This window comes from Castor canadensis, chromosome X (assembly GCF_047511655.1).
Source record: "Castor canadensis chromosome X, mCasCan1.hap1v2, whole genome shotgun sequence".
Lineage (NCBI taxonomy): Eukaryota > Metazoa > Chordata > Mammalia > Rodentia > Castoridae > Castor > Castor canadensis.
Window position 1 is genome coordinate 139,867,533 of NC_133405.1, and position 72,089 is coordinate 139,939,621.

Here is a 72,089-nt window from a genome sequence, read left to right on the forward strand (position 1 = left end):
CCTATGTTCTGACAGGTATTGGAAGCTCTATCATAAGTATAAATGAGTGCAAAGAAATCTTCTAAATGTGATCATGATTTGTGGAAACACAAACTTTAATTTCATAAGAATCACCTGGCATCTTCTTTATGCAATACCTAACTAGTCTGTGAAAAGCCAGACTTCTAGAATCACTGTGATTAATCTGAGAATATGGACACACCTGAGTTTGTGAACAATGAGAAAAAAACATGATTCTTCAAAGGAGAAACGCTTGTTTGTGTTAAGGATTTAATCACTCCTTGAGCCAGTTATCATCAATCATCAGAGTCTAAAGTATTGTCAATATATAAGACTTAGTCTAAATGGGCCATAATGCCATGTATACAAAGTGACATATGTAAAACATTTATTTTCCTTATTATATAGTGTATATATAAATTGAGTATATTAATTTAAAATATTGTATGTAACCTTATCCCTCTGAATTTATTTTCCTCATGATGTCCTATACAACTATTTCTCATATGTTCTTGGGGATGAAGATTCAAATTTCTACTTGGGAAGATATTTCCTCATTACTGGACAAACACAATATATGTACAACCTTGGTATTTGTTATTCTTTCCTTATTAAAATAATTAACAATATTACTTCCATATTGTATCAGAAACCAAATGGAAAATTCATGCATTGTTATAGAAACAAAGTAATATTTTAAAATGCATTCAAGTCAACAATGTTTTAGATAAAAATTCATCAGAGAGTGTGGATTTCCATTACATACTTTAGGAAAAATTTCTCTCGCCAGCCTGATCCCAGATTACCTCCATCTATGATAACTTATGCCTTTTACATAAGAGGATTCAACACTTTAAAATACTAATGACCCAGTAGCAATCTTAAAATTAACAATATTGTCATCCTTGGATCAGTTTTGTACTTATTAAAATGTACACAATGGGAAAATAATTACATAATGATGAAACTTGGCTCAGGTAAAGACAAGTAAAAAGAACAAATTTTGCAAGCAGAAAATATTACTGATTTGGAAGAAAAATGATTGTATGTGAGATTTCTTGCTCAAATTTCAGGCATTCTTTTGATTTAATGCTTGATATCAATGATGCACATGTATAGATAGCTATCTATAGATATACAGCTCCACCTTTTAATAAAACAACAATAAATGTTCCACAAAGAACATCTGATTACACTTTACATTGATGTTAAGTGTGAAGTAGGGGTCAAAATTGGTGAATCAGAAACTATTATTTTTGTCAATTTGATGTCTTTAAAGACACCTACTGGGATAGTATTCCTGAAGTACAAAGGCAGTGTCTCACATGCAATTTCTGGTCTAAAACGCAGAAATGGCTTTAAAATTCCAATTAGTAGGCATTTGAAAGTAGTGATTATTCTGTTTTCACTAAGAAAATACATATTTGATTGAGGAATTTCAGTATAATAAATACAGATATATCTTCAGTAAGTAATAGCAATGTGATCTATTATAATCCCTTTTTAACAAGTCATTCGGTTTCACAACCTTTTCAGCATGTGGACATGCTGATATGTACTGGATATGGAGGCTCAGGCCTATAATCCCAGCACTCAGAAATTGAGGCAGGGAAATCAGGAGTCCAAAGCAGCCTGGGCTACTTAGTGAGTTCTCACCAGCCTTGACTACATAGTTACAGTCTATCTCAAGTAAACAAATAGATATGTCTTTTTCGGCTTTGAAGATACTTTTCTATTTTAAATCCTCAGTATTGTTTCTTTACTCAGGCTGTATTTATTTGCTCTAGTCCATATAACAGATTTATGCAGATTTATTTGTTATTGTTTCCTTACTCTCTGACAGCAAAAAAAAAAGCATCCTAAAATTTAAAACAGTTGAAGGACAACTCACTTTTGTCTTCATGATTCATTGTGTTGGGTGGATTGTTTCTCTGATAATTTATCTGGTTTTGCTCAGGCAGTTGCACCCAGGGTTAACCCAGGGTTAGCTGGACTGAAGGGCCAAGTAGGAGACATCTGCCCTTGTTGCACTTGGTAAGGGCTATTTCCTAGGTAAGTCCATCTCCTCCATGTGGCCTTTCTTCCTATGGTTAGCTACACCAACTTTCTCACATTCCAAGAGTTGGAGGTTGGGGGGGTTACAAGGCCACTTGATGTCTGGACTGAAGAACTGGTGCAGGTTGATTTCAACATATTCTATTAGGAAATGAAGTTCCAACCCAACCTGGAACCAAGACACTGAGAAATGGACTTGGAGGATCACGCCACAATGTCTCCCTAAACTATCATAAAAGCCTCCCATTTCTTAGATGGATATTCCATATTATGAATTGAGCTAAGAAAATAAGACAAAATTACATATCATAGACAGAGGCCTTTGTATAACAAGTTGAGGTAGTGGCACACATAGGTCACCTCTTTTCAGAAAGATAGAGACAAAATTTTAAGAAAACAAAAGGCAAAGTCAATATATAAAAAAAGTACACATGGCTAAAGAAAATCACAGCTTGGCATTTTTATGGTATTGTGGCTGGATTGAGCACAATATAAATGTAGTAACTGATATCCCCTTCTTCTTGGAAGAGTGGGCAGACAATTAAGTATTAATAGCAGCATTCTTGAAAACATCCAAGTGAACAATACTTGGCTACTGTTTCTGTTTGTAATACTGTGTGTGGTAGTCTGAAGGTTTGAAACACTACTTGCGTGCTCATTTCTTCCATGGAGCTCTCACCATTCAAACATAACAAAATTGGTGAAAAACCAGTTTTGCTTTTCTTCTGTCATCTATGTATGAATTCAACAGCTGTGCTTTTTGTTTTGGACTGTTTTACTGACGGTATTGAAAACATTTTTCACCTGAGGCTCATGAAGAGAGTGAGTACTTAGCTTGATGTCACTAATGAAAAGAAATCTATCTAACGAAGTACATTTCTTTGCAGAGCTGTGTCGTGCCATCTTTTAGGCCCTCTGCTGGAAAAGTGAAGTCTCAACTAATGCTTTCTAACCATATTTTCTTGTATTATAGAAGTAAGATGTCATTATATGACATCTATATGTATATAAAATATTTTGTGTCTGCTTTATGATATTTAGTATTGACTGCTTTATCTAAATAGCTGTTTTTAATTACATTACTTTAGAATATTTTCTTTCCTTCTGAAAATAATTTTTAAATGGTGCTAGGTTTGGGGGGATTCCAAGATGGTGGCTAGAGGGAGGAAGCAGAAAGCGAGCCTCCTATAGTGAAATCTTGGAGAGATGCCAGAGACACATTTTGCAGGCATAATCACTGAGAAAAGGCATAACTTTGACCCCTCCACACCTCCAACTGGCGCAGAGAATCTCCACTTCACGTTAAATGGAGAAACCAGGAGGGCCCCCCAGCCGCCAGTCGCTGGCGCCCAGATGGCTTGGGAAGACGTGGACCAGGTGAGCTTTGCGGTACCGCGGTACTCCCACAGACAAGCCTGGGCCAGAGCAGCATAGCCCCCTGGACAGACTGACCTCCACCCAGGGAAAAAAAAGAGAAACTGAGTAATAAGCAATAAGAACAAATAAGACACGTAGGAAAGAGGGTGGGGCGCACTGAGCGCCAAAGATTGGGGGAAGGGAATCCTTCCCGGGACTGTAACTAAACAAGCCAGGCAGGCCAGAGAGCCACTGGCAGGAGCGGGAGTGCGTGCCCAGCAACCAGGAGTGGGAAAGCTTGTGAGAGTGGCGGAGGGAGGAAAACTCCACAGGAGAGGAGGGAAGACTCACTTCCCATGTGAGCTGTAAACAAACATGGCAGCTGGCAGGAGCAGCAGCACCACCCAGTAATCAGGAGCAGGAAAGTTTGTGAAAGAGGAGGTGGGAGGAAAACTTCACAGGAGAGGGGGGAAGACCCACCTCCCACATGAACTGTAAATAAACACACAGGCCTGAGAATGCAGGTGCAGTGTCACGTTTCCCGGTGCTTGGAAAGGGGAAAGCTTGTAGCAGAGGCTCATGCACGGAGAAATCTGAGCAAACAAAGCCTGCGGGACCAGGTGAGTGCTAAGCTCACCCCAGAGATCTGCATAAATAATGCCTCCAGCAACAGCAGGCTGACAGCAGCAGGCAATGAAGCCACAGTTGCAGATACCATTCTCAGAACTGTCTCCAGACTCTTTTTTTTTCTTTGTCTCTCTACCTTTGATGAGAGAACAACCAAATTACACCTGCAAGCTGAAAAACTTACTGAAACTGTATTGCATTTGAACTTGGGACACTTGGTGGGGTTCTTTTTGTGCGTGTGTGGGTAGTTTTGTTCTTCTTTATGCATCCCCTTTGATGAGACAACTACAGAACAACATCTGAGGCACCATCTCCAGGATTGGAGACTGAGACTTCACTGCATTTGAACTTGGAGGTTTCTTGGGTTTTTGGTTTTTTTAAATTTTCTATTTTTTCATTTAATTTTAATACATTTTTATAAATAGATTTTTCTTTCATTTACTTATTTTTTATTTTTATTCTTACCTTTATTTTTTTATTTTTGATTTTCAATCCTCTCTCTGACTCTCTAATGTCTGTTCAGCTTACTGTCGATTAGTACACTAAAGCTCCCTGTTTATACCTTTGAAATCTTGTCTGACACCTTGTTCTGTTTTCTCCCTCCAGTCTGTGTATTTGTTTTTCGCATTTCTTTAACTTCTTGCTTTCCATCTCAGCTCACCCTGCCATTCTAAATATTACCATTGTTATTATTACAAGCTAGGAAATACTTAATTGCACGCAGTACAGGGACAGTAACAACACCAAAGACAATGATGGGAAGACAGAAAAAACAGGGAAACCAGTTTCCCCACAGCAAAAAAGTTAGTACAGGAACCAGAGGGGAATGAAGAAAACAGGTACTCAGATCCAGACTCCAAAAAAATGAAGATAAACTATGCCAAAGGACCCAATGAAGCCCACAAGAATAATTTAAAAGAAGACATACTACAAGTACTCAATGAGAATTTCATAGAGATGATACTGGATAGAGTCAACCAAAATGTACAGGAGACACTCAAGAAATTCCAAGACAACAAAAATAGAGAATTTGAAAAAACAAAAGAAGAAATAAAGGAAACCATAGAAGCACTGTATAAACACCAAAGTGAAAGAGAAAACACGATGAATAAACAGATAAATGAACTCAGGACAAAAATAGACAACATTAAAGAGGAAAACAGCCAGGATATGGAAAACCTCAGAAAAAAAGAACGAAACAGAACTGCAAAACAAAATGGAAGGCCAATCCAGCAGAATAGAACAAACAGAAGACAGAATCTCAGAACTCAAAGAAGAAATGGTAATTAAAGGAAAAACAAAAGAACAATTAATTAAACAACTGAAGACCTGTGAAAAGAAAATGCAAGAACTCACTGACTCCACCAAAAGACCAAACCTGAGAATCATGGGCATCGAAGAAGGAGAAGAGGTGCAAGCTAAGGGAATGTGTAATATATTCAACAAAATAATAACGGAAACTTTCCCAAATCTAGAGAAAGATATACCCATACAGATGCAAGAGGCCTCCAGGACACCAAACAGACCAGATCAAAATAGAACTACCCCACGACATATCACCATTAAAACAACAAGTTCAGAAACTAAGGAAGGAATGTTGAAGGCTGTAAGAGAGAAAAAAACAAATAACATACAAAGGTAAACCCATGAAAATCACAGCAGACTTCTCAACAGAAACATTAAAAGCAAGAAGAGTGTGGGGTGAGGTCTTCCAGGCACTGAATGAAAACAACTTCAACCCCAGGATACTCTACCCAGCAAAACTATCATTCAAAATAGATGGAGCAATAAAAGTCTTCCATGATAAGCAGAAAGAAAAACAAAATGTCACCACAAAGCCACCACTACAAAGGAATCTTCAAGGGATTCTGCACACAGAAAGTGAAACCCAACTTAACCATGAAAAGACAGGCAGCACCAAACCATAGGAAAAGAAAAAGCAAGACAGTAGAGAGTAACCTCAACTTAGGTACACACAATCAAACCTGCAAACAACTAAGACAACTAAATGACAGGAATCACCACATACCTATCAGTACTAACGCTTAATGTTAACGGACTTAATTCACCCATCAAAAGGCACTGCTTGATGAAATGGATTAAAAAGGAAGATCCAACAATTTGTTGCTTACAGGAGACCCATCTCATCAACAGAAATAAGCATAGGCTTAGGATGAAAGGCTGGAAGAAGATTTACCAAGCCAATGGCCCCCCAAAACAGGCAGGAGTAGCAATACTTATCTCTGACAAAGTAGACTCCAAACCTACATTGATCAAATGAGATAAAGAAGGACATTTCATACTAATAAAAGGGGAAATAGATCAAAAGGAAATAATAATTATCAACCTGTATGCACCCAATGTCAACGCACCCAATTTCATCAAACATACCCCGAAAGACCTAAAAGCATATATAAACGCCAACACAGTGGTTGTGGGAGACTTTAACACCCCATTATCATCAATAGATAGGTCATGCAATCAAAAATCAATAAAGAAATCCAAGATCTATAATATGCAATAGATTAAATGGACCTAGATGATGTCTACAGAACAGTTCATCCAACTTCTACACAATATACATTCTTCTCAACAGCCCATGGAACCTTCTCCAAAATAGGTCATATCCTAGGGCACAAACCAAGTCTCAGCAAATATAAGAAAATAGAAATTATACTGTACATACTATCTGATCACAATGCAGTAAAAGTAGAACTCAACAAAAGTAAAGACAAAAAACATGCAAACAGCTGGAAACTAAATAACTCATTACTTAATGAAGAATGGATCATTGATGAAATAAAAGAGGAAATTAAAAAGTTCCTGGATGTCAAGGAAAATGAAAACACAACCTACCAGAACCTATGGGACACAGCTAAGGCAGTCCTGAGAGGAAAGTTTATAGCCATGAGTGCATATATTAAAAAGACTGAAAGATCCCAAATCAATGACCTAATGATACATCTCAAACTCCTAGAAAAACAAGAATAAGCAAATCCCAAAACAAATAGAAGGAGAGAAATAATAAAAATAAGAGCTGAAATCAATGAAATAGAAACCAAAAAACCCATACAAAGAATTAATGAAACAAAAAGTTGGTTCTTTGAAAAAATAAACAAGAATGATAGACCTTTGGCAAACCTGACTAAAATGAGGAGATAAAAAACCCAAATTAGTAGAATCAGGAATGCAAAAGGGGAGATAACAACAAGCTCCATGGGAAGTCCAGGAAATCATCAGAGACTACTTTGAGAAGCTATATTCAAATAAATTTGAAAATCTTAAAGAAATGGACAGATTTCTAGATACATATGACCATCCAAAACTGAACCAAGAGGAAATTAATTACCTGAATACATCTATAACACAAAATGAAATTGAAGCAGCAATCAAGAGTCTCCCCAAAAAGAAAAGTGCCGGACCTGATGGATTCTCTGCTGAATTCTATCAACCTTTAAAGAACTGATACCAACCCTCCTTAAACTGTTCCACAAAATAGAAAGGGAAGGAAAACTGCCAAACACATTTTATGAAGCCAGTATTACACTTATCCCAAAACCAGGCAAAGACACCTCCAAAAAGGAGAACTATAGGCCAATCTCCTTAATGAACATTGACGCAAAAATCCTCAACAAAATAATGGCAAACTGAATTCAACAACACATCAAAAAGATTATTCACCACGACCAAGTAGGCTTCATCCCAGGGATGCAGGGGTGGTTCGACATACGAAAATCAATAAATGTAATAAACCAAATTAACAGAAGCAAAGACAAATCCACTTGATCATCTCAATAGATGCAGAAAAAGTCTTTGATAAGATCCAACACCATTTCATGCTAAAAGCTCTAAGAAAACTAGGAATAGAAGGAAACTACCTCAACATTATAAAAGCTATATATGACAAACCTACAGCCAGCATTATACTTAATGGAGAAAAACTGAAACCATTCCCTCTAAAATCAGGAACCAGACAAGGATGCCCACTATCACCACTCCTATTCAACATAGTACTGGAATTCCTAGCCAGAGCAATTAGGCAAGAAGAAGGAATAAAAGGAATACAAATAGGTAAAGAAACTGTCAAAATATCCCTATTTGCAGAAGACATGATCCTATACCTTAAAGACCCAAAAAACTCTACTCAGAAGATTCTAGACATCATCAATAGCTATAGCAAGGTAGCAGGATATAAAATTAACATAGAAAAATCATTAGCATTTCTATACACTAACAATGAGCAAACGGAAAAAGAATGCATTAAAACAATTCCATTTACAATAGCCTCAAAAAAAATCAAATACCTAGGTGTAAACCTAACAAAAGATGTGAAAGACCTCTACAAGGAAAACTATACACTTCTGAAGAAAGAGATTGAGGAAGACTATAGAAAGTGGAGAGATCTCCCATGCTTATGGATTGGTAGAATCAACATGGTAAAAATGTCGATACTCCCAAAAGTAATCTACATGTTTAATGCAATTCCCATCAAAATTCCAATGACATTCATTAAAGAGATCGAAAAATCTACCGTGAAATTTATATGGAAACACAGGAAGCCACGAAAAGCCAAGGCAATACTCAGTCAAAAGAACAATGCTGGAGGTATCGCGATACCTGACTTCAAACTATATTACAAAGCAGTAGCAATAAAAACAGCATGGTACCGGCACAAAAACAGACATGAAGACCAGTGGAACAGAATAGAGGACCCAGATATGAAGCCACACAACTATAACCAACTTGTCTTTGACAAAGGAGCTAAAAATATACGATAGAGAAATAGCAGCCTCTTCAACAAAAACTGCTGGGAAAACTGGTTAGCAGTCTGCAAAAAACTGAAACTACATCCATGTTTATCACCCTATACCAAGATTAACTCAAAATGGATCAAGGATCTTAATATCAGACCACAAACTCTAAAGTTGATACAGGAAAGAGTAGGAAATACTCTGGAATTAGTAGGTATAGGTAAGAACTTTCTGAATGAAACCCCAGCAGCACAACAACTAAGAGATAGCATAGATAAATGGGACATCATAAAGCTAAAAAGCTTCTGTTCATCAAAAGAAATGGTCTCTAAACTGAAGAGAACACCCACAGAGTGGGAGAAAATATTTGCCAGCTACACATCAGACAAAGGACTGATAACCAGAATATATAGGGAACTTAAAAAACTAAATTTTCCCAAAACTAATGAACCAATAAAGAAATGGGCAAGTGAACTAAACAGAACTTTCTCAAAAGAAGAAATTCAAATGGCCAAAAATACACAAGAAAAAATGCTCACCATCTCTAGCAATAAAGGAAATGCAAATTAAAACCGCACTAAGATTCCACCTCACCCCTGTTAGAATAGCCATCATCAGCAACACCACCACCAACAGGTGTTGGCGAGGATGCGGGGAAAAAGTCCCTCTTACACCGTTGGTGGGAATGTAAACTAGTACAACCACTCTGGAAAAAAATTTGGAGGCTACTTAAAAAGCTAGACATCAATCTACCATTTGATCCAGCGATACCACTCTTGGGGATATACCCAAAAGACTGTGACACAGGTGACTCCAGAGGCACCCGCACACCCATGTTTATTGCAGCACTATTCACAATAGCCAAGTTATGGAAACAGCCAAGATGCCCCACCACTGACGAATGGATTAAGAAAATGTGGTACCTATACACAATGGAATTTTATGCAGCCATGAAGAAGAATGAAATGTTATCATTCACTGGTAAATGGATGGAATTGGAGAACATCATTCTGAGTGAGGTTAGCCTGGCCCAGAAGACCAAAAATCGTATGTTCTCCCTCATGTGCGGACAGTAGATCAAGGGCAAACACAACAATGGGATTGGACTTTGAGCACATGATAAAAGCGAGAGCACACAAGGGAGGAGTGAGGAGAGGTAAGACACCTAAAAAATTAGCTAGCATTTGTTGCCCTTAACGCAGAGAAACTAAAGCAGATACCTTAAAAGCAACTGAGGCCAATAGGAAAAGGGGACCAGGAACTAGAGAAAAGGTTAGGTCAAGAAGAATTAACCTAGAAGGTAACACACACGCACAGAAAATCAATGTGAGCCAACTCCCTGTATAGCTATCCTTATCTCAACCAGCAAAACCCCTTGTTCCTTCCTATTATAGCTTATACTCTCTCTACAACAAAATTAGAAATAAGGGCAAAATAGTTTCTGCTGGGTATTGAGGGGGTGGGGGGAGAGGGAGGGGGCGGAGTGGGTGGTAAGGGAGGGGGTGGGGGCAGGGGGGAGAAATGACCCAAGCCTTGTATGCACATATGAATAATAAAAGAAAAAAAATAGATAAATCGAAAAAAAAATGGTGCTAGGTTCAATAACACTAACACAAAAGAATCCTAAGAGGAAATGAGAAATCTCTTTCTGGAGCTTACTGAGCACAAAAAGAAAGCAGAAGAAAAATTGTCAATGCATAGAAACATACTATGCACAAGTTACACCTAGGTTGTGCACAATCAACACATTGCACTTCACACATTGTAACCAAGAAAAGCAGAACCACCAAAAGCACACCTCCAATTCATCCCAAGTGTGACCACTCCTCACCTCCATGATCATTTTAGAGCAAGCCTCCATCATATTTCATCTGGTGATGGCTACAAAAATCACTGAAATATTTGGCAAATATTTTACTTTATCTCTTCTTTATAATGAGCCAAAATCCTATCAAAATCCTATGTTTGCTCTTCTCCCTCCATTTATATTTTATTTCTATCTAATTGCTTGTGATATCTGTTCAAGCCCAGGTCTTTGAGAGACTCTCTTATCCTTACCATGCACTGCAGGTCAGAGCTGATAGTAAACAAACACAAAGGAAAGGAGGCTGGGTATTGTGTAAGTGAGATCTTTGCCACCTTCTACATCTCACAACGCAAGCAAGTTGGATGAGGAAGACAGTTCCTAAGGGCACCTTAGTCTGGTAGGTTTGGAAGAAGGTAGGCCCTGAGGATTACAGAGAAAATAAATTTTAATGATCCATCTGGAAATGTTACATTTAGTGAGTCCCAAAATGCTAGCCGCATCTTTTGGGGACCAGAATAAATGGGAGCGATTCTGAACAGGGTCCGTAAACCAGGGAAAGTTCAGTTTATAATGCCCAAGAACTGATATGCTTTGGCCCTGAGCTATGGAGGAATTTGTTGCTCTTCTCAGTGGTGGTGCTGAGGACCTAAGGTTAACAAGAGTGATGGGGCTATCTGGCATATAGGGAAGAAGGTGAACAAAAGTCGTGGTAGTTGAGTGTAGCCAAAAGTCACAACTAGGATATAACACTGAGCAACCAGGAACTCACAGTTTTGCTTGGCTGTGTGGTTCACTTCCCTTTCTGCTTTACATATTGGATCCCATATGCCACAACAATGAAGAGTAACAACAAATGACCCCATTGCAATATATAGTCTCATTCAATGTGTCATTGGCTTAGAAACATACTATGCACAAGTTAAACCAATATGTACAGTTTTGATCTTCTAGGTAACCTGCTCATTTCTGAGGACTCCTTCAAACAGCATTAAAATTTTAATCCTCTTTCCCTCCTTCTGCCTTCCAATTCACTAAGGGACACCTCCCATCCTTCTGAACTTAATATCAGAGATGATCCTTCATTGTATCCTTTTGCCATTCCAATGCAAATTTACAGGCCAAGTCATTCTTACTGCACAGTTGGTTGATACATCCTCAGAGTTGCCATTTTTGTTCTGTCAGACATCATGGCCCACTGTTGACCTGAATTTCTGTGTCCACTCCAAGAATATTGGTGCAAAGGTTGTCATAGTCAAAATGTGGTGAGTTAGTATCACAAAGTAAAATAGAATATATTCCAGAAATTGCCCAAAGAGATATGGCCCATTGTGAACTTTATTTCAGAAAAATCATGTAAGCAATGAAAGCCAGGAAGAGAGCTCCCACACCTCTGGGCTCCTATTGATTGTGGGGCAGCATCAGTCCTGCTTTCCCAGAGTGTCTAATGTCAACTTGTTTATTATGGAGTTTGTTTGTCAACAAATGGCAGGTCTGTGACATAACAACTTACAGAATACTAACTTTGAGGTCACAGTGTCTAGGTAGTAAATCTTTTCACTCATATTTATGAAGCTAATCCTATTCTATGCTCTGAAAGATCAGTTTTGGGAAAACTCAAATGATTCCTCTGTTCAATAACTTTTTCAGCTCGTTGAGGACACAAAACTATAATTCACCAGGAATTATGAAATGAAAATGATCACAAGACAGGTAGAGGTCTATGTTGTGTCATATACACGAGATGCTAAAGATGTGGTTTCAGCAAGCAGAAGGGACCATGAGTGTCCTGTAGGGAAAAATGGTGAACTGAGGGATGATGACCTAAATCTTTCAATCCAGCCTTACCATACTCATTCCAGAAAATATCACCTTCTGTCTTTTTCATGCCAATATTTTCACAGGATTCTGCTGAAGGAATCCACTGGCCCTGCAAGCTGAAATGCACCCATGCTTCCAAAAGCATCTCCTTCCCAGCAAGGCCACCTTGATTATCAGATTCATGCATGACAGTTTTGAAAACACCACTCTGGCAAAAGTTACACTGACATTTTATCAAACACCATGAACATGGAGGATGGAACAGTAGGAATGCAAGTATGGGACACAATAGGTCAAGAGTGCTCAGGAGCTTGGTTCTTGGATGCATATTTGACTTTGGCGAGTGCTGTTTATGACATTACATATGGTAACTCATATGAGTGACCTACCAGAATTTCCAGAATTTCAATTTAATTTTCTCATGCATTCTATGCTTTAATTGAATGTTTTCATTATCTTCTTTAGTTCATTCAACTGTTTGTATTCTTTGAAGTATTTATTGGTACCTTTTAATTTTGATATGACCTATCAAAATTATATCATACTTATAATCATTCTTTTAATTTTTTTGATGTTTTATGTACTTCTCAGTCATTAGAGTCCATTATTATGGAACTATGATTTTTGGAGGAGTCAAGTTGCTTGTTTTTTCATATTAATTGTGTTTCTTCATTGTGATTTATGCATCTAAGGCCAAGTCATTGGTTTAAGGTTGTCATCCTATGAATTCTTTTTGTTGAAGTACTCTCAATTTTTTTGTCAAGACTTGGTAGTGTAGGGTTAGGTACTGTTTCACACCACTGGACATGGTGTGTAGCTTGTTATCCACACATTCATCATGTGATCATGTCAATGACCCAGTCCCAGCATCCCTAGAGGGCTGGGGGTGTGGCTCAAGTTGTGAGTGACTGTTTAGCAAGAAAATGTCACTGAGTTCAAACACCAATACTGCCAAGAAGAAGAATTTAAAAAGAAAAAGAAAGAAAGAAAGAAAGAGACAAAGAATAAAGAAAGAAAGGAAGAATGAAAACAAAACCAAACAAAATTACATGGAAACTCTCGCATTTCATGATTTATAAGTTGGTATTTTATGTGGTCTGAGGGAAGGGAGGACTGGTTGACTCTCAGTTATTTGCTTTAGGTATGCATTTAATATAGAAGTTTCCATTTTTTGTGTACTGTGATCCACTGTTGGACTCAAGGAGCTTTGCAGTGTATGGGCTGAATATGTACTCACTTATTCCAGCCCTTTGCAACCCTCCCCCATTTGTGCCCTAAAGAACAGGAAGCATTAAAGTTTAGGACCTTATGATAAATTTATCAGCAAGTGGGGTAAGTAACCTAGCACTGAGTTCTATCCTAGAGGGGAAGAACTGGAGATCCCTAACAATTTGCATGATGGTCTTAGTGCATTCAGACTTTGCTAGCAGTTAGCTACCCTGTGTAAGGTCAGAGGCTGAAGAAATCAAGTGAACTGAAAGAACTTTTGTCAGTTTTACATGGCAACAAGCATTTTGAGCAGAGAGGAAGCTCTGGAGCCATCTGGAAGCCACAGGATGAACCTCTGTTTCTACAGTCATATCAGGTTATAGGATTTACTCCTTGAAGAAGAGGGGAGCACATAGGGTCCACACCCATTGCACCTTCACTGCCCAAGCCCCGTATTTCTTAAACTCCTCAGTGAGTTCACATCACACTGACTCTCTCCAGGAAGTCTCTTCATACTTCCTAAATTCCTCATTGCAACAAAACCCTGAGCTTGGATAAATGTTATTCCCTTCTGTCTTCTCTTCCTCCTGTATGTACTTACTGCCACACTGTAATATTTAGAAAGCATTTGGATTATGGTTTTGAACAGACAAATGTTTTCAAATAATCATTATGCAAAATACCTATGGTATGGAGAAGTATAGTACTTTTATAACAAAATATCATTGATAAAGATAATATTTGACACTTCAGATTTATTTTCATATGGCATGTCATGCATCAATTCAATGTAGAAAAAAATAAAACTAAGCAGGTGCACAGTCAAAAGGACCATCTGGGGACACCCAGCCATTTGGAGTAAGAGCTGTGTGGTTTCTGATCTAGCTACAAACTTTCAGTGAATTAAGTAATTAGACAAGTGCTGATCAAGTAAATTTTCTAGGATAATATGGATGATTCTGTTGTGCCATTTGCTATATATACCTATTGAGGACTTGAAATGTACCTAGCATAACTGAAGAACAAATCATTTAATTTCATTATACTTTGATTGAGAAATATGCTGCTGGTTTTTCTTTAATATATAGGATCATGTTGTCTGCAGATAGGGATATTTTGACAGTTTCTTGACCTATTTTTATTCCTTTTATTTCTTCATATTGCCTAAATGTTCTGGGTAGGAGTTCCAGGACTATATTGAATAGAAGTGGGAATAGTGGGCACCTATGTCTCATTCCTGATTTTAGGGGATATGGTTTCAATTTTTTTCCATTAACTATGATGCTGTCTATAGGTTTGTCGTGTATAGCCTTTACAACGTTGAGGTACAGTCGTTGTATTCCTAGTTTTCTTAGAGCTTTTATTATGAAGTGGTGTTGAAGAATTTTTCTGTAACTATTGAGATGATCAGGTGGTTTTTGTCTTTGCTTCTATTAACGTGCTGTATCACATTTATAGATTTGCCTATGTTTAATCATGTCTGGATCCCTGGGATTAAGCGACTTGGTCATAACGAATGATCTTTCTCATGTGTTTTTGTATTCAGTTTATCCTTAATTTATGGAGGATTTTTACATCGATGTTCATTAAGAAGATTGGCTGATAGTTCTCTTTTTTTGGAGGTGTCTTTGTCTGGTGTTTGGATGGGTGTACTACTGACTTCATTAAATGAGGTAGGTAATGATGCTTGTCTTTCTATTTCATGGAACAATTTAAGGTGGGTTCATATTAGTTTCTGTTTAATGGTCTGAGAGAATTCAGCAGAGAATCCAACAGGTCCTGGAATTCTTTTTTGGGGGGAGACTCTTTACTGTTGCTTCAATTTTACTTTGTGTTGTAGATCTATTCAGGTGATTAATATCCTCTTGGTTCAATTTTGGATGGTGATAAGAATCTAGAAGTTTGTCCATTTCTTCAAGATTTTTCAAATTTATTAGAATAGACGTTCTCAAAATGGTCTCTGATGATTTATTGGATTTAATGGTGTTTGTTGTTATCTCCCCTTCTGCAAAAGGAGAAACAAAACAAAAACAAACAAATTTGTTTTTTTCTCCTCATTTTAGTCAGGTTGGCCAGGAGTCTGTCAATCTTATTTACTTCTTTTAAAGAAACAACTTTTTGTTTCATTGATTCTTTGTACAGTTTTTGTTGTTGTTTCTATTTCATTGATTTCAGATCATATTATTTTTATTTCTCTTCTTCTGCTTGTTTCAGGATATGCTTGTTCTTGTTTTTCCAGGAGTTTGAGATATAGCATTGAGTCATTGATTTGAGATCTTTCTGTACTTTTAATATGTGCACTCATGGCTATAAACTTTTCTTAGGACTGCCTGTGCTGTGTGCCATAGGTTCTGGTAGGTCGTGTTTTCATTTTCATTAGTTTCCAGAAATGTTTTATTTTATTCTTCTGTGTCATCAATGACCCATTGATCATTGAGCAATGTGTTTTTCAGCCTCCAGTTGTTGGCATGTTTTCTACTATTGCTTTTCTTGTTGAGTTCTAGTTTCAATGCATTGTGATCAGCTAGAATGCATGAGATTATTTCTATTTTCTTATATTTGATGAGTCTTACTTTGTGCCCAAAGATATGATCAGTTTTGGAGAAAGTCTCATGAGCTTCTGAGAAGAATGTGTATCAAGCAGAAGTTGGATGAAATGTTCTGTAGACATCAGCTAGGTCCATTTGATCTATAGTGTGATTTGTTAGTCTATTTCTTAATTGATTTTTTGTTTGGATGGTCTATCTATTGGTGATAGGGGGTTGTTAAAGTCTCCCACTACCACTGTGTTGGAATCTATATATGTTTTTAGCTCCTTCAGAGTGTGTTTGATGAAATTGAGTGCATTGACATTGGGTGCATATAGGTTGATAATTGTTATTTCCTTTTGGTGTATTTCCCATTTAATTAGTATGGAGTATCCTTCTTTATCTTGTTTGATCAATGTAAGTTTGAATTCTATTTTGTCTGAGACAAGTATTGCTACTCCTGCCTGTTTTGGGGGGGCCATTGGATTGGTATGTCTTCTTCCAGCCCTTCACCCTAAGTCAGTGCTTGTTTCTGTCGATGAGATGGGTCTCCTGTAAGCAACAGATTTCTGGATCTTCCTTTTTAATCCTGTTTACCAAATAGTCTTTTATGGGGGAGTTGAATCCATTAATATTCAGTGTTAGTATTGATAGGTATGTGGTTTTTCCTGTCATTTATTTTTTGTTGTTGTTGAAGGTTTGCTTGTCTGCAGTTGAATCAGTGTTACTCTCTGATTCCTTGTCTGGAACTCTCCTGTGGTTTGCTATTGCATATCCTTTCATGGTTTTGTTTGCTTTCATTTTCTGTATTCAGAATTTCTTGAAGAATCTTTTGTAGTGGTGACTTAGTGGTTATATAGTGTTTTAGTTTCTGCTTATCATGGAAGATTTTTATTGTTCCATCTATTTTGATTGATAGTTTTACTAGGTACAGTATCCTAGGGTTGAAGTTATTTTCATTCTGTGCCCAGAATATCTCACTCCATGCTCTTCTTACTTTTCAGATTTCCATTGAGAAATCTTCTGCAATTTTGATGGGTTTACCTTTATATGTTACTTGTTCTTTCTCTTTTATAGCCTTCAATATTATTTCTTTATTCTCTGTGCTTGTTGTTTTAATGATAATGTGTCATGGGTAGTTCTATTTTGGTCAAGTCCTTGGTGTCCTGGTGGCTTCCTGTACCTGAATGGTCATAGCTTTCTCTAGAATTGGAAAATTTTCTGTTATTATTTTTTTGAATATACTGTGAATTCCTTTTTGTTGCACCTCTTCTCCTTTTTCAATGCCCATGATTCTGAGGTTTGGTCTTTTGATGGAGTCAGAGAGTTCTTGCTTATTCCTTTCACAGGCCTTGTGTTGTTTGAGTAATAGTTCTCCAGCTTTTCCGTTAATTTCCATTTAATCTTCAAGTTCTGAGATTCTCTGTTCTGCTCTTGTTCTAGTCTGCTGGAGTGGCCTTCCATTGTGTTTTGTAATTTTGCTTCATTCTTTTTTCTGAGATTTTCCATGTCATGCGACACTTCCTCTTTAATATTGTCTATTTTGTCTTTAATTTGATTACTTCTCTGTTTATAGTGTTTGCTGTTTCTCTTTGGTGTTTACTTAGGGCTCCTAAAATTTCGTATAGTTCCTCCTGTGTCTTCTCATATTCTTTATTTTGGTTATCTTTGAATTTCTTGAGTTACTAGACATGTGGGCTTCTTTGGGTTTCTTGGCATAGTTTATCTTTATTTTCTTGGATTCTGTAACTGGGTGTCAGTTTTTCATTTCCCTCTGAATGCTGTATTAAATTATTTTTGGGGGTAGATAGGTTTCCATCTCCTTCTTCCTATCACTTCCTTTGGTAATGTGTAACTATGTTCTTGATAGGCTATAGGTGGTTTCAGCCACCTGTTTTCTTTCACTTGGGTTAATTTTGTTTTGTGGTGTGTTGGGTTTTAGGTTAGTGTATGTATGCTGTTTCTGTCCCTGGTCTGTTTGCAATTTAGTATTAGCTATCTCACAATAGTAACACTAACAAAACAAAGAATGAAAAAAAGAAGAAAACCAAAGAAATCAACAGGAGAGTCGACAAACAAACAGGGAACAAAACAAACAAATGATCAAACAAACACATAAAAAATTCCAGGTTCAAGAAAAAAAGAATTTCAGTCTTAGTAATTCTGGAGTTACTCCTTCAACATCCAGTTCTGGTGTTGGTATTTAAACAGAAGGTCTCTTTAGTCTTGCCAGGTGGTTGGGGAGACTCACCAGTTTTTTTTTTTCCTGTCTTTCAGTGGCAGCTTCTTAGTCAGCTGCTCCTTCAGTAGGGTGTGTCTTTTCCTCAGGTTCTGGAGATCAGCTCTATAGTCCAGAAGCCATCCTGCTTCGGATTTGGGTTTTTTCTGTGTTGGCTTGTTGGAGGTTTGTTTCTTTGCTTCACTCCTTTTCTCAGGGGTGAGTCAGGGATCTGTCAGCTGGCTCCCAGCTGTCAACATGTTATTATGGTTTGGTCACTCTTTTTCAATTTTTCAATGTCATTTGACTTTGGATGTTGCTCACTGGCTAAAGAGATGAGCTTTGTTGACCTCTATTTGTCCTGTTTTAAGTAGCAGCTTATCACCCACCTGCTGTTGTCCCAGCTACCATTCCAGTCTTTGTTCACTGAAAGTTCGTGTGGAGATCAGCTCCTTACCACTCCCCCTTTCTCCAATGTGCACAGCACCCTGCCCCCTCTGCTGCATATTCCTTCTCAGTTCCTTGTTTATTATTCAGTTTTTATTTATTTATTTATTTTTTTTTGTGGGACAGTGGAGTCAGTCTGTCCAGGGGAGCTATGCTGGTTTATCCCAGGGGTGGTTGTGTGAATACCATGTGACACTTATTTGCTCCCCTGTTGGTCTGCTGGATGTCTCCCAAGGCAGGTTTGGAACCACTGTTTGGTGGCACAGGAGCCCTCCTGTTTTCTCAGTCTAATGTGGCACAGAGAAACTTTGCATGGGCTGGGGGTTCAGGGTGTCATTGTTTTGATTCTTCTTGGTGCTTTTTTTCCTGCCAAGTGTGCTCCATCATCTCAGCAATATATTTGATTTATGGAGCTCATGCTGTCTGCTTCTGCACTACAGTTTGTTTTTAAGATGAGATTTCCCACACATTTCACGGACTCATCTTGAATTTGCAGTCCTACTGTGTTTGACTCCAGAGTAGCTGTGATTAAATGAATTACCACCACATTCCACAAAAAGTTGTCAAGTGTAAAAAAAATGTGTTGAATTTTTTAGTTGGAAAGAATTTGTTGCAGTTTTTTCAACTCAAGGCACCTTAGGATTTTCATACTTCAAAAAGTTCAGTTGGGCAGTGAAAAACAATTTTGCAGTAGAGACAAGCATTCTTGTGTTTACATTTTCTGTGTAATATGTGCAAAGGTGATGATTTATTGCACTTAACAAGGAAGGAAGGATAGACACCACAGTTGGGGGTGTTTGGTGGAAAAGGTAGGGATGTGCTCGATTCAGTTCCAGCAGCCATGGAATACCAGGAAAGTGAAATAAGTGCAGCTATTTTCTTTGAGCTTTGTCCTTAGAAGCTTCTCCTGTTGGGAAGACATTCATATACTCATTAAATCAGTGGAATAAATATTGAAAACAATGTGTTTCAAAACACTTGTTGATAGATCACACACATGTAAACTAAATTATATTACAAACTGCCATATTTCTTCATCTTTTCTGGACATTTCGGTTTAACAAAAACACATAGAGTTCCAATTTCTCCAAATGATAATTTTTAACTTGAAACTATCCTATGGAGAAAATTGGTGAGGATATTTTCCTAAAACTATATGTAGAGTATCACTTTATGCCACACTTTTTCACTTTGGAATTCAAAGGTGATGTGATGACACAAAGATGGAAAACTCATAGCATTTTCTTTGAACAAATACACTAAAGTCATTTACAAAATTCCATTAGCCACCTGTTATATAAGTCTGTGTTCCCATTGTCCAGATGAGGGACCAAAAACTATCCTTGAATGTGTAAGTGCAAAGAAAACATATTCAAAGAAATGAACTTAGTTGTTCTTCATGTTACAAATGTTAATATAAAGACAATGGTGCTGAGCAAAGGAAATTGTGAAAGGTAAAAGGTAAAATTTCAAGCTCAAGTTTGGGTTGGAGGTGGAAAAGGGAGATGTTCCAAGTGTTTGATAAGCAGTAAAGGATGCTCATTTTTAGGGGCACAGGATACACTATATATTATATGTAAATCAACACGAGAAATGGGTTTTTTGTTGGCTCACCTCACTTGAACTCTGACAGCCAGCTTCATTTACTTTAATGTAAGATGTGGCAAAGGGACATTCATTGGGGAATTGTAGATTCTGGACCTCAGACTCCTAAACTGAAGCTTTGTCCTGCTCCCAACCCTGAAAACAGAATACTGATTTCCTTCCCTATGCCAGCTACTGCACACTGTAAGAGCCTCCTTTGCATAGATCTTTTTAAAAGACCTCTAGCTAGTGGTGTCAAAAAGGACAAATTATGGAAATCACTAGATGAATATAAAATAATTGTTTATACTCAACAATTATTTAATAATATTTAAAATAATCTTTGTCTGTAAGTGACATTGCAACTCAGACATGAAGCAGGGATTTATGTTTCAGTTCACCTTGGGGTAGACCAGACACTGAATCTTAATTTGCTGAAAAAGTTGTGAACCCACACACTTTGGTTGCCTGAGCATGCAACTTTGAGCCCAAGTAGCCCACATCACATGTCATCAGATGGATCATCCACCATGTTACCCTGGGGTTCCCACTTTTCCACTGGTAAGACAGAGATAGGTAGAGCTAAGGGAAGCAAAGGTGGTAGCACCTTAGCATGAAGGTTAGCAAGTGTTGCCTCTCTAATAGCCCAACACTTGTACAATTGGGTATCCCCAGGCCAAACAATGCTTCTCTTGTCATGGGCATGCACTACTCAGGTCAGTGCTCCATACAGGCTCTGCAGGCACTCACTACAACTCATTTTTTAAAGTTAACAAAAATAAGGGAATGGATTTTTAAATGTACCCATTAGGGGATATATTACCTTCAAATAGGTAATTATGTCAAAATAGAGGATTGCCTTAGTTTGGAAATTAATTTATTTCTACTGTAACATGACAGTACATATTAAAGGCTCTAGACATTGAATCAAAAACATTTTTGGATACTATTTTCATTGTACAATATTTAAAAATGTGTTTGTTTATATTTATTACTGGAATGTAGAAATCACTTTCATTATGTATATACTACACAATTTTGCTGAGAACAAGTTCATTGTCTTTAGGAGTATGTTACTTCCTTTAAAACTTTTGAGTAATTATCTCATTTGTATGTTTTTATTCATCTAGAGCTATTTTTGCAGTATAATATAAAATATGCATCTTTATATTATAATTCGTTACCAATAAACTTCTGGATTAAATTACAATGTTGTTGGTGAACACTCTTACAACCATTGTGGCACGTGTGGATGAAAAATTTTTAAATAAATGTACACAAATATCAGTTTATGATGATATCTGAATGCTGTGGGTGAAATGAGGACTAGATGACCTGAAATTCCAGAGAAGTAATATGCCTCTGTAGGTGAGCTGATATTCTCCTGTCATTTTTGATCCCTCTGGAAATTAGACAAATTTAAAGTTCACAGAGATTTTGACATGTCAAGAGAGAGTGACTCTTGTGGTGAAAAAGAATCCAGCAAAGCTTTGATAGTTGCTAGAGCTGCCTTTGCAGACTGCACACAAGCAGAGTCCTTAAAAGCAAGATGGGTGGTACTTTAGGGTAATTGTTGAGGTCTACGTTGTGAAATCAGATTGAGTGACTAACTAAAAATGTAGAGCAAAAGATTAAGCATTTATTTCTCACACTCCTAAGGTTTTGAATTCTGGGCCTGTGCTTTGAGCCACTCCACCAGCCCTTTTTGTGATGGGGTTTTTCAAACTAGGGTCTGGAGAACCATTTGCCTGGGCTGGCTTCAAACCATGATGCTCCTAATCTCTACCTCCTGTGTAGGTAAGATTATAGGTCACTGGGGCCCAGCAACCTTCAGTATCCTTATGTGTTTCCCCCATAATGTTGTATTTATTGTCCCTTATATGTGTCTAAGACACTGTCTTTGAGTTCCTACTGCATCTCATCTTGATTTTCCCAGCCCCAGATTTTCCTTCTGGTCCTCTTTATCTTAGCTACATAGTCTCTGCTGAACGACCATTCTCTCCCAAGTCACGCCTATGTATATGTAGGAGGTAGAATCGACTTTCAGAAACAGTTGTGTTCTATTAGATACATTAACCACGTATAATACAATCTAGCATGAATTTAGAGAAGAAACTTACTAAGTATAGAGTTACTACAAACCTAAATTACTGAATGATGCACTAGTTTCATAGAGTTTGCAGTTGTATCAGGGCATGATATTGAAATACAGGCAGTAGTCCCTTCATCCTTGTGATTCTTTTTATATATTTCTTTTCTTTTAATTTTTTGTTATTTATTCACTTTTTTTATTGCTGTACTGGGAGATACATAGTGACATTTACAAAAGTTCTTACCATATTCACCTGCTCCATCATTGCTCTTTATCTCTACTAACACCATTCTTGGAACAGTTTCAACAGGTCCCATATTTCCATTTTCATACAAGAGTAAATAATATTGTCATCATATTCACCCTCTTACCACATTTCCTTATATCTGCCCCCTTCTACTTGTGTAAACACTCAGAAAGGACCTTTTTAACCTCCCTGTTTTTTGTTTTTGAAAAAAGACATTTTGGGGTTCATTTAAAATAGCTATACAGAAAATTTCTATGTACATATGTGTTATAACACTAACTGGCTCATCCCTTCTCTTTTTCCTTTCTATTTTAGTCCCCTTCTTATGATAATTTCAAAAGGTTTAAAAATTATTTTTGTTGGAACTTGTTTATTTAGTATTTTTCATTTTTATTATTGTTGTATTGGGAGATAAATTATGACATTTATCAAATTTCTTAAATATGTCATAGTTGAATTCACCCTCTCCATCATTCCCCTTTATCTGCTCTACCATTATTCCTGGAACAGTTTTAACTTGTATTTTTTCTCCATTTTCATAGTTGAGTACATAATATTTTCACCATATTCAATCTCTTACACCCTTTCCTTAAATACTCACCCTCCCACTGGTGCCAACCCCCAGACAGGAACTGTTTTGTTTTCCATTTCTAGTTTTTTGAAACAAGATATTTTTGTTTGTTTAAGACGGTTGTGCTGGGAGTTTAATTGTGGCATTTCCACCATGTATGTCGGAGTTATAACCTGAATTGGTCCATTCCTTCTGTTTTCCTCCTTTCTACCTTATTCCTCTCATATGGTGATTTCAACAGGTTTAAAAATCTGTATTCATTCTTGTGTAGTAATACATCAAATATATTCAGCTGCTTAACTTCCTTTACACTTCAGTTCCCATTACTGACCTCCCCTTTGGTAAACCTCTTTATCATAATATTGCTTGTATTTGTATTGGGGCTTTGTTTCACATATGAAAAAAAACACGTGGCCTTTGGCTTTCTGAACCTGACAAACATTGCTAAAGATGATGTTCTCCAGTTTCATTCATTTACCTGCTACTGACAAAATTTCATTCTTTCTTATGACTGAATAAAATTCCATTTTAAAAAAATACTGTATTTTCTTAACCTATTCATCAATTTTGAGGCATCTTGGCCATTTATATAGCTATTATCAATAATGTTACACTAAATACTATTGTAACTTGACTTACATTACTTCAGGTATGTTTATTGTAACCACATAATGTTGGGTATATCCTTAGGACAGGTATTGATGAAATATGGCAGTTATATGTTTAGTTTTTTAAGGCACCCTCATACTATTTTTCATAGTGGTTGTACAAATTTACCTTCCCACCAACAGTGTATGAGGTTCATTTTCCCCTACTTTCTCTCCAAAACTTTTTTTTCTTGTGTTCTTTTTAAGTGCCATTCTAACAGGAGTCATGCAGAATCTTATCATTGTTTTGATTAGAATTTTCTTTATAGCCAGGAATGTTGAGCACTTCATCATGTGTTCTTTAGCCATTTGGACTTCCTTATTTGAAAAAAACTTTGTTAGGCTCATTTGCCCAATTTTTCTTCACTGTAATATAGTAATATATTCTGATTATTAATCTGTCAGATACAAAGCTGACAATGATTTTCTACCATTCTGTGGGCTGATTCTTTTCTTGGTGACCATTTACTTCATTGTACAGTAGCTTTTTAGTTTCATGTAGTCCCTCTGTGATTCTTCCCAATAAATTCATCTCAGTTTCCACGTGGCTGAAACTGAACTCCAACTCTAACAGCCTCCCCAATCCAAAATGTGAGCTACAGGATAGATGTTTTACCAATAGTTGACCTCTCCCATGTGACCTTCATGATTTCATTTGCTATTCTTGGCCAACATACCTCAGATTTTTTTCTGGAAGGAAAATCCACTTGTGTTCTTTTATCCATTCAAGTTACATTAGTTAAAGTGTTACAATACTCTATAATTTTGAAAGGATGGTTCCTTATTTTTGAAATCCAACTTGGAATTCAGAAAAGATGCATTTCATTTTGACATGTTATGACTAAGAACATTCATAGCCTTTTTGACACAAGATCGTTGCTTGGTGTACAATGACAAAGCCAATACAGAAATTCGAAAACCAAAAGTACACATAGATAAATCAGCTGCTTCTCAGAGCATAGTAGTATACAGTGCTACACCTCTTCCACATTGAGGAAGGATAAATGATAAGAAAAAGTGGAAATGAGAAGGGTGTGGAGGCTAGGGAATCACTATCTTAATAACTACAAACATTGTTCTGTTGGGTGTGTGTACTAGCAATGGATAAAGCAAAATCTGAAAATAAATCAACACTAAATTAACCAAATATTAAAAAGAAAATGTATTTCTTTTCATTCCTGTGTGTCACCCTTGATCTCAATTATATATTTCTGTTATAATGAAGTTAATCATTGTATGTTCATAAAGTAGGGGGAATGAGGATGAGTACTCCCTTATTCATGCCTGGCTGTTCTGAAGGCATTCGGAGCTTCTCCATTTGAGTGTTGTCTATGGTATTCAAGAATGTAGGAGCTGCAGGTCATCCCTGAGATAGAGTAAACATTCTCCTGGTTCAGAGGTCTCAGCCTATTCTCTTTCTCATATACAAACTCAGAAAAACGTCTGTGGCATATACTAGACAAAAACTCATAAAGGCAGTTGGGCCACATGAAGCAAGGAGGTTTTTTTTTGAGGCTGTTTTACTGTGGATGGAACATGTGAATTTTGCATACAATAATAAACTCCAACATCTTCAGCATCCAGCCTACTGATTTTCATTGTTAAGTCTGTCCCTGATCCACTGCCACTGAACTTGTCTGGGGCCCCAGAAAACCCTTAGAAGCCAAATATATCAGTAGCTGTGGAGACTGGCCCGAATTCTGTTGGTATCAAGAAAATTGGTCATTCCATTACTATGCAGGAGGCTCTTACTAGACACTCAGGGGATGGATACTGGCTCTCCAGAGGTGATGGACAAGGATAGTGGAGTCTGCATCAACACAACATCCCTTCTGGAACCTGAAATCATAATAAGACGGAAATGCATGTACATTTTTATGTTTTTTTTCTTTTGTTGTTTACTTCTTTTTAATATTTTTATGCCCCTAGTGCATGTTCTAAGAATAAGCATAAAGATATTTGAAGAGCATAAAAAGGACTGATGATTTCTCATACATAATCCCTCAACATCAGTGTTAGTCTTTTTCATTTTTCTGGAATCTTCATCATCATTGTAAATGAAAACTTAACATGCCCATGCTAGGAGAAAAGAATTGCACATCTCACACATGGATAGAACACACATGGTAAGCAGGGAGTCATAGATCTCTTTCTCCTACCCTATCTCCCTACTCTCCCTCTGTCCTTACCAGGGATCCAGACCATCAGAAGTTCCAGGAGCAGATCAAGGCACCTCATTTTCAGAAGTTGAACTGAGTAGTCCTAGTCAATTAAGACAAGATTACAGCAGGACATTTATCTCAGACTTAAAAAGGAACTGTCCTCCTTTAGGAACAATATGTCAATTTTCTAGTGGCTGCATCAGTGTGAGAAAAGCCAAGGGAGAGTAAGGCCCTCTCTTGCAATTCAAGTGATGGGAAATGTCTTCTGTGTTTAGAGGAAAACTGATGCAGAACATGCAGCAATGAAGAGAAGGACCATACTGTGAAAGTCTGTATCTGTGGGGAAGACACAATCCACATGACCCCATCCCCTAATTAGGCCCAACAAAAAGGAGGTGTTTAACCAGGTCAATCTTAGGGAGAGGAAAGGCCACCCTGTTTGGTTCTCTCCTAGTTAGTCTAGAGAAGGAACCGGTGCCCACTCCCACTATTAATAATACCTAAGGGCTTTATCTAATAACTACATGGACTTGAGCTAATTGAAGAGTAGTCTGTTAATTTTTGTTACCAGAATAACTCTTTAGGATTATTAGCACCAGGTGTTAGAAATGATTTTCCTTGGTAACTAATGTGCTCCTTAAGAATATTCAAGTCTTTCACTTACAGATAGAGTTCTAACAGAGAAAAGTATAGACTTTTATATCTTAGAGTGTGAATATGAAATTCTGTGTGTAAGGATTGTTCAATCTGGTAAATATCCTGTCATTATCATACTCCCTCATTATATTATATGCCAGATTAATCAAAGTATTTCTTAAGAATTCTTTCCTCCACTCTTCAGGAGGCTGAGGCAGGAGGATCGCTATTTCAAGGTTGTCATGTCCTATATAGGGGATCTTGTTTGAAACCAAAACAAAACAAATAAAATGAAGATTCCATATGGACATTGCAAAAGAATGAATATGGAATGATTTTATTTGTTTATGTTGTTTCTGTGCTCTGTTTGGAGAGATTCTCTGTACATCTGTTCTTTGCCTTCATGTAGAGCCTGGTCCTGTCATGGATTTTAGCTTCTTTTTTGCTCTGTGTGAGATCCCCAGTCTCTCTCTTGGTTGGTTTGTAGGGTAACCACAGCTAGGAGTTCACAGTTCAGAATAGAGTGCACACATTAGAACATGAAGAAATGGAGCCACCGTTTCAATGTGTTAGTCTTTGACTGAGATTTTCTAGGATGTTCATCAAAATTGGTGCTAAGAAACAGTGTACTGGGTCAAATCTTCCTTGAAGGATTAATTTCAGTATTCAATCACCAAGAGCTCTTTTAGTATAAGTTTCTGTTGGTTTTGCCACCAAGTATATGGTACATTGTTATGGCAGCCCCAAGAAAATAATACCCACATTATTCACTGTGGAGTGGAACCTCAAGTTGTGGGAAGAAGAGATGCAGTGAGAATCCTGTCATGGTAATTTCTATTAAAATAGGTTCTTTTTTTATTAGGATATATTCATTTTACAAGAGAGTTTCCTTGGGACAATTTCAAAAATCTTCATTGTACATTGGTTAGATCACCCCCACCCTTTGCTCCCTTCGATCTTGTTCCTGCCCCATTCAAAGCATTTACAAGAAGTTTCATCAGTCTATTTCCTACATGTATATGAAGCACATCAACCATACTCCCTCACCTTAATCGTCTGCATTCAGCCTCCTAGTCCCATAAGTACTCCTCCATACACTGTGCCTTTTATACTGTTCTGTTTTAGTTAATAATTCCAACATCAATTTTTAAAGGGGTTTCTTTATGTATCCCCACTGTAAGTATGCTTTATTTTAACTAGTTAAACCCTTGCTATAATCCTCCCATAGCCCTCCTCCCAACTGCCATTATTCAACAGCTTTCAATACATATCATTATTACCTCCACTGCACATACATATCTCTGTATTGTTGACTATCATTCTCTTTTCTTTTCTCACCTCCACTCAGTTCCATATAGTAATTCCACTATTATACATAAAAGTTTGTATATGATAATATTTGTTTTTGTGTATATTTTTATATTTTTGATGTAGGTTTCACATATGAAAGAAAACAGGCAGTCTTTGTCTTTCTGAGCCTGGTTTACTTCACATAACAAAATGTTCTCCATTTGCATCTATTTATTTTCAAACCACCTTATGTTACTAATTGCTGAACAAAATTCCTTTATATATATGTATAACACACCACAACTTCTTCTTAACTGATTCATCAGTTGTGTAGTGAGGGAGATGATATGGTTGATGTGATCTAACCAATGTTTGATAAGTCTAGCATTGGACTTTTTGCTAACAGTTACTTTGGGTATTTGATGGCTTTTCTGTTTCCATATGAACTTTAGAATTGATTTTTCTATCTCTGTAAAGGATGTCATTGTAATTTTGATAGAGATTGCCTTGAATGTATTGATTGATTTTGTTGGTATAGCCATTTTCCCAATGTTGATTCTGAGTCATGAGCATGGGATACCTTTCTATCTTATCATGGGAGATGATATGGTTGATGTGATCTAACCAATGTTTGATAAGTCTAGCATTGGACTTTTTGCTAACAGTTACTTTGGGTATTTGATGGCTTTTCTGTTTCTATATGAACTTTAGAATTGATTTTTCTATCTCTGTAAAGGATGTCATTGTAATTTTGATAGAGATTGCCTTGAATGTATTGATTGATTTTGTTGGTATAGCCATTTTCCCAATGTTGATTCTGAGTCATGAGCATGGGATACCTTTCTATCTTATGATGCCTTCTTTGGTTTTTTGGATTCTCTCTTCTGTGATTTATAGTGTTCAGTGGAAAGGTCTTCGGTTTTCTTCATCAAATTTATTCCTAGGTATTTTAATTTTGAAATATTATAAATAGGATTATTTCCCTAATTTCTTTTCAGTCTGCTCATAGTTGGTATACAGAAAGGCTACTGATTTCTGTATAATGACCTTGTATCCTGCTAGTTTGCAAGAAGCTCTTATGATTTCTAATCGTTTTTGTGGACTTTTTGGGTCTTTTGGGGAATAGGATCATATCATCTGCAAATAGGGATTGTTTGATATATTCCTTCTGTATTTGGATCCCTTTTTTCTTCCTCTTGTCTTCTTATTTTGGATAGGAATTCCAAGACTGTATTTAATTAGAGTGGGGGAAGAGTATATACTTATCTCGTTACTGACTTTAGAAGGATTGGTTTCATATAGTCTGTAGTGTAGTGGTGGCTCTGTGTTTGTGATACATAACCTTTAGTTTGGCTGAAGAATATTCCTCTATTCCTAATTTCCTTAGTGCTTTTATCATGAAAAGGCACTAACTTTTTTCAAGGGCTTTTTCTACATCTATTGAGGTGTTATGTAATTTTTCTCTTTGCTTCTGTTTCTATGCTATATTACAGATATAGATATGCATATGTTGAACCATCTCTGCATCCTTGAGATGAGGAGATGACCACTGACTTAGTCATGGTATACGATTTTTTAAATGTGTTTTTGAATTCAGTTTGCCAGTATTTTGTTGAGAAGTTTTGAATCTATATTCATTAAGGTATTTGTTGTAAATCTCTTGCCTTCTTGAATTTTTGTTATGTTTTGGAATGAGTGTAATACTGGCTGCACTGAATGAGTTTGGTATTGTTCCTTCCCTTTCTATTTCCTGAAGAATTGTGAGGACTGTTGGTTTTAGTTCTTATTTAAAGATCTGGTAGAATTCAGCTGTGAGTCTATAAGGTTCTGGGCTCTTTTTGTTGAGAGATTCTATTACTGCTTCAATCTCATTGCTTGTTATATATGTATTTATGTGGTCTATATTTCCTTTGTTTAAATTTAAATACATCTATAAACTTATCCATTTCTTCATGATCTTCCAGTTTACTTGAATATAAGTTTTCAAAGTATGCCCTAATGATCCTCTGAATTTCACTAGTATTTGTTGGATTGTATTGATTGGGTCTTTTTGCTCCTCTGTCTTGTCACATGTGCTGAGTTTGTCATCTTATAATCTTTTAGAAGACACAACTTTTTGTTTCATTGATTCTTTGTATAGTATTTTTGGTGTTGATCTCGTTAACCTTGACCTTGCTCTTCATTATTTCTGTCTGCTAGTTTTGGATTTGGGTTGTTCCTGTTTTTGTAGAAACTGAGGAGTTTAATTATGTTCTTTACTTGAGATGTCTGTGTTTTTTTTTAAATGTAGGCACTGATAGCTTTAAACTTTCCCCTTAACAGACCTTTGCTTTGTCCCACAAGTTCTGATAGGTTGCAGTTTCATTTTCATTAGATTCTAGGAACTTTTTTCCTTTTTCATTGTTTTGATGACTCACTAGTCATTCAACAATGTATTGTTCAGTCTTCAGTTGTTTGAATATTTTCTATCATTTCCTTTTTTATTGAGTTCTAGTTTTATATAATTGTGATCTGATAGGATATAGGGGAATATTTTGACTTTCTTATATTGTGTTCTAGAATGTGATCTATTCTGGGAAAAGTTCCATTAGCTACTGAGAAGAATGTGTATTACATGATGACTGGATGAAATTCTCTGTGGATATCTATTATGTCCATTTGATCTAAGATGTCTAGTAATTCTGATGCTTCTTTGTTGATCTTTTGTCTGGACGACCTGGATAGTGGTGACAATAGGGTATTGAGGTCTCCCATTATCACTGTGGTGGGGTCTATATCTGTGCTTTTACATCCATTACTTTTTTTTAATTAGTGTAGTTGGCTACAACCATGTTTGGCACAAATATTCTAAAAATTATTTCCTCTTGGTGAATTGTTTCTTTTGTTATTATGAAGTATCATTCATTGTCTCTTCTCACTGACTTAAATCTGAAGTCCACTTTGTCAGATATAAGTATAGCTACTGTTGCCTGTTTTAGGGGTCCATTTTCTTGGAAAATCTTTTTCCACCCTTTCACCTTAAGCTACTGTCTGTTTTTCACAGTGAGATGTATTGCTTGTAAGCAACAGATGGTTACATTTTGGTTTTTAATTCAATTGCTGTTCTATGCCTTTTTGTTGGTGAATTGAGGTCATTAATAGTCAATGTTAGTACGGAGAGAGGTGTGTGGTGCTTTTGATAATTTTCATTTCACTGATGCTTACCTATTGCACAGTCTGCTTGGTTTAAAGGAGTTTTCTTTCCTCCTTGAAATTTCCTGGCTGACTCAAATTTCTTCTTCTGTGTATAGGGGAACTTTATGCATTTTCTGTAGTGCTGGCTTGGTGGTCATGAAATCATCTACTTTCTACAAGTTGTGGAAGGTTTACATTTCTCCTCCAATTAGGCTAGTCTAGGTTGACAGTTAAATATATCTTTCCATGTCCTTCTTATGTTTAGAGTTTGTGTTGAAGTCTTTTGATATTCTTAAGGATTTGCCTTTATACGTAACTTGTCTTTTCTCTTTTGCTGCTTTCAGTAATTTTTCTTTTTTCTGTATATTGAATGATTGGATTATGATATGTCTGAGGGTGTTTCTTTTCTAGTCCTGATGGTTTGGTAATCTGTAAGCTTCTTGTATCTGGATTTCCCTCCCTTTCAAGGTTAGGGAAGTTTTCAGCTATTATGTTATTGATTAAGTTATTTATGCCTTTAGTTTGTATCACTTCTCCTTCTATACCCATGACTCATAGATTTGGTCTTTTGATCATGTCTCAGATGTCTTGCATGTTACATTCTTATTTTCTTAACATTCTTTCGTGGTCATTTTTTATTTAATTTCTGTGTTTTATCTTTTGAGTTTTTTTATTTGGGATTTTGAGCTGTTCTTTTCAAATTGGTTGTTTTCCAGGACTTCTATATCTTTATTAATTTCTTCTTTCATATTCTGCAAGTTCTCCTTAATTTCATTCATCTAATTGTTTGAATTCTCTTTAAATTCTTATACTTGTTTATTCACATCCTGTTGGAGTTCAGTCACTAGCTTATGTGTCTTCTCTTTGAGAATATTGATCATTTTTACTATTAATTTTTAGAATACAATATTTAATATTTCCTTTTCACTGTTGTTTATATACTTAAGTCCTTAGTGGTGGAGTTGGTTTTTGCCTTGTTGCCTCATGTTTGTACATTGAGAATTATGCATCCAGGGTCAAGTTTAGTTGGATTTTCCTTTCCCCTGTTTTCCTTTAATTAGGGTTTTAAGAAAAATTATATAGAACTCTGGGTGGTAGTTGAACTCTGACGTGTCTTCTTATTTTAGATTGGGGCAATCTAGTAAACTCTTCAGCTTATTGTTCTCAATGTGCTGGATTCTACTCTATGCTCAACATAGGGACTAGGTCTTATGCACTATACATTCATTTTCAACATAATTTGAAAGTGGACATTGACCCACCAAAATCTTTGTAGTTATGAGAATTTCCTAAGAATCAAGTCACAACAGAAAACTTCTTTGTTGTAGCCAATATGTCTCAAACCACATTTCAGGGGAGAGTGGATTTTTATTAAAAAGAAAACTGACAAAGGTACACCAATGAAATTAACAGGAATTCTGAAAGACTTTGTATGTATGAGTGCAGATAAAGATACTCTTGGTTTGATATCAGGAACACTTAATTATAATTATCATGTGGAGATAGGTTACTGCTATAAAATAGAGGTGCATTAATGAACTAAAGAATGTGGGTCTGTGTTTTCTCAGGCAGTATGACTTTTAAGACTTGGGAACCAACATAATTGATAGATTCAAGAAAGTAATTGATTAAATATATCAACTACATGAAAAAAAGCCATATTTGAAGGGAAGCTGGATACAATTCAAAAGTAATACATTTCTAAGCCCTACCTTTAAAAGCATGGTATTGATCTTTCTGAAAGAAAACCTTCAAGGCAGAATATATGTCAAATCATACAATAAATACAAATAATTTTTAAATTACTAAAAACATAAATGTGATAGGCTTATAAAAATTATAGGAAGGACTGCAAATAAAAGGTTTGTGTATATGATCGATAGGTTCACCACATAATGACAATAGGTTTATTAAACCATATTTCTTTTTTATTAAATATACATAACACCATGTAGTACTATACCTGTACTGAAAAACACAAAGAATTCTGAAATCTTACATTTGTGAAGAGTAAAATTATAAATTCCACATGTACACAGACATTCATGAGCATGCACTTGATCAGATATTTTCTAACTATTTGAAGTTTAATGGAATGTCAACTGAAAGTTAGAATCACATCTAAAAACAAAATACAAAAAGAAATGGAGGCCATCTGCTATTATTGGAATATATGAATAACATAAGCAATGTCATGTAATTTATATGTAAAACATTGAGTGGAAGACAATGTTAAAGACAAAGGGAGAAGAATAGATACATGAATTTATTCTTGAAAATTATTTCAAAATAAACATCAAAAAAAGAACAATGCAGTAGTATTTATGAATCTGAAGATGCTTTAAGATGTAAGAAATATATAATGAAATAGTAGGTATACATGCAATATAATATAATAAGATGATAAAATAAAGTCAATTTAATTTATTTTAGAAATGAGCAATGTCCAGATGTGCCAAAAATGGAATTAATATGCTATTATAAATCCTATGAAATCCCATGAAAGGCTCCATAAGCATGAGTACTGGAATTTAAGCTGTATTACTCAGGTTTATAGTACTTTATTTTAAAAACATAAACATTAAAAAGAAATAGAATCATAATATTTTATTACTTTTTGTAGGACTATGTCTCTGAACTCAAAACTTGGCACTTGCAAAGCAGATGCTACACATTGAGGCACATCTGCAGTTCTGGAATCTTAGTAGTTTAGATAAAACTATCTAAAGGGAAAATACGGAAAATGATTATTAAATACACATTTCATTAGAAGAGCACAGTAAATAAAATATGATAAGGAGGATATTAAAAAACATGAAAATGTAATTTAAAATCCATGGTAATTGTTTTGCCCACTAGGAACCCCTCCAACTGAAGGATCTATGTGTTGTATGTAAAAGATATGTATGGTTGGGGAAAGGTTTCAAGGTATGAGTAAAAGCTTATTTTGAGATTTGTTAGCATACTGATTATTAAAGTGAAAAGGTGAAGAAAAATAGAGGAGATGAACCAATAGGGATTACAATACATATATACATGGAAATGTCACAAGGAAAATTCCTATGGAGCTATATTAAATGAACGAAAATATCAATTTTTTTCTTTTACAAAATCAGAGAACAGGAGGGAAGAACTTTCTCATTTCTGTCTGAGAGGATTGGAGGGAGAGCACATTGGGAAAAGGTGTGGGAGGGTTAATATAGTACAAATACTGTGTACACAAGTATGTAATGGAAAAATAATCCCTGTTGAGTCTGTTCCAGGAATGAGGGGAGAGTGGATAAAGAAAAAAAGTGGAATGGGTGAATTCAAGTATGATTTATTTAACATAATGTAATAACAAATGTAAATGCCACAATGTACCTCCATGCAGCACAACAACAACAAAAGAAAAATCCTAAAAACAGAAAAAAACCACAATTAGAAAAGTTAAAAAAGTGAAAGGGTGTGAATTTCTCATTTATGAGTTTTTCTCACCTAATAAAGTTTGTATTGGCAGAAAACTGAATTTTGACAAAAGGATACAAATTTTCAATTTGAGAAAATAAGTAAGTTAAAGAGATCTGTTGTAAAACATGGTGACCACAGTTACTAACAATGTATTGTGTATTTGAAAATTATAAGTGTTCTCATCACAAAAAGCTGGATGTGTAAGATAATGTTTATGTTATTTAGCCTAATTTATGTAGTCTTAAATGTACAGATATTTCAAAACATCACCTTGTATACCAGAAATATGCACACTTTTCACTTGTCAATTACCTATAATTTTTAAAACAATAATAAATTAGAAAATATAAGGTAAATTCATCTTTGTGTTTGACTACCTGAAATTGTCAAGTTTTCACTTATCAATTACCTATACATTTTTTAAAATTAGAAATTAGAAAAATAAGGTAAATTCATCTTTGTGCTTATCTACCTGAAAGTGCATAGGATGCTGTAAATTTTCTGGAGAAATAAGTCTATGAAAATAATTAATTATTGAGAATCTTGAGGTTAAGAACTTTTCTTTCTGGAAATTGTTTTTCCCAATAAAGTAATGTATTTACTCTTTTTAAAAGATTGTACTTCAAAACTGTGCAACATTTAGTTTTAAGAAAAATGGTTGTGTAGTGACATCTGTTGTAACAATGTCAACTATGTTATTTATACATTTTATTTCAGTTTGCAGAAATAATTAAGAACATATATAGTTATTGCTTAGTTTATCACCCACATAAATTTTTGATTAAATTGATTTATATTCCTCATTTAGTTTGTCATTTTCTAGTAAATGTTCTAGTCCTAATTTCAAAATAAATTTCATTCTATTATTCAGTTTTATGATATTAGAATCATTAGCAGTAACATATTTGTATTCCTCTGAGGAAGTCAGAGGATTCTCTTATTGCTGAAACCAGAAATTTTCAAATTTTTTTCTCTATTCTATGTCATCTAGTTATGGAATCTTAGTGACTTTCCTTGGGTATTTTTAATTTTTATCATGTTTTCACTAGTTGATATTTACTAAGGAGCTATCACAGTTCAATTTGGAAAATTAATGAGAAAATCTACAGTATATTATTGATGATATTTTATCTATATAATTTTCTAGAAACCATTTTAGGTTGGATGGTTTAGAATCAAGTACTTTAAGCAAAAGTTCCTTCCTTCTAATTTCATTTCCCTTTTGCAAGAGTAACTATTATTAAATAGTAAATGTAAAAGTCCTGTCCACTTCAGAACTATGGATGAATCCAAGACAGGGAGTTACATTTATTTGCAGAAAAAAAAGCAGTGTTTTAAGGGAGTTTTCAGACAGTAAAATTTGTTCATGTCTGTGTGGATTACTAATCAAACAATAACCAGAAACTCAAAATTATGTCAAAAATTTCACAAACTTTTTATGGCACCACTGATACTAGCTATCATATAGTCATTACCAAGCACAAGAGGTGCCAATGTTTCTTCCAAAGAGATATGTTTCCTGTTAGTTTTCTACTTATATAATATATTATGGCTTAGAAGAGAAACAGTATTCATCTTACTCTCCTATGAAATTAATTCTTCTTTTGGAAATGAATTTGTGTCATTTGAAATCATCCTGATACATAATGAAGGTTAGCTTTCTTGACTTTGATTTAGAAAAATTATGAAGATATGGAACTCTAATAATTTCTTATTAAAAAACGGACTGTTGATTTTAACATTATGAAGGAAGATATATTTATTGATTTTCATTTCAATAAAATTTTTATTTAAATATTATCTGTATCTTAAAATCATTATTAAGGTATTAACACATGTAGTCAAAAAATCAATTTCATTTTGTATTTTGCATACTAAATTAATTTGTTATATCCTTTTCATATGAATGTGTTTATTAGCACAATAAGTAACAAGAGGATGGGGACCAAAGTTTGAACTCAGGGTTTCATGCTACCAAAGCAGATACTCTACTGCTTGAGCCACACATTCAGTTCATTTTTTTTTTGGTCTGGCTATTTTAGAGATGGGGTCTTGCTAACTATTTGCCAAGAGTGGCCTCAAACTACAATCTTCCTAATCTGAGTCTCACAAGTAGCTAAGATTACAAGGATGAGCTACTGGTATCAGGCAAGTAATTTTACTTTATATTTGGTGATTTATTTTATATTTTATTATAATATACTATTGGAGGGACTTCTGTCACACTATAATGATTTAGAAATTATGAACTTTTAGAAAATTTTCCTTTTAAGGATATGTACACAATTTTAAGTTTTAAAGGATTTATTTGAAACTGAAATGCAACCTGAGTATTATTTACTTTCACTATAGACAATTATGATTGTGGGCTTGGCTATATTATCTACATTTTCATTAATATAAAAAGTGCTAAACTAAAATCATATATCTATTTTTAATTTCTTCAAATATTCAAATATTATAAATATCCATAGTGCAATATTTGAATAAACTTAAGGAAAATATAGTTGTTAAAATTTTACAAATCAGAAAAATATGAAATTTAAGAGATTCATGGATATTAACATCTTTCAATGTCCAAAATAAATTAAATAAAGACGATAGCATGTCTCAAGAGATAGGTGCTTGCCTAAGAAGTGCATGGCCCTATATTCAAAACCCACATCTGCCAAATAAAGAAATAAACATCTAAATTAATCTTACCTAAACGCCCTTGTTGATGTGTCCATGAATCTGTGAAATAGAACATGTGAAGAGATTGTGAGGAATAGATTATCTCAATAATTACACAGAAAATTATTATTACAGTCAAGAAGTTATTATTATTATTATTTGTTATGGACAAATGATGAAGGAAATGGTGGAAAAAGGGAATTCAATTATGATAAATTTGATACATTATAAGAACTTCTGTAAGTGCTACAATGTATTGCCACCCAGCACAACAATAAAAAGATGATAAAGTATATATTAAGTACATTTACATATTATAAGAGATTACCAAATTTATAACATTTCTTGAATGGTTTTTGTAATTGCAGAATGGTTTTTGTAATTGTAATTGCAGAGCTAGAGAATTTGGCTCTTTTACAGCTTGCTGCTGTAACAGTGTGTTACAAAGGAGGTGGACTCTATAATAGAAATTCTTTGTCTCAGTTCTGGAGCCCAGAAGTCAGAAATAAAACTGTCAGTTATATTGTTTTCTTCTAGGACTGAGAGAGACAATTTGTTCCTTGACTTTCTTATAGCTTTCCAATGGTTTGCTTGAAATCTGAAATGCACTGGCTTATGCATGCATCCCACTGATTTTTGCCTTGGTGCTAAAATAGCATTTTATCTGGAAGAGTCTGTCTCAAACTGTCCATTGTGTGAAGACATGAGTCACATTATATTAGCATACACCCTACTCCACTATCACCCCATCATAACCTCATAAATTACATTTGAGTTTACCCTAGTTTCAAACAATTTCACCGTCTGAGGCAATGGAGGTTAGGACTACAATATATGAGTTCGGAGGGATAATTCAAACCCAAGAAAACCTTTTAAAGTATTTTCAAATGTATAATTAATAACAATTGATATCTTTCTCATATTTGTTTTTAAATTGTTTATAGCGCTGCACAAAAACTTTTGGTACATTCTGTAACCTACTAGATCTTCCCTTTAACAGTCCAAGCATGTTACACCTAGATTTTTTAATATTGAAAATGAAAATGCATTATCACTTAAATGGAGGGTTTTGTTAATTTGTGGTTGTTGTAATTAATGATATATGTGTTTTGAGTGCTTTTTGATTTATTTCCTCCTTGTCAGCAAAAGTTTGATTTTTTTCCCTCATTTGCCTACATTATTTGGTGCTGACTTTAACTTCTTTTCAATTTTCACTGTATTGTTATGTTTAAGTTTATTATTTTAGAAGTTATTCTTCACCTTTCTTCATGAACAAATAATTTGGTAAATCTAAACTTACTATTTAATGCCAGTCTCACAAAAATATAGATATTTTAACATTTTTATTTTTTATAAATTTAATATTATTGCCCATTATTTTATTTTACTTTTATTGTAAACTTCCCCCAAGTAGACACCAATGTTACCTTCTTGTATATATACAGAGAGACAGATAGGTAATTTGAGATATCTATACATATTTATATATAAATAAATAAACATATATATATTTATACATATAAATAGTTTTGTACTTGTTCTAAAATTTTTATTTGTCTCATCATGATTAGTTATCTGTTTTATATCAATAACATATGGGATAATATGTTCTTCCTCTGGTTTCATACTTCTTTTTCATTGTTTTGATATGTGTGGTTGTTGGTAAAGCTTATGCCTTTAATTTGTCCCTATTCTTTAAAGATAATTTATTATTCACCAAAATGCTCTCTGTTCCTTGAATCTGGGAATGCATAAAGACTCACAGAAAAGCAAGATTAAACTTCAAGATGAACTTAACTGAGGAATTCCAAAATGGCAGCTAGAGGAAGAAAGCAGAAAGCGTTCCTCTTATAGTAAAATCTTGGAGAGACGCTGGAGACACACCTTGCAGGCAAAACCACCAAGAAGAGGCAAAACTTTGACCCCTCCACACCTCCAGCCAGCACAGAATCTCTACTTCACGTTAAATGGAGAAACCAGGAGGGCCCCCAGGCTACCAGTTGCCCGTGCCCAGATGGCTTGGGAGAAGTGGACAAGATGAGCTAAGTGGTAAGTGGTACTCAAACAGACAACCCTGGCCAGAACAGCATAGACCCCTGGACAGACTGACCTCCACCTGGGGAAAAAAGAGAAACTGAGTAATAAGCAATAAGAACAATAAAGACACGTTGCAAAGAGAGTGTGGCATACTGAGCACTGAAGAGGGGGTGAGGGGAATCCTTCCTGGAGCTGTAAATAAACAAGCCAGGCCTGGCCTGAGAGGCTCTGGTGGGAGCGGGGGTATGCGCCCAGCAACCAGGAGCAGGAAAGTTTGTGAGAATGGTGGAGGGAGGAAAACTCCACAGGAGAGGAGGGAAGATGCACTTCCCATGTGAGCTGTAAACAAATACACAGGCCAGAGAAAGCCTGTGCTTGGAAAGGGGAAAGCTTGTAGCAGTGGCTCATGCACAGGAGAGCTCTGAGTAAACAAAGCCTGTGGGGCCAGGTGATTGCTAAGCTCACCCCAGAGAGATCTGCATAAGTAATGCCTGCAGCAACAGCAGGCTGACATCAGTGGGCAGGCAAGCCACAGCCGCAGATACCATTCACAGACCTGTCTGCAGACTCTTTTTTTTTCTCTCGCTACCTTTGATGAGAAAACAACTGAACTACATCTGCAAGCTGAAAAACTTACTGAAACTGTATTGCATTTGAACTTGGGACACTTTGTGGGCTATTTTTTTGTGCAGTGTTGTTCTACTTTATGTGTCCCCTTTGATGAGACAACTACAGAACAACATCTAAGGCACCATCTCCAGGATTGGAGACTGAGATGGACACCAAAATTATTAAGACTGAAACTTCATTGCATTTGAACTTGGAGGTTTTTTTTTACTTTCTATTTTTCATTTTGTTTTATCTTATTTTATATATATATATATATATGTATATAATATATGTTTCATTTACTTACTTGTTATTTTTATTCTTATCATTATTCCTTTTATTTTTGATTCTCAATCCTCTCTCTGTCTCTCTAATGCCTGTTCAGCTTACTATCGATTAGTACACAAATGCTCCCTGTTTATATCTCTGAAACGTTTTTGTTTGATTCTTTGTTTTGTTTTTTCCTACTGTTTGTTTATTTGTTTTTCCCTTTTTCTTTAACTTCTTTACTTTCCAGCTTCTCTCACCCTTCCATTCTAAATATATTATTACAAGCTAGAAAATACTTAATTGCATGCAGTACAGGGACAGTAACAACACTAAGGGCAATGACAGGAAGACAGAAAAAACAGGGAAACCAGTTTCCCAACAGCAAAAAAATTAGTACAGGAACCAGAGGGGAATGAAGAAAACAGATACTCAGATCCAGACTCCAACAAAATGAAGATAAACTATGCCAAAGAACCCAATGAAGCACATAAGAATAATCTAAAAGAAGACATACTATAGGTACTCAATGAGAATTTTATAGAGATGATACTGGATAGGGTCAACCATAATGTACAGGAGACACTCAAGAAATTCCAAGACATCAAAAATAGAGAATTTGAAAAAGCAAAAGAAGAAATAAAGGAAACCATAGAAGCACTGTATAAACACCAAAGTGAAAGAGAGAACATGATGAATAAACAGATAAATGAACTCATGACAGAAATAGACAACATTAAAGAGGAAACCAGCCAGGATATGGAAAACCTCAGAAAAAAGAACAAAACAGAACTGCAAAATAAAACAGAAGGCCAATCCAGCAGAATAGAACAAACAGAAGACAGAATCTCAGAACTTGAAGATGAAATGGTAATTACAGGAAAAACTGAAGAACTATTAATTAAACAACTCAAGACCTGTGAAAAGAAAATGCAAGAACTCACCGACTCCATCAAAAGACCATACTTGAGAATTATGGGCATTGAAGAAGGAGAAGAGGTGCAAGCCAAGAGAATGTGTAATATATTCAACACAATAATAACAGAAAATTTCCCAAATCTAGAGAAAGATATTCCCATACAGATGCAAGAGGCCTCCAGGATACCAAACAGACCAGATCAAAATAGAACTACCCCACAACATATCATCATTAAAACAACAAGTTCAGAAACTAAGGAAAGAATATTGAAGGCTGTAAGAGAGAAAAAACAAGTAACATACAAAGGTAAACCCATCAAAATCACAGCAGACTTCTCAACAGAAACATTAAAAGCAAAAGAGCATGGGGTGAGATCTTCTGGGCACTAAATGAAAATAACTTCAACCCCAGGACACTCTACCCAGCAAAACTATCATTCCAAATAAATGGAGCAGTAAAAGTCTTCCATGATAAGCAGAAAGAAAAACAAAATGTCACCACAAAACCACCACTACAAAAGATTCTTCGAGGGATTCTGCACACAGAAAGTGAAACCCAACTTAACCATGAAAGACAGGAAGCACCAAATCACAGGAAAAGAAAAAGCAAGAAAGTAGAGAGTAACCTCAACCTAGGTATACACAATCAAACATTCAAACAACTAAGACAACTAAATGACAGGAATCACCACATACCTATCAGTACTAACACTTAATGTTAATGGACTTAATTCACCCATCAAAAGGCACCACTTGATGAAATGGATTAAAAAGGAAGATCCAATAATTTGTTGCTTACAGGAGACCCATCTCACTGACATCCTAAGCATAGGCTTAGGATGAAAGGCTGGAAGAAGATTTACCAAGCCAATGGCCCCCCAAAACAGGCAGGAGTCCAATACATATCTCTGACACAGTAGACTTCAAATATGCATTGATCAAATGAGATAAAGAAGGACATTCCATACTAATAAAAGGGGAAATAGACCAAAAGGAAATAATAATTATCAACCTGTATGCACAATGTCAACACACCCAATTTCATCAAACATACCCTGAAAGACCTAAAAGCATATATCAACTCCAACACAGTGGTTGTGGGAGACTTTAACACCCCATTATCATTAATAGATAGGTCATCCAAACAAAAAAATCAATAAAGAAATCCATGATCTAAAATATACAATAGATCAAATGAACCTACTTGATGTCTACAGAACATTTCATCCAACTTCTACACCATATACATTCTTCTCAGCAGCCCGTGGAACCTTCTCCAAAATAGGTCATATTCTATGGCACACAGCAAGCCTCAGCAAATATAAGAAAATAGAAATAATTCCTTACAGCTAGGATTACAGGCCTGCACCACCACCTTGTCCCTTTTGCAACCTAATTCTCGACAGATGCTTTTCCCAAAGTGGGGAAATTGAGGATCTAGTTTGTGGGGACACACATCTAACATTGTTCTGTACCATATATCTTTTAAATAATATGCAGGAAATTGTCTTTTACAGGTTTGGATAAACACCTCAGATGTTATATTGGTTGGTCTACGAGACTATCAGGTAAAAAAAAAAATCTCATTTGAATTTGTACTGGGTCCTTGTTACTTAGTGGTTAATGTTTGAAATCACAGTATTGGCATCTTTGGCCAGTTCCTGCCCATAGGCTCTCTCACCATTCTGCCATTTAACATTATTATGGACCCTTGAGTCAGAGATTATGGCTCTTTTATTGTTCAGAATAATTCTCCAAGTTGATTAATAGTATATGTGTCTTGTGGGAAAATGCTTTTTTCTCTTACTATTTTAAATATACGATGCAATAAATAATCCCTGGTAGGTGTAGATAAAAACCACAGATCCTTCTGTTCTCGTTCATCTGAAGGCCGTGTGTTAGATGCTCTATGATGTTAAGAGATGGCAATTCCCCAACACTGGTCTGTGAAGTAATAATGGCTCAAGCTGACGTTTTTCACTGCTCTTATGGTAAAATGGCAAAACTGTCCATTTTCTTTAGCGGTTCTAAATTACATTTCCTAAAAAGAATGACAGCCTAGGGAGGTGGTGTTCATTTTACAAAGGAGTCTTCCTTTCTTGTTTTCCCCCACTTTCTTGTTAGGGCATGTCAGTTGTACTATGTGTGTGGGGGTCGTTCATCGTGATATTTCCATATATGCATGCAGTGCACTCTGATCACTTCACCCCATTACTCTTTGGGTCCCCCACAGTCCCCTCAGAAACATCTGTCTCACAGTTTGTTTGTTTATTGTTTGTTTCAGTGGATTTCATTATGACTTTTCCCTACATGCACACAATGTACTTTGATCCTATTCTCCCTTGGTAGAACAAAAATTTAGTAATCCTGTGGAGTTCCAGTCACTTACCACCTTAATGTATTTTTACTGGGGAAAAGGAGTTTTGCTGCATTGCCCAGGGTATCAACCTGGGTTCCGGGACTCAAGTGATCCTCCTGCCTCAACCTCCCGTGTAGCTGGCACTGTAGGTGAGCCCCACCACACCCAGTTCATTACTTACGTCTTCATTTTTTAAATGTAATGGTCTGGGAAACTGTTATTCTAGGAATGCAGCTGAATAAGTCAACTCTTCCATTCTCTTGGGCCTTATGGTCTTTAGATAGCCTGCTGGTGGAGCACGGTGATGTGCATGCAAATGGTCAAAATACAAACTGTTCTTTAAGCATATGCTGTCAATTTAGGATGAGCACAAAAGCTGTGGTCATACATAGCCCTCTGTAAGCTCAAGCTTGAAACTGCATATGCTTTGTGAGTTTGTGAAATCCATTTGATTTTCATGTAGAAGAAACTCATCCCTTTTAAGTTATGATACTGTGAAGTTTCCAGTGTGTCTATTGCTGTGCTTTGCAGGTTTCTGTAGGTATCTGTTAGGTCTCGCTGCCCTACACTTCAGGTCCTCTTATTTCCTTGTTGATCATTTGTCCAGTTGTTTCTTCTCATTATACAGTGGCCCTGTCAAGTCAGCTATTCAGTTTTTTACCTTTTATTATTATCCTAATTGCAGTTGGCTTAGCTGGAGGTTGAACTTGGTAGGCAGGCCAGCACTACTACTTGAGCCACCCCGCCAGCTCTTTTTTTTCTGCATCGGCCAATTTTGAGATAGGGTCCCACTTTATGCCGTGGGACCACCTTGGGCCGTGGTTCTCCTACTGGGCCTCCCTGTGCAGCCGGAACCACAGCCCCGTACTACCGTGCCTAGCCATTGGTTGAGAGGGGGTCGTGTGAACTTTTTGCCTACCCTGGCCTGGAACCACTATCCTCCCGGATCTCCACCTCCCATGCAGCCAGGAACACAGACTTGAACAGCCATGCCTGGTTTGGAATTTGTTTCTTTGGAGAAGTTCTGTGTTTTCATTTTCATTTTCCATTTAGTGAGACTGTTGCGGGAATCTCAAGCTGAGATACAGGACACTGAGGCAGTTCAGCAGGAAGCAATGGTTTAATTGTGCCGGCACAGACCCAGTGGACTCGTGTCGTCCAAGGGCTGAGCCCCTGAGAGCAAAGGGGTCTCACGTTATATACCCTTGCAAGCAGGTTACAGAAGCAAGAAGCAAACCTCAGCCCACATTTGGCTGCAGGTGACTTTACTGGCTATTCCATTCCCCCAGGGCTATGTGACCTTCTTCATGTTTCAGTGTTTTATCTCTCTGCTTTGCCATCCCTTCCCCCTGCCTCATTACCAAACACAGCCTGTCTGTTTCTCTTCTGGTCCTCCTCCCTGCTATAAGACATCAGTGTCATCATCCCATCAGTATTTGTAGATGTGTTTTCCTTTAATTCTTTAAATGTATTTATAGTAGTTGATGTAATGTCCAACTTCTGGCCTCTGTAAGATATTTTTTGAGGTGACTCTTTTTTTGTCTTGTTGGAGGCCGTACTTTGTGTTCTCAAGGTCTCCTACTTTTTGGTGGTGTTATTGTTGAAAACTGAACATGTCAAATACAATGTAGCAAGTCTTAAATTGGTTGCTGTTGCTTTTTTGCTTAGTGACTTTTCTGAGCAAATTCTGTGGCCTTAACTGCTTGGTTCCTTTAGTGGACAGTTCATGTTTTTGGTTGAGATTTTGTTAGAAGCAGGAAGCCTGCCAGGTGTCCTGATACCACCAATAATCCTGGTACCTGGGAGGTGGAATGTGTAGGAGCCTGAGTTCACGGGTTAGTTACATGGCAAGACAGTCTCAAAACCCAACAACAGCAACTACGCACAATGGTAAGCCTCCCAGTCTATGAGGGTGACTTTGTACAAGTTGGGATACACCAAGCCAATCAACAGACCATTCATCCCTAGTTTTCATCTCGTGCTTTGCAGAGTCTCAAGATCAATCAGAGCTGAGATTAAGGCCTTTCAGGGGTAAGAGATTAGTGTCTTCTCTTTTGTGAGCATCTGCTCGGGCTTTCTAGATTCACAGAAGTGTGCTGGGGTGTTCTAATCTCCTATGGACATCGACTTCTAACACTTTTACATTTCTTTCGTTGGGTTTTTTTCCCCAGATGTTACCTCTGCTTAAAGGCATTGCATAGACTATTTTTCTCTGAATCCTCTGGACAAAGGGTGGTGGAATATTGCTAGTAAATAAGCTTTGAATTATTTCAAATAAAGGAAAGCTTTACTGTAAGGGGGAGCTTCCGGGTACTACGGAATAGCTCTGTAGAGAGTGGTGTTTTGACAGAGGTCAGAACTTGTTCTACATCTTCCAGTGGCTGCTGCGTTGCTGATTTTCATGGCTACATGGAACAGATATGAGAGGCATAGGAATAGAGTCTTAGGACAGGGCAGGTTAAAATACTAGAGAGCTTGGTCTTCTGACAGTCTCCCATTTTTCTCCAATAAGCACTCTTCAGATTATCACGTGCATTCGGTTATTTTCAGACTTCTGACAGAATGGATAGTGACAGACTTTGGCAGTATTCTCAACTCGTTAGAGAATTTCAGTGAGTCTTGGTGTCTGTCACAAGCCCCTCTCTTGGAGCAATAGCCCTTCTCTGTGAGGCCCAGCTAACTGGTGGCTAAAGAAAAACAGACTGGAGAAGTTGATGATATAATGGGAAAGCTTCAGTGTGCTTGTTCTGGGAAGACAGGTCTAAGGGGAGTTAGGAACAGCCTTGAGGTCATATAGCAGGGAAAGAACAAAGGCAAGACTTGGGTGTTTGCACAGCTAGTGCTCCTGGTGGGAGCATAATCTGAATAATCATCATCCCTGATTCATGACACGAAGTGCTGCTGCTCTGGTGGCAACCTCCCTTTGCTTCACAGGACGGACTTTGGTCAGATCCACAATGCCAGAATTAAAATAATCTGAGGGGGAAAGAGCAACTCAGAAAAGGACACTGTGTGAGAGACAAAGTGGAGTCTGGTTAACCATTGGATTCTCCTCCACTATGACTGTTCTGTGCCTCTGTTGTAATAGACTCAATCATACAGTAATTTTCTTTTATAAAAACTTCCAAAGTAGAAAGTTACAGGTTTTCTTTGAAACTACATATTTTTCATTCAAATTTGAATCCCATGTGCGTTTTAATAAAATCTTTGTGTATTTGTCTGCACATACAATTTTGGAAATACTGGTTCACTTCATATGGTCAGTGAATCACCATGATTATTTTACTTGCCTCTCTTTGGATTTCTTTGCAATTAATTGTAAGGCATCAACAGGAACTTCTGCCCAATCACCAGTCTAGCTGAGTCAGGTTCTTTAAAAGTTGAGCATTTTAAGTCTGTGCTTCTCAGGGATGTTTGCACCAAAACCACCCATTGGAAAGAGCTTTTCAAAATTCAGTTTCTGAGGGTATGCCCCACATCTACTCTCAGTCTTAGAAAGGAGTTAAGTATTTTGAAACTGCACAGATCATTCTGATTGGCAATAAATCCTAAGAACCAGTTGCAAACATGAAAAGTCTGGCTGTGCAGCTGCTAACATGGAAGCATTAGCACTTTGTATTATCTTGTCACTCTGTCTCTTGGTTCTCTGGTGACAGCAGAATTACCCATGGTAGGCCATCTTACGTGATGCTGCCAAGAGAAGATGTGTATAACATCGTTTCTGGGAATGTTCTCAGTCTCAGTCACCTGGTGCCAGAGTAGCATTTTAATCTTTAGTAATGAGAGGTTTTACGATGTGGGCAAGAGCGTTTTAGCTTAGTCTGCAGGTTGCAGAGCATCCCAGACCTGTGAAGGTAAGAAAGCAGCAATTGTGCAGAAAGCTTGTTGTTTAGAGGTCCAGGTGTCTGGATTTTGTCACAGTAAGTCTCTGCTTCACATTTTCCTGAGAGCTCTTCTGATTGTGACCTTTCCTACAATCTAGGAATGGCCAGTACCCAGGGAAAGGGCTGAAACATTTTAACTAATTCTATACAAAGTCATTAAGATAGGAAACAGGATGCAGGGAGAAAATAGTTACACAAGCATCAACTGAACAGAATAATGAGGGAAGCAAAAGCCACTCAGCTCAGGCCCAACTTCACACTGATATGTTTTTCTAGAACCCATTATACTCTTTTTCAGTTTTCAATTGTGTTTCACTTACAAAGTTCACATTGCAGTTTTTGTGCTTCAAGAGACTTCTAATCAAAAGTATTACTAAGTAAGATGAAGGGGAAGGTTGTCTGTTCTGCTTTTATGAAGATTAAATCTGTAAAAGGTCCTTTTATGAATTGCTATTAGTTATATGCACCCTACCCTTCTTTTTGTTAATTTACACCCAAAGGTTGTTTGTGTTTGTTTGTTTGTTGTGGTACTGGGGTGTGAACTCTTGGCCTACACCTTGAACCACTCCGCCAGCCCTTTATTGTGATGGGATTTTTTAAGGTAGGGTCTCCTGAACTATTTTGCCAGCACTGGCTTCAAACTGCGATCCTTGTGATCTCTGCCTCCCCAGTGGGTAGGGTTACAGGCATGAGCCACTTGTACCTGGCATTTGTTTGTTTGTGAAAGACGCACAAGTTTGTAAGTAAACACGGAGTGAGTTTTTCCTTAGTGTGTGTAACTTGAAAAGAATTAGGAAACAAATGATACTTTGTTCTCACCAGTTTAAAACATTAATTATTTCTAAGGATAAAAAAGCTGATGTAATTTTGAAGTGTAATGCAAATGAAGCTAGAAGCCAGAAGGCATACGGAGAGCTTCCAGAACATGGTAATGTCTATAGTGTTACCAAATGCTGTCATGTGCTGTTATGGTTCCTTAGGGATAACATGAGGGATTTTGGTAGAATTGGGTCTGTTGTGTGTTACAAAATTTTAAGTATGGTAGCATTTTAGAAAGTTAAGTAGGAATCACTAAAAAATGTTCTTTTGGTGAGCAGTTGGTGAGTTTATAAGCTTTGAATATAGAGCATCCAAGAATGCCATTTAGGAAACTTTTTCTTACTCTCTCCTCCTTTTTTGGTACTAGGGTTCTCCTCCTTCTCCTGCTCCTCCTGCTTCTCCTCCTCCTCTTCCTCATCCCTTCTCTTCCTCCTCCTCCTCCTTCTCTTCCTCATCCCCACCTTCTCCTCCTCCTCCTCCTTCACTTCTCCTCCTCCTCCTCATCCCTGCCTTCTCCTCCTCCTCCTACTTCTCCTCCTCCTTCTAATTCTCTTCCTCATCATCCCTGCCTTCTCCTTCTCCTCCACCTTCTACTTCTCCTCCTCATCATCTCTGTCTTCTCCTAGTCCTCGTACCTGCCTTCTCCTCCTCCTCCTCCTACTGCTCCTCCTCCATCTACTTCTCCTCCTCCTCCTCCTCATCTCCACTTTCTCCTTCTCCTCCTCCTCCTTCTACTTCAACTCCTCCTTTATCTTGTTTTCCTTCTTTCTCCTCCTCCCTGTTCTCCCCCTCTTCCTCTCTTCTTCTCCTCCCTTCTTTTTTCCTCCTTTGCTTCACTTCTTTCTTTTTTTCTTCTTTCTCCTCCTCTGGCTTCTTTTCTCTTCCTTCTTCTTTTCTCCCCATTCTCCTTCCCTCCTTTTCTTTCCCTTCCCCTTCTCCCTCTCCTTTGTTCTCTTTTCTTCATGCCCTTCCTCTTGCCCCTGCCTTTTTAAATACTGAGTTTTGAACCCAAGACTTCTGTGATGCTAGGCAGGCACTTGATCCATGCCTCCAGAACTGAAGGTATTTTTTAAAAATACAGTCTCATATCTTAGTCCAAGATGAGCCCAGACTGTGATCTCCTACCTATGGGTTTCCACGCAGTGAGGGCCACAGACCTGGCTCATTTGCAGAGGTGTGATCTGAACAATTTTCTTTTTGCCTGGGCTGGCATTGAACCATAATCCTCCCAGTAGCTGGGATTATAGCTGTGAGCCACTGTGCCTGACCCCTGATAGTAGATTTGAACTCAGGGTCTTCGGGTCACTAGTCAAGTGTACTACCTCTTAAGTCACACCTCCAGGTCAGTTGCTTTCACTTGCTTTTCAAATAGGGTCTGTGGTTTCCTCAGGCTGGCTTCTGACTACCGTCCTAATTTCACAATTAGGATTATAGGAATCATCTACCACACCCAGTTTATTGTTTTGAAATAGGGTCTTGCTAACTTTTTTGATCAGGCTGGTCTCAAAATATGATCCTCCTTACTCTACCTTCTTAAGTAGCTGGCAACTTTATTTTGTTACTTCTTTTAATAGGGGGTTTCACTATGTACCCAGATGAGATCCCCCTGCCTCAGTCTCCTGAATAGCTTGGGTTGCTGGTGTGCTGCACCATTCTCAAGAGACTGGCAGTTTTCATGTAAGCATCACCAATTAGGATACTTGTTTTGATTTTTATAGAGAACAATGTTCTCTTATGTGTTGGCATGGTTAGGAGTTGTGTGGTTTTGTATTGCAGTGCTGGGATTAGAACCCAGGGCCTTCACATAATGTAGTACTCAACCACTGAGCTACATCTTATCAGTCAGAAAGATTTACTCAATTCATGCTTACGCATAAGAAATAAAACCAAAACAGAGCTGCTACACTTAAACTGCCAATAATTTCATCAGGATCCTCATGTTACATTCCCAAGCCCTTCATGATTCATGATTGTACCTACAGGGTATATAAAACAAAAATACTTATTTTCTTTCTGAAAGGCCAACATAAAGCATTGTCACTTGAAAACTTGGAAAGACTAAACTAAGACCATGCATGAATTTGTAAGCCTCAATGTTTTCTTTACAGGGCAGCTAGTTTATTTTTAATTCCAGTGCATTTTATCATAAAAATAGTAAGATTCTTCCTAACAATGATGATCCTCATGAAATTATTGGCCTTTTTAAAACTAGCAGCTCTTTTTGCTTTTATGTCTTACAGGTATTTGACTAAGTCTCTCTGACTGGTGAGAACTCGCATACTATGAGGATATTTCTAGGCCTTTCTCAAATCCTTTCTGAAGGATATTTTGAAGGTTTTCAGTGAGTCTAATCAGAGTCTGTCGGCTTTACTAAAATACTCTTTTGAACAAAAGAACACATGGCTCTTGTTTTTGTAACAATTTTTAAATGAATGATCATCTGGGGGACTTTTATTAATTTGATCTCTGAGATCAATGTGTATTGTTTTATGTCAGACCCATTTCTTTTCTTAATAATACTTAATAATATTTTGATTATTCAGTGGGCATTTTTGTTATTGTATGTTTAGCTAAAGTCAATGAAACGGACACATTTGGTCCCAGAGAGGATGATGAAATCCAGTTTGATGATGTCGGAGATGATGATGAAGACATTGATGATGTAAGTATTATGACCCTTACAGATGTTTTGTGTATGTTCTTTATGGATTATATGTCTTATCTGGGAGAAAGTCCCCTTCTTACCCTGATATTTTCCTTTGGCTTCATTATGCTGAATACATAAATTTAGGATATGTTTCTGAGCTTGAATATTCAGTACTTGAATATTTGGAACTAGCCAGAAACAAGCTGTTTATTCTCTGATTTATAATCCCTTGGGATATTTCTTTCTCTCAAAATCAGGATTAGTTTTGGCAGAAGCCGTGCCATAATCCTAGCTGTTTTAAGGAAGAGTACGTAAAGAGGTAGTCGTTGACAATTTCTTTTGTGTGTGTGCGTTGCTGGTAGAGGGGTCAGCATAGTGTCTTCCAAGAATTTTAGCAGTTTTGAGCTCATGCCTTTTCTGAAACAAAATATTTGTGTTAAAAAGACTTATTTGATACAGCGTTGAAATTGCAGCATCCTTTGACAACCTTCTTTCAACGGAGGCATGTTGTCAGGATCCTGTTATTTTATCAGGTATCACTGTTGCCCTAAACCTCACTTGGAGTTGCTGTGTGATTAATTTGTGAAAAACGGCTGTTCTTCCTAGCATAAAGTAGTGAGCTCACAAGAGTACTATGTTTTTTAGTGTTCTTTTGCTGTTCTACATTTAAATGAAATTCCTTGATACACATTTATTATGACAATTGCTTATGTGTTTATATTCATGTTTATGTTTGTAAACATAAACATGTATAAGTAATGCTTAGCAAGCCCTCTGCCACTCACCTTTATCCTTAGCCCTTCATTGTTGTATATGTAGTATATTTAAGTCAAAAATATTTATTTTCTTAAACGTATGTATACCTATCCATTCACACACACACACACACACACACACACACACACACATACACACTATCCCATTTCAAACCATTTACATTACTTATACTGTGAATGTGTGTGTGTAACTGGGATGGCAGTATAGCTTACAGTTCAGTGAGGTTCTTCTTTTAATTCCCCAGTAATGAAAATGTATAAAGCCAAAATAATGAGTGTTTGATTAGACACTAAGTTGAAATTTTAGAATACGTAGAGTAACTTTTCAAAAAAGATTGCATGTGGCATAATTACCAGAGCTTGTCAAAAATGCACAGGGCCAATTTGGGGGAGTCAGTTGGGTGTCAGGTGACCCTGATGTTCACACCTCATGGAGAATCCTTGATCAAAAACAGTGATCTCTAAAATTTTATTCCCTAATGTCTTTGTAAGAGCATCTTCAAGCTATTCAAAGAAGTTGAAAATTTTCAATTCAAGTAAACATCAGCTAATTTTACAACTTGCATTTGTTTATACGTGGTTTATTCATACCATCCTATTTTCTATTTTTACATTATTCCAAACCACTTACATTACTTACACTGTAAAATAGCATACCCTCTACCCCTATTCTGTACCACTATTGTGTGTGTGTGTGTGTGTTTATAAATTGTATATACAAGTTTTAAAACATACATCACTCCAGTGTTACATAAGTCTTAAAGCTATCTAAGTGTAAAAAGGAAGAATGATGAGTAGTGAACATGTTCTTCTAATTTCTTTGTACACTTCTCTTTCGGGACCCTAAGCCAAAGGAGTCTTATGACAAAACAATATTAATGATACTTTCCTGAGATAAGAGACTGACGTATCATGTCACTATTGGGTTGTGGTTTAAGGGCAGATCTGAACATTTTGTCAGCTGACCTTGGTTTTAGATAATTAAAGATCCTGTCCAGACTGTATGTGTTAATACAAAGCTGTGTGCACAGATTAGATAGACTAGATGAGAGTGTAGGCACACTAACCATGTTTTCCAGAAAATATAATCTATGCAACTATTTCTTCTGGAACACTTTGAGTGGGCTGAGAGGGGAAGGGATTGGAAAGACGTGGGACTATCAAGGAAATTTGGTATTTTGACTATTTCATAAAGGCTGCTTTTGTTTAAGACCTGAGGACTCTACTACTTCTAGAGCAGCTCTCTTTTTACAGCTTTGAACATCTGCAAAAATTTAAATTACACTAAATTAAAATTAAGTTAGGGTAGATTTAGTGTTGCTCCTGTGACCAGATTGACTCAAATTAGAGAATTTGGTTTAGCGATACTTCTATTCGGAAAGAATTATATATATTCCTTAGTGTGTATGATCAGCCTCAACACAAGCAGATCTCTAGAAACAGAGCAGGAAGGAGATGCTAAGTTGTATTGTGGATATTATGGATAGTGTGTAACACGTATAAGGATATTATGCATAACATATAACATTCTGAAAGCGAGAAAGATATTCTGGCAACAGAGAGGAATAGAGGAAAATTTGATATACAGAATGTTCATAGAAATTTAAGGGCATCTTACATTGCGTAGAATGTTGTAATGATTATTTTCATCCATCTCCTGTTCTTCTTGCTTCCAGATCTAAGCTGAACCCAATGTGTTATATCCCAAGTATTCTCAGGGTCGTTCTACATTCGGGATCTTGGTCATCAGCTGTTAAGAGTAAGACTTCATTTAGCTTGCCAAGGAAAGCAGATTGGTTTGTTTGCATTTTAAAAAGTATTTGTTATATTTCTTTGAAGACTGAAGATGTTGCGTTAACTGACATGTGAAAACGTAGACGTAATGCTACCATGTGCACTGATAAACCAATACTTCATTTCTAGTAAATGAATGCCACCACTCAGTTGTTTCCCTTGTGACCAGAATGGATTTTAGCCGCTTTCAGAACCGTTATGTTCTAATTATCTGGACGTTCTCTGGAGACTTTTTAAATCTAATTTATAAATTTTTAGAATTCATCAACATAAATCTGCATTTGGAGTTGAAGAATATCGATCTGTTTTTGAAATGTATGTACCCATCTGTATTCTTAAAACTTCGGTATTTTATACATTCTTGTTTGTCATTTACATTGCCACTGTACCAAAAAAAAGCATTTTCAAAATGTAAATTTAAAAGCATGGGTAGCAATTTGGGGTTTGTAACATTAGCAGCTGGAGAAATTGAATACTAAGTGATAACCAGTTATCTTGAGGTTTTAAGGGAAAAAGAAAGTGAAAATAACTACGCTGTTGTATTTACATAGAAAAGTTTTGAAACAAGACAGGTTGTAGTGGTACATAAAACATTTACTTTTACTTTTACAAAATAGGTTAGGTAAAAATGTCATTTTACTCTAATTAAATTGCATTGTACAAGTGAAGAGCCAATCTCATAATAAAAGAGGTCTCTGTTTTCCTGATGCAAGACTCATGGAAATAAAACTATAATAAAGTGTCACGTTGAGCATCTGGTCTTCTTACTTTGTGTTACTGGCATGTTGTTACACGTACTGATATGATACACATACTGGCACATCTGACTAGCAATTTGTATCATAGTCTCTGTTTTTAAGATTTGCTTATTTTATAAATTTGTTAACTCTAATAAAGTGAGGTCTGGCACACAGTTCAATCGTCTACGTCTTTAAGGAAACAGAGTCATTGATCAGTTTGTAAAACATTCTCCCAATTATTTTCACAACTGAAAATAAGGGAATACAACTTCACATGGCTTTGTAACACAAAGGTAACAACTATGAAGATGAATAAACCTGCATTTGACTGTGTCCCATTTTGCCATACATCACAAACACACCAACACCATAGATTGAAGATACGAGGCCGGGTTATTTATTTCCTGAAATAAGTAAAATAAGAAATATAAGTACACGGTGTAGTTTGAAGTTCTTACTCTGTGGAGTTCTGAACACTGACATAGGTGGGATGTGTCTTGAGAGTAAGGACTGCTTTTAACACTTAAGTAAGCAGATTTAACGAGCTGACTTACCGTCAGTGTTGATGAGTAATCAAAACTCACATTTCAGAGTAATACATTAAGGGAAATTGCTGAATTTACAGGGTATATCCTTTTGCCCTACTTTGCCTAAAGCTTAGAATTGTGCTTCATTAGTGTAAAACTGCTCTAACGCTTTTCTTCTAGCGATACGGTTTGTCTAAAGATTCTTTGAAAAGACAACTGTGGTTGCAATTTGTGGATCTTTGTTGTGAAACAATTTTCTTGCTTTTGGTTGAAATTCCATTTTACCACTTCATCCTGGAAAGTCTAAAATTGCAATTTAACATTAAAGCAGGAATAAGTCACAGCTCTATGTACTCTACTTGAAGGAGTTGTTTTGAAAACATTGTGTGGAGATTTTCTGCTTTCATGGCTTTGATTATGTTCTAAATGGTTTTAGGCATTGTTAGCATAAGCTGTGTTATTTGTCAGAGTCTCTGGCTCTGTCTGTAACAGTAGCGCAGACCTGATACAACTGTCTTCCAGACAGTGGTATGGGCCTACATACTTCATCACCACCTATCTGACACTCAGACCAGTCAGGACAGCAGTGCATGTTCAGATAACATAGGGGGTCACCTGGCAGTAAGAGCCACATAGATGTGGTGACACCAAATGCTGTTAGTACTTAGGGTTATTTTTTTTTCTCAGAAATGATACTTTAACCCCACAATCATTCATACCTGGAATAGGGCAAAAGCCTGGGGTTCCTTTCTGCCTGAGTCAACTGTTGTGTCCATTACAGAACAAATGGGAACTGGATATGGTTTGAGCTGGGCAAATAAATTCTTGGGACCTTCTTTGCTCATGTGATACCCAGGGCTTTTCTCCTAGACCTCTTCAGCTGAGTGGCCTGTGGGTGCAAGTTGAAGTATGAATCTGTGGCCAGGCAAACTTTCTGTTGGAATTCTTCTGGCAGTACCTCGAGGATGGGGCAACAATAAGTCTATTTACACTGCTCAGTGTCACATCAGCCTGTACTGTAGAGGGACAGGAGTAACTCAAAGGTTTTCTTGCCCTACCTGTTAGTGACAGGCATTTGTACACTATGCACGAGGGAGGGGTGAAAGAAATACATCTTTCTTTGGTTGTGGCACTGCTGTGAATCTGCATGTGATGAGCATTGTCCATGTGTTTTCCTATGATGTTGTTGGAATGTCTTCTTTTTACCTCAGATGTTGTTTGAGTTATCTCTCTTGTTGTGTTTTAATTCGTTTAGCATAGGTTCGTGTCCTTCATTTTCCTTTTGTGAGGAACCAGAACTTTATTCCAATGATCTTTTATATTTTTGTCTCCATTGCATTTTTCCTGCTCTGATCTTAATTTCTGTTACTTTTGGATGAAGACCGCTCTTGTTTCACTTGTATCTTGAGATGCAGTGGTAATCTGTTCCTTCATGTTTTTAAATATTTTTTTATGGTGTACTTTTTTGATTTGGACATTGACTGCTATGGACTTCCTTAGTAGTGCTTTTGCTACATCACATAGGTTTTGATATTTAGTGTCTCCATTTTTGTTTTATCAAGAAGAACTTATTTTTTCTTATTTCCTATTTAATTCCTTTGTTGTTCAAAATTAAGCTGCTTATTTTCCATCTATTTGTATGGTGTTTAAAGTTTTTGTGTTTGATTTCTAACTTGATTCATTATGGTCAGAAAACAAACTTCCCATGAATTCCGTTTCTAAAAAATTGTTAAGACTAGGCTTATGAGCACTCATAATCTATCCTAGAGAATGTTCTATGTGCTATTAGGTAAAATGTGTATTTAACAGCTCTTGAATGTAATAATGTGGGTATTTGTTAGGTCCATTTGGTACCAGGTGCAAGTTAACTTGTATCTTTCTTACCTAGTATTTTTGCTAATTTTCTGGAAGGCCCTGAAATCTTCCCATCTGTGGTGCTCACTTTCATTCTTTTTTAGCTGTAAGCAATCTGACCAGGTGTGGCTGCAATCTACAGCACAAGTGTAGATATGGTGTTAGCTACTACTGTTTTTCTTTCTTTCTGCAGATACTGTGGGCTAGTGGGACTTTAGCCTCTTCCTAAGTCTGGATCTTTTATCATCCCAGTTCTTTAAGGAAGAAAATCTGCTAGAGTTTGAGTAGGAATGGGTTGTGGACAGAGGTGGACTTAATTCTTCTCAACTGAGTTGTGGGGATAGCTCAGAGGGAGAATACCCGACTCTGGAATATGTGGGCTTGGTCTCAGTTCCTAGCAATGGAAAAAACAATGAAAAGGAGAACAAAGGAATAAAACCATAAGGAAAAATGAGAGATAAAAAATAAAATTGTAAAGGTAACTCAAAAGAAAAAACCCAAACAATAAGTGATAAAATAGATTGAAAGAGAAAACTGAGTGAAACTCATCCTAACTTGGAAAAGCAATCAGGGGTGGATGCTATGGAATATGACAGTCTAATCTCTGAGTGTCCCAGGTGCCCTGTATGGGAGGAGTAGTGGCTCATGACTGTAGCTTATTGAGTTTTCTCTCAGCTTTCACCAAGTGAGTTCATGCAAAATGCAGGCTGTGCCAGGTGACTTGCTGAACCAGTGAAGGTGAAATGCTAGCTGTCAAAAGTATATTTTCTCTGAAGGTTTTTAGTCTGCACACTGGCAATGTGGTCAATCCCCAAATCGAGAATCTCTCATATGGCTGCTACCTCCCCAGTCAATATGACATGGTGCCCACTGAGACCCTGACAGAACAAAGGAAGACTATTGAAAACTGTAAGAAGTGCCAAGTGACTCCCAAAGGCAAACTTACCAACACTACATTAGACCTATTGGCTAAAAAACTAAGTCATGAAAGCATGGAATGATATATTTCAAGCACTCTGGGTGATTACTGTGATTACTATATCCAGCAAAGTTATTCTTTAAAACTGACAGAGAAATAAATACCAAGAGAAGCACAAACTAAAGTAATTTATGACCACCAAGTCACCATTGCAAAGGATTCTTAAAGGAATCTTACAGAGAAGAGGAAGACAGATAGTCACAACCATGAGAGTGTGGGAGAGAATAAATCTCACTGTAGATAAGCAAGTGAAAAATAGGAAGGAATCAAAGACTAACAACTTAGTAAACCTCAAAACCTCTAAGACAAATAAGAAAGAAAAAAAGCAGTGCTAGAGTCAAACAGGACAAAAACTAATTTCATCTATTTCTTCTTGCATTTCTACTAGTTTTTGCTTCATGTTTGCCTCAGGCTCTGTCATTTGGCACTGCAATATTAGGAGTTCTTTCAACTACTTGTATAATTGGCCAGTTTCCTCTTATATGATACCCCTCTCTATATCTTACAATTTTGCTTTGTTTGAAATCTCTCATGAAATTAGTAGAGCTTCCCTACCTTTCTTTGATTTGTACCAGCATGGTGAGATTTTTTGATTCTTTTATTTTTGATCAATACTTGTAAAAACATCGCAAGTCATTTTTTTACGCAACATACAGTGGAGTCTGTTTTTTAATCTGAAAATCTCTGACTTTTTATTTTGTTTTGGTTTCGGCAGTAGTGGGGATTGAATGCAAGGCTTCACATTTGCTAGGCAGGCATTCTACCACTTGAGCTGCTTTGGCAGCCCCTGTGATCATGGACACTTAAAGTGCTATACATAAATTAATTTCTATTGTATTTGTTACTGTTTTCTGTTTGCTTGGTAACCTGCTCTTATGTCCCCGTTTCTGTCTTCTGCTCTTATAACCTCCTACTAGGGTAAATTATGTGATTCTATATTTCTCTATCTTGCAGAAATTATACTTGTTTTAAAACTTTTCAAAGAGGTTGCCTGAAATTTGAAATACACGTATACAACTAATCTAAGTTCACTTTCAAATGTACTATACCATTTAAAAGTAGTGCAAGTATCCAACGTAACAAAATATTTCTGATTCCTCCTTCCTGTCTCTTGTGTCACTTTCATTTATTTCACTTGCACATAAACCATGATCACTGCATATATTCTCACTATTACTAGTTTAAGTAAATTTCTTAAATCAGTTAAGAAGTTAATTCTTTGTCATTTTCTGTTTTGGTGTGCAACTCTTTTGCTTACCTTTTCCCTTCTCTCTGACAAGCTTCTTTTTAGCATTTCTTGCCCAGTGTCTGATTAGAATTCCTTTTAATTTGTAAATTAAAATTAGAAGACTATCATCCTTGTTCTTCTGCTTCCATTTCAAAGGACAGTTGACAAGATGTAAGTTGTAGTTTAGTGTGTATTTTCCCTCTTGGCACATTTATTATATTGCTTCTGGGTCTTCTTGCTTGCATGATTCCTGAGAATAAGACATAGATGCTTTTCTATAGGCAAAGTGTTTTTATGCCTTATGTTAAGGTTTTGTATTCTGTCTGTTTTGAATATATTTCCAGGTACAGTTATGCCAAGTCTCTACCATCCTGATATCTGGGACTTGGTTTCTGTTAATTGAAATTCCCTCTGCAAACTGTGTGTGTGTGTGTGTGTGTGTGTGTGTGTGTGCGCGCGTGTGTGTGTTTTCTGTTCCTTCTGCTATTACCATTACAGGATTTTGCTCTCTGTGTAGTTGTCCTATACTTCTTGGATATTCATTCTGCTCTTTTAAAGTTTTGCACTCTTTATTTGGGGGAAGGAGACAGGGTCATGCTATGACTAGACTGACCTTGAACTCACTATGAAGCCCTAGCTGGCCTTGAACTTGTGCTTCTCCTGTCCCAGCATCCTGAGTGCTGGATTACAGGCAAGTGCCAACACATCCAGTTGGTTTCTTTCGTTGTGCTTTGTATTTTGGAAAGCTTCTATTGCTTTATCCTGATGCCTATAGGTTGATTCTCAGTTATGTCCAGCGTACCAGTGAGCTTAGCAAAGTCATTCTACATTTTGTTTTGCTTCTTTCTCTGATGCCCATCTCTTTTCTTGGGTTACTCATCTCTCTTCTTTTATGTTTGTACTTTTGTCAGTGATAGCCATTGGTGTATTAATTATACACATACCCAGTTTAAAAAAGCCTTCCCTTCCCTAGTAGTCTCCATTTTACTTTCATGACTTGCTGCCCTGCTTGGGTTGCACAAGCGAGAGAAAACACCCAGGTCTTGTTTGGGCATCTGGCTTATTTCACCTAACGATTTAGTACATTCGTGATAGAAGTGGTTGCTGTACAACCACCTCTATGAGGTTCCTAAATATCTCTGTCACTGCTCACGGAGCAGAATCCATGTTTCCAGCCCCAGGAATCCTTCTATCTGAACATACTTAACTTGCATTGAATGTTTACATAAATGGAGCCAACCAGTAAGTGACTTTTGGGGACTTTCAGCTTTCACTAAGCGTAGTATTTCAAGGTTAATCCACATGGCAGTACGTATCAGTTTTACCATTACTTTTGGCCATTTTTATTAATGTACATTAGCTGTACAAAGTAATGAGTTTCATTGTGACATTTCCATACATAAGAATAATGTATTTTGTTCATAGTCATCCACTCTCTGGTTGTTTCTTTCATAGGACTGGTATTTGAAGTCAGGGCTTCACGCTGGCAAAGTAGGCCCTCTACCACTGGAGCCATACTTTCTGTCTGTTTTGCTCTGGTTATTTTGGAGATGAGCTCTCTTGCCAGGGCTGCCCTCAAACAGTGACCCTCCCAATCTCAGCCTTCCGAGTAGGCAGGATCACAGGCATGAGCCACCACTGATCAGTTTCTTTCCCTTTCCTCTCCACACTTTCCCAATCCCTTTTTCTCCTTCCACAGACCTAACAGTGCCGTCTTTTATTTCATGTCACTTTTGCTAAAAATTCACGTCAGAGGAAATGTGATAACTATTCTCCAGTGTGGCTTCTATGACCTAACATGATGTTCTGCAGTTCCATGCACTTTCCCCCAGTGACATAATTTCTTTCTTCCTTATGGCTGAATAATACGTCTCCGTGTACTTACATACCATGTGGTTTTTGACCCACTTTGAGTCAATTTTTGCATGGGGTGAGAGACAGAATTCTAGTTTCAGTCTTCTACATATGTGTGTATTCACTTTTCCCAGCACGATTTACTAAAGAGGCCTTTTCCTCCCAATGTATGTCATGGCACCTTTGTCAATACCCAGGTGACCTATCATATACAGCCTTTATTATCTTGAAGAATGATTCCGCTCTTCCTACCTTATTCAGGGCCTTTACCATGAAGGTATGTTGAATATTGTCTATGGTTTTTTTCTACATCTATTGAAATAATGTGTATATTTGGTTCTTTATTCTACTTATATGCTATAGCTCTGAGCCCAAATCACCTTCAACCAGGGAGAGCCTACAAACATTACCATGAAGGGAACAAACACCCTCATCATGGCAGTAACCATACCTGCAGAAGATGAATGGCAACTGCATTGCCAGGAAAAGTGGGACCTAGAAAAGCCCATCTGCCTGCTGGGGGAGTTTCCTGATGTCTGGGCTGAGAACAGGCCCCATGGCCTGGCTTGCAAAAACATGCCCATAATGGTAGAACTCAAGCCTGGGGCTCTCCCTGGCAGACAGAGGCAGTATCCAGAACCACGGAAAGCACGCCTAGGAATTCAGACCCACCTACCATGGCTGAAGGATGCAGGGATATTAATGCACTGCCGATCGCCATGGAACACCACACTGTTGCCCGTCAAGAAGGCAGGGGGAGATGATTACCGGCCCATCCAGAACCTGGGGGCAGTCAACAACACCGTTATCACACTGCACCCAGTAGTCCCCAGTCCCTGCACTCTCCTGAGCCTTCTACTGCCACAAGCAAGCTGGTTCACTTGCCTGGACCTAAAAGAGGCTTCTTTCTGCCTTTGCTAGCCCCAGTTAGTCAGCTTCTGTTTGCCTTTGAATGGGAACACCCCCATACTGGAAGAAAAGCAATACGACCTGGACTAGATTGCCTCAGGGAGTCAAGAGCTCACCTACCCTGTTTGGGGAAGCTCTGGCAGCGGATTTGTCAACTTTCCCAGAAGAAAATCCAAGCGGCACTTTGCGTCAATACATGGACGATCTGCTCCTGGCAAGCCTTGACCAGGAGAAATGCTGGGAGGGGACAAAGGCACTGCTAGCCCTACTCTCCTGGAAAAAGGCCCAAGTTTGCCAGCAGGAGGTCCGATACCTCGGATTCATCATCTTAGAGGGACAGCGCACCCTGGGACTGGAGAAGAAGTGGGTTGTCTTCTGCAGCCCTCAGCTGAACACCAAAAAGGAGGTCCGAGAACTTCTAGGAGTGGCAGGATGCTGTTGCCTCTGGACACCTGAATAATCAAGCCTGGCCAAACCACTTTATGAGGCCACAGCAGGCTCTGGAAAGGACCCTCTAAACTGGGGAGCTGACCAAGAACAGGCTTTCAAGGAGATAAAGAGACTGTTAATCAGCGCCCCTGCACTAGGGTTGCCAGATGTAACATGACCATTCAATCTTCGATTGTGAAAAAATCACACAGCTCGGGATGTCCTTACCCAAATGGTGGGTCCATGGCAGCGGCCAGCGGCTTAACTGTCAAAGCGCTTGGCCTCAGGGCGGCCTCCATGTCTCCGGGCACTGGTGGCTACAGTAACCCTAATCAGTAATCAGGGAGGCTGACAAGTTCACCCTGGGACAGGATGTTAATATCCAAGTTCCTCATACAGTAGTAGCTCTAATGAATGGCAAGGTCATAAATAGCTGACCAGCTCAAGAATGGCCCATTCCAAGGACTATTAGGTGAAGATCCTTGAGTGAGGCTTGAAACTGCATGAACTTTAAACCCTGCCACCTTCCTGCCAACAGAGGAAGGGCCTCCAGATCACCACTGCGAAGAAGTGATGGACGAAGTCTATTCTAGCAGGCCAGACCTGATGGATGTTCCCCTCTCAGATGCAGAGCTCAAAGTCTTCACAGACTTAAGCAGCTTCGTCCAGAACGGACAACAAAAAGCTGGACTCCCAGTCACCACTGCTAATGATGTCCTACAGGCTGAAGCCCTACCACAAGGCTGAGCTGCAGAACAAGATGAACTCTGGGCTTGGTCCAGGCTCTATGTTATGCAAAGGGAAAGCAGGTAAACATCCATAGAGATTTTAAGTATGCCTTTGCCACCGTGCATGCACGTGGAGCAATACACAAAGTGAGAGGATTACTGACAGCAGGGGGAAACGAGATTTAAAAAAAGAAGAAATTCTCCAACTGCTGGAAGCATTCTGGGAAGGCAGAGGCCACGAAGGGGACATGGACTGTGTTAGTAGAGGAAACTGCCCTGCAGACCAGGGGGCAAAAAGGGCAGCAGAAGAACTGAGCTCCTCTAAAGTGCCGAAGCAAACCGCAAACCTGCTGGTTCTGGAGCTGCCTCCCTCTCCAAATTGCACCAAGGAGGACAAACTATGGGTAAAAGATAACAGAGGAATGAAAGAAAAGGGAGACTGGTGGAAGTTGCCTGACCAGAGACTCTTTGTCCCCGTTGCTGTAGCAGCCCTCTGGCAAAACAACAACATGAGCTAACACACTTGGGAAAATGGCCCTGGAAAAACTACCGGGTAGATACTATCTCATTCCCAAGCTACCCAGCTGTGCACCCAAGTGAGTGCTAGATACATTACATGTGCATAAAACAATGCAGTCAAGGGCCTAAGTCAAGCCATGGGGTACAGACAATGGGCACCGTGCCTTTTGAGGACCTGGAAGTGGACTTCACAGAGGTCAAGCCCTGTCAAGGATACCAGTACGTCTTGGTTCTTCTCTGTACTTACTCAGTGGGGGTTGAGGCTTACCCTGCACACACAGGAAAAGCACGAGAGGCTATAAAGGCTCTCCTAAGAGAAATTATCCCAGGTACAGGCTTCTCTTTTCCATCAGATCAGATAATGGGCCAGCCTAAGTGTCAGAAATGGTCCAGGGCCTGGCCAAAATTTTAAAAATAAAATGGAAACTCCATGTGGCCTACAGGCCTCAGGGTTCAGGGAAAGTACAGTGCATGAACTGAATCCTTAAAACTCTGCCAAGAAACACAATCCCCCTGGATAGACATGCTACCTTTAGTTCAGTTTAGGGCCCACTGAAACCCTAGACCCTCTGGCTACTCACCCTTGGAGATTCTCTATGGCAGAACCCCTCCCATAATAAAGGCTCAGAGGGGACCTTGGGCATTGGAAATCTAGACATGTCCTGACTTCTCCAGGCCCTAGGAAAAAACCCTACACCACATTTCCCTGGAATCTTAGAAAAAGCCCCAATCTCCAAGGGTAACTGGGCCCATCCCCATCAACCCGGGGATATGGTATGGGTGAAGGATTGGAAAAGGGAGCCACTCAAGCCCAGTTGTAGGGGTCCCATCTAGTAATTTAGAAGTTCCAGTGGCTGTTAAAGTTGCAGGAATTATTCCTTGGGTTCATCACTCCTGGGTTAAGAAGGCTGATGCCCCTGCAGACCCCAACAACTGCCAGGCTGTCCATGATTCAAGTAACCCCCTCAGATTAAGGTTCCAGAGGATGTCACAGTGGCACGCCATCGCCCGAGAGATCTCCAGCCCTGCCCCAACCACATCCCAGAAGCTGGTAGGTCAATGCACGGTGGAAGTCTGAGGATTCCTCCACCGGGACACAAACGTATCCCCCTCTCTCTCACCCATACCTCATCCTGCTGATTAGCATTGTTGCAATACTGATTGCACTAGGACTGGCTGTCACTGCTCCCCAGGATGGGAACATAGGCCAGATCACTGCTGGCCTCCTGTCATCTCCTCATAGTTGGAAGACTAATTGCTGTTGGGTGTTATCTGTAGTCCAGATCCCAGTCTCAAGCACGAGGTCTCTGATGTGTTATTGCCTTCTGACTCTGCTACATTTTGAGGTTGTTCAATTGAGAGGCCAGGATGACTGCTCAGCCTGCATAAGGTGCTTTCCTTCCAGGGAAAACTGTGGTATGCCTCACCTTTTATCAATATCTGTCACCCGTGTGCAGCGTATCAATTTCTGAATGCACCAGGGGAGGCTTGATTTACTATAAAGCAGAGCTGACAGGTCTAACTGGGTCCTGCAAGAACAAGGGCACTATACGTCAGACAGTTTGCTGGCAGAAAGTCAGGGGCCCCTTAAAGGCATGGAACGATGAAATGACGGGGAGGAAATGAACCTCGTTATGTCTGGGCACCTTACCCCTCCCCCCACCCTCATATCAGTTTACTAAGAGGATAGTGACAGAACTGGAAGGGCCACCCAAAGGTGATTACCTAGGCAGACATGAGCCTGTAGAAGACACTGATCTGCCACTACCACGACCCCCATTAAGGCTTCCCTCCAGGACAGGGAACCTTAACTCGGAACCTCAACTGTATAACCTGTTAAATGTAACCCACCGCCTCCTTAATCTTCTGAACCCACCATTGGTAGGCGATTGCTGGCTCTGAATGTCCTTAGGTCCTCTCCGATATGTAGCAACCCTGGTAAGCCTCCTCAACCAGAGTGGGCATGAAAATCCTCTCAACTCTTCCAGTACAAAACCCAAGTTAAAAACATACAGGTATTTCAGAGGGCTCCTAGTTATTCTACAATTCAAACGGATATTAATCAGTTGGGGAACTGGCTGCTGACCGGTGTGCTCAAGTCCAGACCTCTACAACTACCACCATTAGATGTACCGTTGAGAGGCTGTGGTGCACCAGCCCGGGAATCTTCTTTGTCTGTGGGTCCCTTGCCTACCAGTGCTTGCCAGTTAACTGGAAGGGCACTCCTAACCCCCCAGATAAGCATAATGTTCAATAATCAAACCCTCCCTGTGCCTTTAGTGGCTCATACACGGTCAAAGAGAGCTATCCAATTCATCCTTTTATTAATCGGACTGGGGATAACAGCTGGGATAGGAACAGGCATAGGAGGAATTGCCTTGTCAGCTGCCTACTATAATCAGTTATCCACAGAGCTAACAAATGTCATAGAGCAAGTGGCTAGGTCCATAAAGCCTATGCCGGACCAACTGGACTCCTTAGCATCAGTGGTCCTCCAAAACCAGAGAGGGTTGGATTTACTCACTGCTGAAAAGGAAGGGATTTGCCTTTTCTTAAATGAGAAGTGTTGTTTTTATGTGAGTCAGCCAGAAATAGTCAGAGATATGCCTCAGCAGTTGTAGGAGACAGGAATTAGCAAATTCTTGGAACAGATGGAGCAACATGTGGAACTGGGCATCATGGCTCATTCCATTACCTGGCCCCATCCTCATGCTTCTATTGGCACTGGTGTTTGGTCCATGCACTTGTAACGCCATAACTCACTTTACTAGCTCCCGGATGGAGGCGATAAAGTTGCAGCTCTTCATAACACAATATAGGCCTTTGAGACAACAGGAACCTTATGGGATTTCTAAAGTCTAGTGTTGATGCTTGTGCACAAGTGGAGAAAGCATCAAGAAGGGGGAATGAAGAGGAAGACAGCCTTGAAACAGGGCTATAAAACATGGTAAGCTGCCAAAGATATAAAGCATGAGGAATTGCCCATTAAAGCCATGCAAAAAGTTCAGGACCTGGATAAAGGGCACTGTGCAGAGATAAGCACCCATTCCCGCCTTCCTTTGTCTCCACTTGTAAATAAATTTTCCAAAGCAGGTCTCCCCTCATGACCTCACCTAAACAACCTTAGGTCTCAAGCTCACTGCCAGCCCCAATTTACCTGAGCACATTCCTTGTAACCTGATGCCCTGCATTGCTTTTTAAATGTGACTCTTTTGTTGAGATGCTCAGGCATGGTGTATGTCTGAGCCAGCTGTCGTAAAATAAAATCTGAGTTCTCCACTCCTCCGAATGTCACTTGGTTCTCCTCTGTCAAGAGGAGCAAGGATTTTGCTCAGGTGGCACTGGACCACAACTGCGGTAACTATGCCTCTCTCCAAGCTTCCCTCAAAGCTGGAGTGACAGGTGCACACCACCGCACCCAGCTTATGTGTTGGGATGGGGGTCTCACTAACTTTTCCCCCAAGCTAGCCACCAAGTGAAATCTTCTCTGTCTCTGCCTGCCAACTACCTGCCATTAACACGTGTGAACCTCTGCACCCAGCTCAAAGTACTTTTAAAAGCCTTCTTCAAACTGTGTCTTTCTAGGACTTCCCATTACAATGTAATACCCATTCACTCCCCTACAACTAAACAGACATAGACGTAACAGTAAAAAAAGAAAAAGAAGTCTCTAAAAGTAGAAGGAGGTTGACAAGTTGTCTAGGGACCTTAGTGCTAGAAGAATGATACTGTGGGAATCCACGGGTCTCCTTATTTCCTCCCGTATTCCTCAGACAATCTACAGAACCTGCAATCCAAAACCACAGCAGAACATAGACAAGGAAATCCTGTCCTTCTCCCAGCCAAAGAACAGGAAAAGATGGCCAACCATCAGAGAATTTTTTTAGGGAATAACTCACCTCCTACAGCTGAACACCAGCCCCAAAACCATCACTGCAACTCTGCATACCTATATTAAAAGACAATCTTTCCTTTCTTTTTTGCTGGGACAGGGGTTTGAACTTAGGCTTTGCTTGCTAGGCAGGCAACCTACCTGTTGAGTCATGCTTCCAGCACTTTCACTCAAGTTATTTTTCAGGCAATCTCACTTTCTGCGTGGGCTGATCTGGACCAAGAGAAATCCTCTTATTTACACTTTCACCTTAGCTCAGATAACAGATGCACAGCACCACCCCTAGCTCTTGGTTGAGATGGGGTCTTGCAAACTTTGTTTGCCCAGGCTGGCCATGGACCACAATCCTTCTTGTCTCTGCCTTCCGATGACCTAAGTGTGAGCCACCACAACCAGCTGAGCCTTTCTCTCCCTCCACTGGGCATCCTTCCAGATCATGGGTGCTCTGATTTCCTGTAATGACAAATGGGAAGCTAATTTTCTACCTCCACATTGAGTGGGGGGAGCCCTGCTCTAGCCAGTGTAATGTCATCAGAGTCCAGTAGCAAGCTGAGAATCCATCTCCACCTAGCAGCAAAAAAGGCAATGTTAAGTAGAGTCAATCAGCATTCTGCTTCTTGCCTACCCAGCTTAACCTGTCAGCAGGCTCCAGGAGGACCTGAAGATCCACATGTGCCAGTCTCCTAGGAACAGAACAAGATGTGAGTCCAAACTGGTCAGTATTGTATTGTCCCCGTACCCCTGGGTCAGCAGGACCCCCAAAATCTAAACACTGTCATCGACAACTACTCCAAAGAAAATGAAATAACTGGCTAAACATTAATCAAATATGGGCAGGAGGAACTGTGTTCTGAAAACTATGAAACACTGAGAAATCAGAGGAGTTAGGAAAAGAAGATTTTCTGTGGATGAGAAAACTTAACGCAGTAAGGTGTAAATTCTCCCCAGTGTTTTCTGTGTACTTGGTGAAATTGTTACCAAAATCCTAGCAAGAATTTTTGCTAAAATAAGCCCAGTCATTCTAAAATTCATGTGGAAAATCCACTTTGGAGAAGAAGTAAGCAATGGAGAAATCAGTCTACTAGGCTTGAAGACATTGCAGAGCTAACTCAATAAAGACAGTGTGGCATTGGCACATATTTACAGGTTAATGAAACAGAAGACAGACCCTAGATACAGATCTGCCAACCTGGTATTTCACAAAGTTGCAAAAACAATTCTGTGATGAAATGTAACTTTCAACAAATGGTGCTAGAGAAAGTGAAAAAGAAAAAGAAAAATTTTCAGACAAAGGTCTTTCACTACATATCCGAGAATGGTTTGAAATTTGCTGCGTAGCCCAGACTGGCTTCACCTCCCCAGTTCTAGGGTTGTAAGCACGTGCCACCATTCCTAACTCCAAAACTCAACATACAAAACTTATGCCACATTGCATAATGGACTTGAATATGCTGTAACATCTCGACATGTTTTTAAAAGCTCCCGTTAGAAAAAAGTATCATAGGGTATAAAATTCTAGGCCTTTAGGACTAGACAAAAGCTTACTCCTCTTGACATTAAACCAGGAGTCATAAAGAGGAACCCAATAAACTGGATCTAATTTAAATCAAACGTTTTTCTCTGTTCTTCTCTCTCGTTGAAGGTATGTATTTCTCTGACAATTTTAAAGAATAACTTTGCTGGATATAATAATCATTATCAGCAACTGTTTACTCTGAGTGCTTGCAATATATCATTCCATGATTTTGTGGCTCTTTGGGTTTTTGTCAACGGGCCTCACATGAAATTGCAGTAAGTTTGCCTTGGCACTTCTCTCTTCAATACTCCTCCTTTGTTCTGTCAGGGTCCTGATGGGCACCATGGCATATTGAGAGGGGTGGTGGCAGCCACATGAGATAGTCTTTGCTTGGGGGAGTGTGATACAAACCCACTAATTTTTATGTTGCAGGGAATGCAGGATGTGATGGGGAGGAAGTGAAGGGCAGTACCCTGTGCCTGCCCTATGTGACCTGGGCTTACTCCAGTTGTGTGCGGGGACAGAGCTGAAGGCCCAAGACAGAGAGTAGCAGACTTCTTGGCTCCTTCAATCATCTTTAACATATCTTAGCAGTACAGTTGCCTTTCTGCCTGTGGACCTAACATGGTTTGGGAAACTTTGTTCCCATGTCCTCAAGACACATGGATTAAAATATGTCTGGAGGTAACATGCATTTGGATTGGCTCATACTCTGTCCATAAGATGCTGGTGAGAAGAAGAACTCCCTGGGGCTCCAGTGTTTGCCATGCCTCCCAACTGTGCATCAAAAAACCTCCTGGCAGAATATATGCCTCAGCAGCTTGCACTGTGTCCAAATCCACTTGTCTACAAATCTCACCACACCTCTAGTGTGCAGACTAAAAACTTTCAGAGAAAATATTCACCTTGGAGCTAGATTCCACCTTAATTTGTTCAGCAAGAATACCTGGTGTAGTATTTTAGTGAAACTGAGAGAAACCCCAACAAGCTAGAATTATGACCCGCTATTTCACCCATGCAGGGCAGTTTCCAAGTTTTCAAGACCACAGATATTTGATCCACCCCCACTTACATTTCTAGGAGTTTCTCCCTCAGTCAATTTTATCTTTTATTATTTCTTTTGTCTTTTTATGTTTTACTGTAGGTTTTTTTAATAAGCTGATTTTTTTCTTCTTTCTCATTATTTTCTTCTTCTCCTATTCCTCTCCTTTTCTTTCTTTGTACTGATATGTTTTTTTCTTTTTCCAGTGCTGGGATTGAGCCCAGGGCCTCAGGCACCAGAGTCAGGTGCTCTTCTTCGGAGCTATACCAACAGCTCAGTTGGGAAGAATTAAGTCCAGCTATGGTCAAAAGCTACCCTGCTCAAACTGTGGCAGATTATTTTTACTTACAGAAATGGGGGAGGAGAGAATCTGAGTTTAGCAGCTCACACCAGTAATCCTAGCTATTTGGGAGGCAGAGGCTGAGAGGATTACGGTTTGAGGCCAACATGGGCTACTGATTGAGAGACTCCATCTCAACCAGTAAAAGCTGGGCATGGTAGTTCACAGCTCTCATCCTGCTACCCAGGATACAAGACCCAAATGAATTAGGTACAGAAGAATCAGACCTCAACATAATAAAGATTACATATGACAAGTAAAAGTTAAGCTGAAATCATTTCCTCCAAGTTCAGAAACACCACAAGGCCACACTGTCACCTTGCTATTTGATGTGGCACATGAAATTCTAGCCAGAAACAATCAGGCAAGAGAATAAAATTAAGAGTATTCAAGTGAAAGGATGAGGTAAAATTGCCCTTGATCAAGGCATTGGCATAGGCTATGATATCCTGCATAGGACTCCAATAGCTTGACAAATAAACACATAAGAACTGACAAATATTATTACCTTCACACAATTAAGTAATACTCAACAGCATGAAAAGACAACCTACAAAATGGTAGAAAATAATTGCCAGCTACTTATCTGACAGAGGGCTAATATCCAGACTACATGAACAACTCTGAGGGTTTACCAACAAAAAGACAAATACAATGAATAAATGGACAAATGAGCTGAACAGAAACTTCTGAAAAACTAATTAATGTCTGGAAAGTGGTCAATATCTCTGTCCATTAGGGAAGTGCAAATTAAAACTACATTTAGATTCCATCTTAGCCCACGTAGCATTCTTAAAAAATGCTGGTGAAGTTGCAGAGAAAAAGAAACCCTTATACACAGTGTCAATGTAAAGGAGTGCAGCCACTATGGCACAGAATGGAAGTTTCTCAAAAAATAAAAACTAGAACTACTGTGTGATACAGCTGCATCAACCATGGATCTATATCTAAAACAAATGAAATCAGTATATAAGACATACATGCATGTACATGTTTGTTAAGGCACTACTTACAACAAGCAAGATGGAATCAGTGTAGGTATCCATGGACAAATGAATGGATGGAGAAAACATAATTATATGATGCACATATGCATTTGTATATACACAAAAGAGTATTACTCAACCATAAAGAATGAAACACTCTGGTATGCAGGAAAATGAATGGAACTGAAAGACACCAGGTTACGCAAAACAAGCCAGGCATAGAGAGACAAGTGTTGCGTGGTTTCTCTCATCTGTGAAAATAGAAGAGAACCTACGAGGCACTGAGAAGAATACCATGGGGAGGATTAAAGGGAAGACAAGGGAAGATGGATACAAAATAAGCACAAATGGACCAGTTCTCATAAAAATAAAAGCTATGAAAGTTAAATCAGGAAAAAACAGAAAGTCCTAACAGAAATACCACCAAAACATGAGTGTTAGAGGGAGACTTCCAGAAGACAACAAAAGTCCTGGAAGATCTCAGCTTTTCTCAACAACTGTCCAGGAAGCAGTAGAGCATCCATTGGTATCACCCACTTTCTATACCTACAGAGGCTGGAAGTCTTGGAACTACATTCACCAAAAGTGCTGGCCAGCAGCATTCCCGGATTTTCTGAAGATGGTGACTAGGGCGCAGAAACAGACAGCGTGAGCTCCAAGACTCCAGAACCTCGCTGAGATGCTGGAGCCGCACTTGGCAGAAAGAAAGCAGCAATGAGAATCAAAACTTTAACACCCTGAACCTCTAGTCCGTGGAAAGCTTCTCCAAGCCACATTACACTGACAAAACAGGAGGGCTGCCTCACCGCCAGACGCCGCCTCCAAACCTGCCTGGGAGACATTCTGCAGACCAACAGGTGAGCACCAAGTGTTCCCCCCAGCCACTTCTAGAATAAACCAGCATAGCACCCTGGGCAGACTGACCCCCACCCCCGCAAAACAAAACAAACAAAACAAAACAAAAACAACTGAACTGTAAACAAGGAACGGAAAATTAACACACAACAGAGGGAGGGAGTTGTTGGAGGAGCAACAGAGAAGGGAGGAGGGGAAAGCAGCCTATCTCCACACAAACTTTCAGTAAACACAGGCTG

At 38.1% G+C, this 72,089-nt stretch overlaps 1 protein-coding gene across 5 annotated transcripts; it reads left to right on the top strand.

Annotated features, from left to right (window-relative positions):
• Positions 1 to 15,079: 15,079 nt before the first annotated feature.
• LOC141419535 (eukaryotic translation initiation factor 1A, Y-chromosomal-like) lies at positions 15,080 to 54,206 on the top strand. Of its 5 annotated transcripts, none has more exons than XR_012444184.1 (6): positions 15,080 to 15,296; positions 36,712 to 36,817; positions 39,100 to 39,391; positions 42,691 to 42,741; positions 50,806 to 50,897; positions 53,335 to 54,206. XR_012444184.1 is itself a non-coding variant. In XM_074062401.1 (6 exons), the coding sequence occupies exons 3-6, from the start codon at positions 39,310 to 39,312 to the stop codon at positions 53,338 to 53,340; spliced, it is 231 nt and encodes a 76-aa protein (XP_073918502.1). In that variant the 5' UTR covers positions 15,080 to 15,296; positions 36,712 to 36,817; positions 39,044 to 39,309; the 3' UTR covers positions 53,341 to 54,206. The 5 variants fall into 5 exon arrangements, 3 of the variants coding, with proteins under 3 accessions (XP_073918502.1, XP_073918500.1, XP_073918501.1); XM_074062401.1 differs by having other exon boundaries at positions 39,044 to 39,391; XR_012444185.1 differs by lacking the exon at positions 36,712 to 36,817.
• Positions 54,207 to 72,089: the final 17,883 nt, after the last annotated feature.

Coding starts and splice junctions, on each gene's coding strand:
- LOC141419535 (XM_074062399.1), top strand. Junction 42,742..50,805: donor TTGGTCTACGAGACTATCAG/GTAAAAAAAAAA, acceptor TTGTATGTTTAG/CTAAAGTCAATGAAACGGAC. Junction 50,898..53,334: donor ATGATGAAGACATTGATGAT/GTAAGTATTATG, acceptor TCTTGCTTCCAG/ATCTAAGCTGAACCCAATGT.